The 62,842-nt window shown below is 32.1% G+C and overlaps 4 protein-coding genes across 11 annotated transcripts; 3 read left to right on the forward strand and 1 right to left on the reverse strand.

Annotated features, from left to right (window-relative positions):
- Nucleotides 1–7,447: 7,447 nt before the first annotated feature.
- Nucleotides 7,448–14,694, forward strand: LOC129882278 (tropinone reductase homolog). Of its 2 annotated transcripts, none has more exons than XM_055956494.1 (5): nt 7,448–7,628; nt 8,308–8,515; nt 9,836–10,052; nt 13,421–13,533; nt 14,410–14,694. In XM_055956494.1, exons 1-5 carry the CDS (start codon nt 7,534–7,536, stop codon nt 14,587–14,589), a joined length of 813 nt encoding a protein of 270 aa, XP_055812469.1. In that variant the 5' UTR covers nt 7,448–7,533; the 3' UTR covers nt 14,590–14,694. The 2 variants fall into 2 exon arrangements, with proteins under 2 accessions (XP_055812469.1, XP_055812470.1); XM_055956495.1 differs by lacking the exon at nt 14,410–14,694 and adding an exon at nt 14,177–14,403.
- A 4,664-nt stretch (nt 14,695–19,358) lies between these two features.
- LOC129882279 (tropinone reductase homolog) lies at nt 19,359–24,274 on the forward strand. The gene is made up of 5 exons (XM_055956496.1): nt 19,359–19,478; nt 20,093–20,300; nt 22,084–22,300; nt 23,826–23,938; nt 24,035–24,274. Exons 1-5 carry the CDS (start codon nt 19,387–19,389, stop codon nt 24,200–24,202), a joined length of 798 nt encoding a protein of 265 aa, XP_055812471.1. The 5' UTR covers nt 19,359–19,386; the 3' UTR covers nt 24,203–24,274.
- Nucleotides 24,275–27,974: 3,700 nt separating this feature from the next.
- On the forward strand, nt 27,975–34,794 carry LOC129882281 (ultraviolet-B receptor UVR8-like). Of its 6 annotated transcripts, XM_055956499.1 has the most exons (12): nt 27,975–28,307; nt 31,247–31,320; nt 31,411–31,495; nt 31,656–31,784; nt 31,892–32,125; nt 32,297–32,536; nt 32,827–32,870; nt 33,259–33,447; nt 33,819–33,909; nt 34,122–34,229; nt 34,324–34,367; nt 34,443–34,794. In XM_055956499.1, the coding sequence occupies exons 1-12, from the start codon at nt 28,079–28,081 to the stop codon at nt 34,563–34,565; spliced, it is 1,590 nt and encodes a 529-aa protein (XP_055812474.1). In that variant the 5' UTR covers nt 27,975–28,078; the 3' UTR covers nt 34,566–34,794. The 6 variants fall into 6 exon arrangements, with proteins under 6 accessions (XP_055812474.1, XP_055812476.1, XP_055812477.1 ...); XM_055956501.1 differs by lacking the exon at nt 34,122–34,229; XM_055956502.1 differs by lacking the exon at nt 33,259–33,447.
- Nucleotides 34,795–36,286: 1,492 nt separating this feature from the next.
- LOC129882280 (transcription factor bHLH157-like) lies at nt 36,287–43,929 on the reverse strand. 2 transcript variants are annotated; one of them, XM_055956497.1, is made up of 11 exons: nt 43,559–43,927; nt 41,998–42,533; nt 41,213–41,416; nt 39,823–39,916; nt 39,346–39,387; nt 39,191–39,250; nt 37,604–38,875; nt 37,420–37,521; nt 37,092–37,238; nt 36,816–36,941; nt 36,287–36,561 (listed from the first exon to the last, which is right to left on the reverse strand). In XM_055956497.1, the coding sequence occupies exons 2-11, from the start codon at nt 42,093–42,095 to the stop codon at nt 36,472–36,474; spliced, it is 2,235 nt and encodes a 744-aa protein (XP_055812472.1). In that variant the 5' UTR covers nt 42,096–42,533; nt 43,559–43,927; the 3' UTR covers nt 36,287–36,471. The 2 variants fall into 2 exon arrangements, with proteins under 2 accessions (XP_055812472.1, XP_055812473.1); XM_055956498.1 differs by lacking the exon at nt 36,287–36,561 and having other exon boundaries at nt 36,869–36,998; nt 43,559–43,929.
- Between the last annotated feature and the right edge of the window lie 18,913 nt (nt 43,930–62,842).

Here is a 62,842-nt window from a genome sequence, read left to right on the forward strand (position 1 = left end):
AAGAAATTCAAGGGTATATGTGATGGTCTTGCAGTTATTCACAAACTTGTGGATGAAGATAGCAAAGTAATCAACTTTGCTAGAGGTTTAGGTCTTAAGTACAAGATCTTCAGGACTGTTATGCTAGGTAAGGCACCATATCTCACTTTTAATTAATTTATTAACGCTCTAAAAGGTTTTGATATGAGGGAGGATGAAGAAGAAGTGTCACCACAAAATTATAATATGGCATTCTCTGCCCAAAGGGGAAGGGGAAGAGGAAACTACTCTAGGGGAAGATGAAACAACAACTTCAGCCCTAGAGGAAGAGGCTTCAAGCCTGCTGGATAAGGAACAGGTTCTCAGAACTACCAGAATTGAACAAGTTCTTCAAACAAGAAAAGGAATAACACTTAGTCTTATCAAATTTATGGTAGAATAACCATACTGCTCTTAAGTATTTTTACAGGTGGGACTACTCGTACCAATTTGTTGATGAACTACCACAAGCATTAGATGGTGTCAATTTGTAGAATACATCTGCCACTGATGATACCTTGTATGTGAACTCAAGAGTCAATAGTCATATGACAAATAACTCAGGTATTCTATCTGATCTTAAAAATTATAATCTGATTAAATTATTGTTGGCAATGGATCACAACTAGATATAACACATATTGGGAATATAACTAAATCAGGTCTAAAATTATAGGAGGTTATTGTAGTTCATAAGATTAATAAGAATCTACTCTCGGTTAGTAAGATTGCAAAGGATAATTATTGCACTCTTGAATTTGATGAAACTAATTTTTTTGTAAAGGACATGAAACTGGCCAAGGGATCTAAGAGAAGTGGACTATATGTTTTGGAAGACAACACCCTTAATTCCTTGACTGCTATACGTGATTGGAACACGTCACACAACATGTGGCATACTAGATTAGGACACCCTAGTTTGAAGTCTTTAAAAACTTTGAGTAAAAATAATTGCATAAATGTTAGTAGTTGAAATAAAATTCATGTTGTCTGTTCCAGTTGTCAGTTGGAGAAAAGTTGTAAACTTTCATTTGGTTTGAGGAATAAAATCTGAGAGTAGTACTTACAGTACTCTGGCACCAGAAATTGTATGCTAAATTTTCTAAATGTGAATTCTGATTGACTTCTGTGGCATTTCTGGGACATATTATTGGGGTTGATGGTTTTCGGGTAGATACACAGAAGATCAAGACCGTAAAGAACTGGCCTAGGTTGACGACACCTATAGAGATACGTAGTTTTCTGGGATAAGTAGGGTATTACAGGAGATTTATAGAGAAATTTGCTTCTATTTCAGCACCACTGACAAGATTAACTCAGAAGGGGGCCAAATTCTAGTGGACTGATGCCTGTGAACGAAGCTTTCAATTATTGAAACAGAAGTTGACTACAGCTCCAGTTTTAACACTTCCAGAAGGACCAGATAGGTATGTTATTTATTGTGATGCTTCAGGTGTAGGAATAGGTTGTGTCTTGATGTAGCACGGAAAAGTTATAGCTTACGCTTCCTAGCAGCTTAAAAAGCATGAAAGAAATTACCCTACTCATGATCTAGAACTGACAGCAGTGATTCATGCTCTGAAGATATGGAGGCACTATTTATATGGTGTTCATATTGATATCTATACAGATCACAAGAGTCTCCAGTATATTTTTAAGCAGAAAGACTTGAATTTGCGGCAGAGGAAATGGCTGGAGTTCTTAAAAGACTATGATGTCGATATTTTATATCATCCAGAGAAGGCCAACATCATAGCAGATGCACTCAGCCGTAAGTCCTTGGGTAGCTTGGCAGGTGTTCCACCAGGAAAGAAGGAAATAGTTCGTGAAATTGGTCAATTGGCCAGTCTTGGAGTTCTCTTGGCTGATTTTTGGAGATAATGGGATTTCGGTTCGAGAGTTTGCTGAATCTTCTATTATAGAAAAAATAAAGCGAAGTCAATATGAAGATCCTGTTTTGGCACGGTATCGAGATACAGGTATTGACAAAGAGAAGACCTCTTTTGGTATTACATCTGATGGAGTATTATTATATAGGGGTAGGTTATGTGTACCTGACGTTGCTGGGCTACGACGACAGGTTATGGGTGAGGCACATTATGCTCGATATTCTATTCATCTGGGGACAACAAAAATGTACCATGACCTCAGATATTTATTCTGGTGGGATGGTATGAAAAGAGATGTTGCTGAGTTCGTGGCCTAATGTCCAAACTGTTAGCAAGTCAAGATTGAACACCAGAAACCAGGTGGCTTATTACAGGAGATGGAAATTCCAATGTGGAAGTAGGAGATGATTAATACGGATTTTATTACAGGTTTTCCTCGTACTCTACGGAAGTATGATTCGATATGGGTTATTGTTGATAGGTTGACTAAGTCAGCCCATTTCCTTCCGGTTCGGATCACATATTCAGCTGAGAATTATGTCAGGTTATATATTAAGGAGATAGTAAAGCTCCACGGAGTTCCTGTATCCATTATCACTGATAGAGGTGCCCAGTTTACAGCAAATTTCTGGAGATCTTTTCAGGCGGGATTGGGGACCCAGGTGAGCCTTAGTATAGCGTTCCATCCTCAGTCTGACGGTCAAGTCGAGCGCATTATTCAAACGCTGGAAGATATGCTGCGGGCCTGTGTTATTGATTTCAGGGGTAGCTGGGATGACCATCTACCACTTGTGGAATTTGCTTATATTAATAGCTATCATTCTAGTATTCAGATGGCACCGTATGAGGCTCTGTATGGAAGAAAATGCAGGTCACCTATAGGTTGGTTTGATGTGGGTGAAACTAAGTTGATTGGCCCAGATTTGATTCAGTAGGCAGTTGAGAAGGTTGAAGCTTATTCAGGAATGATTATTGGCAGCTCAAATTCGACAGAAAGCATATGCTGACAACCGGCGTCGACCTTTAGAGTTTCAAGTGGATGACTGGGTATTCTTGAAAGTGTCACCTATGAAGGGCGTCATGAGATTCGGCAGAAAAGGAAAGCTTAGTCCGAGATACATCAGGTCTTATCAGATTGTCCGTAAAGTAGGCAAGGTTTCCTATGAGTTGGACCTATCAGCTGATTTAGAAGCAGTACATCCGGTGTTTCACGTGTCTATGCTTCGCAAATTCATTAGCGATCCTTCTAGAGTATTTCCCATACAGGACATTCAGGTGACCGAAGAGCTGTCCTATGAGGAAGAGCTGGTGGCTATTTTAGACCGTCAGGTCAGGAGATTACGCACCAAAGATGTGGCCTCGGTTAAAGTATTATGGCGCAATAAGCACCGAGAAGAAATAACTTGGGAGGCTGAGGAAGAAATGAAGAATAAGTATCCTCAGTTGTTTTCTACACCCATAGGTAACCTAAATGTCTTATTTATCTATGTTGGTTAGTTAATAAATTATGTGAAATCACTGTGTTCATAAAACCCCCTAGAACCAATGTAACATTCGGGGATGAATGTTCTAAAGGGGGGGAGAATGTTATAACCCGTACTTTGCGCCTAAGGACATGTTAGGGATACTTGTAATAATTCAAGGGTAAGACTATGCTTGGTCTTGTGATATACAAGCTTCTTATGATTAAGTTGGGAGGCGGAATTATTAGAAAAGGTTAGGGGTAAAAGTGGAATTTTGAAGGTGGAAATATTAGAAAAGCTTAGGGGTAAAATTAGAATTTCACATGTGAAAATACTATAAAAGGGTGAGGACAAAATTGGAATTTGGTGATGGGAATATTGGAAAAGGTTAAGGATAAAATTGGAATTTCACAACATATAGTTTTTATGAAGATGTATGGGCTAGGTGCTTGGGCTTGGAACTTAAAAACTAAAAAATGGGCAAGATAGGCCCAATCATTAAGCCATGGCCCAAAACAATCAAAAAAAAGAAGATCCAAGCCCATGTAAATTCATCCATGTGATGAATGAAATAAAGAGGGCTCTTAGTCATAAAATCCTAGAAACTTCAAGACAAATTGAGAAGGAGAAAAACAAAAGAAAGAAGAGAAAACAAAAAAGGAAAAATCGGCCAAGAAGACCAAAAATTTACCCCTTCAAATTTCATCCCAAAAATTATAATTTCCTAGTATTCCTACTAAGTCAAGGGTGCTCTACAACATGGTGTAGTTGTTTTGGAAGTTTGGAGGCTTGTTTAGTTGATTTGGAGATTTGGAGAAGTGAAGAAAAAGGTAAGAATTAATCCAATTTCTTTGTGTTATGAAGTTTGTTGATGTTGTCATATATATAGGGGAGATGCTGCCAAAATTTTTGTAGACAAGTATTGGAAAATTTGAATTCTTAAAGTTTTATGAATAGTAATTGGTAAATGTGACCAATTGTAGATTTTGGTGGAAACGGGAATTGAAGTTGGACAACCGTAAAAAAGCCAATAAGGTATGTAAAGCTTTACCTTTTATTCACTTGGCATGTCCTAGAAGTAATAGGAGTGGATACGAGCCTCGAAAATAACTCTATTCATCGGAATCGACGCCCAAAATTTTTCCGTTTCTATTCAGTAGAATTGAATTAGGCATTTATGAATATTTTTGAAAAGATTGTCTAAACTTCTAGATTTAGCATAAATGAATTTCGACTACCTTGAAACTCTTATAAATGACATTATGAAGTTTAACGCACATAATTTGTATACGCCACCTCATTTGACAGAGGTGGGCCCCACTATTCTGAATTTTTCTTTGTTATTCCGTTTGGCTTATGTTAGGTAGTATTTAAGAGAAATTCTTTGCTACTCTTCCGAATATTATATGACTAATTATTCCGTTAAGTCCCATAATATATTTTGAAATATGGAGACGATTCCAGAAAACTATTTTGACATAGACTATCGTGAGGTTGGAAAGATTTGCGCTATTATTATTATTCAAGTTTTTTTATATATATGATTTATTATCAAAATCATGCTATCGAGTCTGTATAAGTATTTTAAATTTTAAATTGCATTTAGTTTCTTACTACTCTACTTGTGTATACTGTAACCACTCTTCCACTGAGCCTGGGCCAGGATATATTTTCGTGTGTATTTCTCTGCATTGTTCGCCGTGTGTCGACGTGAGGGGGAAGGTATGACATGTACATGGGGTGGTGTATGTTATGCCACGGAGTTATGCTATGCCATGTACACCTATATTTGGGATATGATATGATCCGATATGATATGATTTGATATGATTTGATATGGCCATCTGATATGATATAATTTGTTACGGAGATATTTTCTACTCTGGTGTTATGCTGTGCCGTGGCGCCGACGATGGGAGAGCGACCACATTTTGTTCACCGAGTTCCATAATGGGGTCGGATATGGCATATGTTTTTGCATATATGATTTGAGATTATGATAAGCATATTGAAATACTGAACATTTATTTTGTATTCTGTACATACTATTCAGATTATGATTTTATCTAGTACAGTTCATGCTTTACATATTCGGTACATTTTTCGTACTGACCCCCTTTCTTCGGGGGCTGTGTTACATGCCCGCAGGTACCGAAGTTTGATTTGCTGATCCGTCAGTTTAGGACATTTGTTGTGTTATTGACAGTGCTCCTTTGTTCGGAGCTTATATTTTGGTTTTGACTTTATCTCTGTATATTTGGATATGTTGGTCAGGGGTACGACGGGGCCCTGTCCCGTCTTATGACTATGTTATCATCTGTAGAGGTCTGTAGACAGAGTTATGTTGTGGGTTTTGTACATATGTCTTGGATTTTGTTTGTTTCATGACGGTCTATCGGCCCTCGTGCCTATATCTATTTTTGTGATCTATTTAGTGATCTTTCCTAATTACTATCTATGTTTTCTCAGCTAACATGCTAATTTGGGGTAAGGGTACGTTTGGGTGCTCAAATCGAGCACCAGTCATGGCCTACGGGATTGGGTCATGACATATTTTGCAGGAGAAATTCATTTGAGTCAGAGTAAGTATGCTACTAAGTTACTGGATAAGACTGATATGACTTTGGCAAAGGCTGTCGTTACTCCTTTGACTAAAAAGCATGGCTTACATGAAGCAGTGGGAAGTCATGTAGATGTGTCTCTATATAGAATGATAGTAGAGAGTCTTCAATATTTGACACTCACAAGACCTGATATCACTCATGCAGTGAATCTAGCAAGTCAGTGTATGCAAAATCCCAATATTAAACATCTGCAAGGAGTCAAAAGGATTTTAAGGTACATCAAAGGTACTTTACACTTTGGACTCAGAATTATTTCACAATCACCTTATAGGTTGTATAAATATTCAGATACTGATTGGGGAGGCTGCACCATTACTAGGAGATCCACTACAGGTTATAGCATCTACCTAGGTGCAAATTGTATTTTTTGGACTTCCAAAAAACAGACCATGGTAGCAAGATCAAGTGCTGAAGTTGAGTATAGAGAACTAGCCTCTAGTGCAGCAGAGATGACATGGATCACATATCTACTTCATGATCTTGGGATGTACCTCAAGTCAGTTCCTACACTGTATTGTGATAACGTGAGTGCCTTGTACATGTCAGTCAATCTAGTTATGCATGCTAGAACCAAACATGTTGAGATGGACTATCATTTTGTTCGAGAAAAGGTGGCCAGAGGTCAACTTCTTACTCAGTTTGTGAGGTCCAAGGATCAACTAGCTGACATTCATACAAAATCATTGAAAAAGCAAGTCTTTGCTGGTTTTCGAAGAAAGCTAGGAGTAATTGTTCCACCACTCACTAGCTTGAGGGGAAGTGTTGAAGATACATATCAAGATTAATCTAAGGAATGGGTTGAATAACATGGTCAAACCGATAGGAGTCATGACGACTGTCAAAGACCTACTAAAAGAATTAAGTTATAGTAGGACTCACTGTTGGATAAGTTAGAGTCAGATTATGACTAGGCTACTGTTATGAACGTTTAGTTGTTAATTTGTAATTAATCTCATTGTATTTGTGTTGTAGTATAACTCTAAGTTTAGCTAGCCTAAAACTCTACAACTCACTCCTATATAAAGGAGACTTGTACTCATTTATTATCATCAATACAATCTTTGATTTCTCTCATTCTTTTCGTGAGAATTTGACAATAACCCTCCAAACTGAGTGTCATAAAAATGAGAGAAATTAATGTGGTGCAAAAAAAGGAATATTAAATAGAAAAAAAATAATAAATAAGAATAATCTAATCAAATTATCCACTAAGCTTAAAGAATGTACAAAACAAAACATGACAAACATTTAAAAACACAAGAGTATTAATTAATGTTGTGGTCGAAGGACAGATAAATAAAAACAAGAAGATAATAAAGAGATAGAGGATCCATTGTGATTTCAGGACGGCCACATATATTTTGTATTACTAATTGACATGACATATACTAGCTAGCCAATAAATTTGTGACTATAATATTACACAGCTGTAATTGGACCACTATTTCATGACCCCTTTAGTACATTTTGTTACTTATTTAACACAAAAATATATTGTTTAATTCCTATTCAACAGAAGTTAACTCGCAAAAATCATCAATGGCAGAAAAAAAGGACTCTAATAGTAATGAAGATGGAAGGTGGACTCTTCAAGGGAAAACTGCCCTTGTTACTGGTGGCACTAAAGGGATAGGGTAAACTTATTTGAGTCTCAAGTGTTTCATATATCTATCGATTTTACTAATTTGTTTTATCTTTTTTAATCAATATATATTGATTATATGGGCGAACGACTATTTAAGTTATTTTTTTTTTATTTTATTGGTTCTAAATTTAAGATAGCAATATTAGGTGTTAGTGACTGAGTATTACGTAATTAGTAGATTTATTAATACGAATGCATGATTCAGATGAAAGCTTTTGCATTCAGCCGAACCCGTACATACCGTTTTACTCCTCTTCAAAGTGTAATTTTTAATCTATAATAGCGTAAATTATTTGTTTTATTTTTCGAGAAACTAGTTTCACTAATTATAAACAGGAAAACTAGTTTCACTTATTATGAACGGTTTCGAGAAATTATGTAAAAAGAATTATTATATAGTGTTAAATTCTTTACTTAGACCATTTAATTAGAATATTTTATTTGAGAACAGTGATATTGTTTTTCTGCGTTATTATTGTATCTTGTTTGTGTACTTAATTTTGTTATACTTTATTTGAGCCAAAGTTTCTATCAAAAATCACCTCTCTACCTTTACAAGATAAAGATAAAACTGCATACACTTCATTCTTCTCAAACCCCTCTTATACTGAATTTGTTATTATCGTCAGTGTTGATATTATTTTTCATTTCTTTGAATCGGAAAATAGGCATGCCATAGTAGAAGAATTAGCTGGATTTGGTGCAACAGTTTATACATGTTGTAGAAACCAAGAACAACTTGATCAGTGTTTAGAGAAATGGAGAGGCAAAGGGTACAAAGTAGAAGGATGTGTGTGTGACTTGAGTTTAAGACCCCAAAGAGAGATGCTTATGGAGAAGGTTATCAATTTTTTCCAAGGAAAGCTCAACATTCTAGTAAGTTTTTTTCTTAAAAGAATTTTAGTGTATTTTCGTTTTAATTTATGTGATACATTTTATTTAGGCTTTAAACCTCTAAAAACTTCTGATCAAGGCCAGTGACATAGCTACATAGACTCAAGAGTGGTTACTAAAATAACATTCGTCGAAAAATTATATTATGCATATAGACAATAATATTATATATATAAATCAAAAGATCTTTTATATATATATATATATATATATATATATATATATATATATATAATTGAATACCTTGGCAAGCATCCTAACTTCACCACTAGTCAGGGGCCGAGGCGAAACCTAGTAAGGATAAGGAGGTCATCCAAACCCCCTTTTTTTTTTCCGAAGGTTCCCTCAAAATGGATTCAATAGATAAGCTAAAGGAGCATGGAGGGAGGTGCAACCTGGCCTCCGCATTACAAAACTAGGAGTGAGGCACATCTTTGCTCTCTAACTTATCAAAATAAAAGAAAGAAAAAGGAGGAGGGTTGCTCCTCATCACATAAGCTTACAAAAAATTGTAGAATCCATAAAACTAGAAGCAACCAAACAAAATTTAGCCAGGGTCGAATATGAAGTTGCCCTTCTTCACTCGAATTCTAATGTTGGGCTTGCCAACTACATCATTCTTCAAGGTGGATGTAATCTTAGAAGGAAGATTTATAGCCTCAATGAAGAAGGTAGTTGTTTTGCACTGTTCAGCCATATTCGCGAGCAAATCAGTCGTAGTACTGTTACCTTCTCTAAAGGTGTGAGCGAAAGAGAAATGACCAATTGAACTCATGGAGTGAACCTCCTTCGATTAAAAATTACATAATATATATACAAGGTTAAAATATTTTCTATGCATATATAGTAGATGTTGAATCCTCTTGGTTTCTTCGTGTATTTACCTCTTCATATTTTTGAACACTTTTAATGAAAATTTTTGTTCTAACCACTATTTGTGATAGATTAATGTTTAACGCATAAATATTTTTGCGATTAAAAGTTATCTCATTTAAAATAAATAAAATTTTAAAATTAAGTTATTTTTAAAATATAAGAAAATATTATACTTTTAAAAATTAATAGAAATAAAAGTACATATATATAGAGAGATGGAGGGAATGTGATATTGTGTGTTGTATAGCTAGAAGATATTTAGATTTTGAATCTCAAGACTAGATGTTGACTTACTGGTTTAGACATTCAAAATTCACATTAAGGTTTCAAGGTCAAACTCGATGCACTACATTTTTATTTTTCCAATTCCGTTAGTGATTCTAAATCTGACAGAAGATATTTAACCTTTTATGTTTTTTGGGATAGATAAATAATGCAGGTATACTAATAGTTAAGCCAGCTACAGAGTTCACTGAGAGGGATTACTCTATTCTCATGAAAACCAATTTTGAAGCTTCTCACCACATCTCCCAAATTGCACACCCAACTTTGAAGGCCTCAGGAAGTGGAAGCATTGTCTTCATCTCTTCTGTTGCTGGGCTTGTGGCATCTCCAATAAATTCCTTATATTCAGCAACTAAAGGTAATCCTCATTCAATTAATATGTTACTCATGTGATACATGTTGTTTGAGTTCTAAGGACCCGAACATGGGACCTCTAATTTGTGGGATCAAATTTTGATAGCTTTGATAGTCACATTTGTTAAAGTTGATAGTTAAATTTTGGTGGAAGTTGGCAGCCAAATTTTGTAGAAATTGGCTGTCACATTTGTTGAAATTGATAGTCAAATTTTGATGAAGGTTGGCAGCCAAACTTTGTAGAAGTTGACATAAATCACTAGCGAAGTCAGCAAGAGGTTAAGTTACTCTATAAATAGAGTATCAATTGACATTTGAAAACACACTAAATAGAGAGTGCAATAGAGAGCAGTGAAAGTAATCCACAGTCTAATTCTTAGTCTGTGAGAAAAATAGAGTGGGAGTAATATTGTAGTGAGTTGTATGATATAAAAGAGTGTTGTTCTTTTAAAAGTGTAGTCGTATTTTGACACTACCAATTTGTCATCAAAATTATTATATTACTTTATTCGGGTATCATATTAGCTCTGTTATAATCTTTAGTGTCGTCGTTATTCTCTTTTTTATTGATATTTAGTGTGGATATTATCCTGGGTGTGATTATCATTTTCTCAACATAGTTAAGTATGGAAGATCCCAATCATCCTACCACAATTCATAATGATAAATACATGAATTATTATTTTTGTCATCCAACTACAGCCTTAGAAACATCCTACTACTTAATTAAGTGAATTTAAAAACACCCCTCGTATGCCATATATATATATATATATATATATATATATATATATATTTAAAAACATGTAAATAATTAAATGCTAAGAATTTAGTAATTAAAGAGAAAAAGATATATATATTTAATAAAACATGTAAATAATTAAATTTTAAGAATTTAGTAATTAAAGAGGAAAAGAAGAACTTTTTTTCTTTTAAAAAATAATTTTTTTATTACCTCACCCCCATTGCCCCTATTCAGTATCCCAACCCCATACCTCATTACCCACTCGCCCTCAAAATAATTTCTTTTAATTTTTTTTGGGTGGGGTGGGATGAGGGGCAGGGATAGGGTGTGGAATGGATAAGAAAAAAAATATTTTATTTTAAAAGTAAGTGTCCGATAGGCGGTGGTGTGAAATAAAAAATTTTAAAGAAAAAAATTAAAAGATTTTTTTAAGGGGGGGGGGGGAAGGGGTTGAGAGAAGTGGTGGGGTTGATTAACTGGGTAGGCCAGTAGGGGATGCGGTGGGGTAAGAAAACAAATTATTTTTTAAAAAAAAAGTTCTTCTCTTCTTTAATTGCTAAATTTTAGCATTTAATCATTTAAATGTTTTTTCTTCTTTTCCTTACTATATATTTATATGTAACATTAGAAAATTTCACATATAGGCATGGGTGGATGACACATGACATAAGGGGGGTGTTTTTAATTCACTTAATCAAGTAGATGAGTGTTTTTAAGACTATCAATAATTGAGAGACTAAAGAATTAATTCACGCCAAGTTTAGAAGTGTTTTCAATACTTATCTCTAAATTAAATATTAGTAATCATATTGGCTGGATTGGTTATATATCCAGTCAACTGACTGTTGTATTCCGAGGTCCGGCAAAGCCCCCCTCTATAACTTTTTGCGGGTATATAACATCACTACCATCTGGTAGTTTAACAAAAAAATATATATATTAGTAATTGTAAACAATAAATTTTCGAACCGAGAAAAATAAATAATCAAGATCGGAAAATTGGAGTAACAAAGTGTAATATTTGATTTCAAAATGTAGTGCGTGTTACAATCTCTATGATAATCCTCTGATTCTTCAAATAATATGTAATATGTTGAACTTGAATTTGATTTAGAGTCAAGAGCTTGAATAGCTTGATCTTGAATCTTCGTCTTCAAATTTGGATTTGAATTATTCGTCACGAACACTTGTATGGTTATTACGAATAATAAATATGAACAGGTAACTTGATCTTGAACTTCTTGATATTTTCTTTCGTTCTTGATCTTGAACTTGAGTTTGAAATTGATTACTTGAACTTTGTAGCTTTGTAGAAAATTTATGGCATTTGATCCACGAGCTCTCTTCTTGTTCTTCAAAACCCTCCCTCTGAAAATAATGAGGACCCCTATTTATAGTTGTAGGAAGTGGTATGAGGGTGCGATTTGATTGGTTGGTTTGAACTGACCAATCACATTTTTTTGGTGAAGAGCTTTAATTTGATTGGTCAGAACATGTCATATGTACATGTGGCATTATTCTAGTGGCTTATTTAATTTGACTTGGATTGCCACATAACTTTGGCACATGGCATAATTCTAGTGGCTTATTTAATTTGACTTGGATCGCCACATAACTTTGGCACATGGCATAATTCTAGTGGCTTATTTAATTTGACTTGGATCGCCACATAACTTTGGCACATGGCATAATTCTAGTGGCTTATTTAATTTGACTTGGATTGCCACATAACTTTGGCACATGGCATAATTCTAGTGGCTTATTTAATTTGACTTGAATCGCCACATAACTTTGGCACATGGCATAATTCTAGTGGCTTATTTAATTTGACTTGGATTGCCACATAACTTTGGCACATGGCATAATTCTAGTGGCTTATTTAATTTGACTTGGATCGCCACATAACTTTGGCACATGGCATAATTCTAGTGGCTTATTTAATTTGACTTGGATCGCCACAAATTGCCACATAACTTTGGCACATGGCATAATTCTAGTGGCTTATTTAATTTGACTTGGATCGCCACATAACTTTGGAACATGGCATAATTCTAGTGGCTTATTTAATTTGACTTGGATCGCCACATAACTTTGGCACATGGCATAATTCTAGTAGCTTATTTAATTTGACTTGAATTGCCACGTAACTTTGACACGTGGCATGAAAGTGGGCATCTAGGATGAGATGATATCCGGCTTAATAAAGTGGGGTCATCTTTATAGCCAAATCAATGGATTTGAATTTTTTAATTAAATCCACATATATTGGACTTAAATAATTGACCCAATTTTATTAATCCAAAATATTTATTTGGACTAATATATCTTAAATTTAATATAAATTGAATAATTCTATAAATTTATATTTAATAAATTTTAAATGATTACCGTAATCATATTAGAAAATCGGATATTGTTTTGATGAAGCTTTTGAGTATGGAAGATTAAAAATAATATCCAAATGTTAGTTGAAACAAAGTGAAGTTCAAAAGAAAAAGGACTTCTATCTATTAGTGAAAAAAGTCATTTTTTCGATATTTGATGAAAAAATGTTTTCGTAGAAATTAAAAACATGTTCTAATAATACCAACATATAAAATTCTTTTGTATTTTTTTCATCTAAATAGGAGCAATGAATCAACTTACAAGGAATTTGGCTTATGAATGGGCTAAAGACAATATTCGAGTGAACGCAGTAGCACCTTGGATTATCGAAACACCCCTCATCGAAGCAGCGAAGGTAACCTTCGTTTTTGGTATCTTCATAATTAGGAGACTTACGAATTTCTCTTTGTGAAAATAGTTTACTGTTAACTATGATTTGAGTTATTAATGTTAAGAATCCTAACAATACAGACGAACTCCCTATGTTCACAATCTAAAAGTCCTCTAAATGCAAAACTTAGTTTTTCACTCCAAACCTTAGCCATTTTTCTTCAATGAAAAAGAGTATTTTTGTAATACGTCTGTGTTTTATAGTCAAATTAATTAGGATTTAGGTGTTTCTCACAAGAATTGTATATTAAGCTTCATTCAACTCCTTAAATTAACTCATGAATTAAGAATTGTCTAACAAAATTACAATTCATTCCCTCCACCAACGTGAGATAATATAAAATCTTTGCACGCCCTTGAACAACTCGTGTCACATATATATAACATGATATTGGGTCCAAAATTGAGTGAACTAAGAATATGAATATGTGTCGTACTGATGATAAGAAAATTAATGAATCTGACTCGATCTTAAAATTTAGTTTGAGGTGAAAATTTTCCTTCAATGTCAGACAATCTGACAATTTTTAAATGCATCGGGATAATATTTTGTTACATTCGTTATTTGTATCTATCATATTTAAAATTATTTTTTCCTTTTTTTTAAGTCAAAATTCTCAATAGGCCAAAGGAGAATAGAGGAGGGCTACCTCTGACCTCTGTATTACAAAACCAGAAATGAAGAACTCATCCTTTAACACTCTAGCTTATCAAAGAAACGAAAAGGAAAAGAAGAGGGTTACTCCTCATCGTATCGTAAGACATAATTTTGTGAGGGATTCAATCAATGTGAACGAAATGTTATGCCATTACTAACATTTTATCTGATTTTTTTTCCCAGCAAGATCCATTGACTAGAGAACATATTGAAAGAAGTGTTAATAGAACACCAATTTCTAGAGCTGGAGAACCAAAAGAAGTTTCAGCAATGGTGGCATTCCTTTGCCTCCCTGCTGCTTCATATATTACTGGTCAAGTTATATGTGTTGATGGTGGACTCACAATTAATGGTTCTTATTAACTAATTCTTTTGTGTTGAATAGTAATGTAATACTTGATTGATATGCAAGATCAACTTTTCTAAATTTGTTTGATGAAATCATGAATTTATGATGATTTTTTTTTATATTAAGCTATCACTATTAGGTTGTAAGCCTAAGATATAATTTTATTAGTATATATGTGAGTGAATATATATATGTGATGAAGTTTAGAATAATTAAACACAGATGAATATTGCAATTCGACAAAACTTCTGAGCAATTGAACAATACATACAAAATTTGTCAAGATAGATGGAATGAAGATTGTATTAAATTTATGTCCATTCTGCATAACTTGTGAACAAGACAAGTTTTGTCAATATGAAAAAACTTGTGAATAATTTTACGTAGAATGGAAACTTATCAAAGTTTTGTCCGCTCGATATAACTATGGAACAAGGCAAGATTTATTAGACATGTAAATAATTTAATTAGACAGGTTGAATGATGTTATTTTCACACAAAGACTCTTTAAATAGCGGGGCAGAAACAACCAATTTGTGCAAGTCACCCTGAGTAAAAGAGTGTGAGGCCCAGTGTTCTGTGTTCTGTTGATTTTAGGCTATAATTCTATGTGCTTCTCATTAATTTTAGTTGATTAGGTTCCTGGCATGGACTAAATTTGAAAAGAACTTAAGGAAATTTTAGGGATAGTTTCAAATATATACAATAAAGTAAGGGAAAACAACACAAATCTCACTATTTTAGGAAAAATTACCTTCTTTTACGCAAGTTTCTAGTATTACAAATTTACTAGAATTCAAACTTCGAAAACATATATTTAGTGCATCCAAATATATGTATTTCGGATATAAGGGGTCAAAATTAAGTATAATAGATTTTATATACATTGTATCCAAGTGTATTCACATGTATCTGACTCTCTCGCTCACCTTTCTCCTCTCTCCCTCTCTCACTCATGCCTCTCCCTTTGTATCTGTATTTTAGAATGTATCTGGTATCCCGGATACATGTATCTACTGTGATTCACATGTATCTGAGATACACAGACTCTCTCGCTCTCCTCTCTCCTTATGAATCTATATTTTAGAGTGTATCTGGTAGCAAAAATGTGTATATCTAGGTGTATCTGATTTGAAATCTGATATGTAATTATTAATTAGTGAAACAATATGTAACTTTTTCAAAATATAAAGAGAATTAGTAAATTTTGGTACAAATATTTGTATAATTAGGTAGTTTCGTAAAGTAATTAATTTACAACAAATATTGCCATGTTGTATTTACATAAAAAATAGTCAAAAGTCATAGAATGTATATACTAACTATACAATTATCACGCCCCGAGAGGGTACCCTAGGCGTGGCCGGCACTCAGAAACCATTTCTGGCTTCCGAGAGAACCACTTGGTCTCATTTCTTATTTATTCATCAGCGGAAGACTTAAGAATACTAATGTGGGCTAGTCATAATCAAAGGAAAAATAGATAATTTTTATAAGAAGTAGTTTCTAAGGAGAACTACTCCGATTACATCATCAGACTCTGTCTATGAAGCCTCTAATACTCTTAGATGGTGTCAATGACATGTCCATGGCTACCTCAAAAGAAACATCACACTCAACAATAGTAAAAGGATAAGGAGTTCCTTCGAATACAAGAAGGGCTCACCAAATAGCTGAAAAGAAATGATCTTCAACGATGCGCCTGTTGAGGATCTCTAACACCTGTATCTGCATCATAAAATGATGCAGGTCGAATGACGTCAGTACGTGGAATGTACGAGTATGTAAAATGGCAGGAAGGTAAGGACAGATATCAAGAAACTCCTCTCAAGAAAACTCAACTCAGAACTCAACATCATCTCAACATGAATATGTAATGCAAGTTTAAAATATAATAATAAAAATAATAGTAATAAGCAATGCTTACTCAGTTGGAAGTTTCTCTAACCGACAACCATCACTTATGAGCTAGCGATGATACAACGAAGCGATGTCGTTGCCACATCCATCCAATACCTTGCCAGGGTAAAATACATCACCATCTTGGATCCATTCATCAAAGTCCTCTTTTTGGGACTTAAGAGGCATAGCCTTCATCCTACGCTGGCTACGTAGTTCTGGGGTTTGAGTCAATTAAACTCTTACCCAACTCTGTACTCAATACTACTCCCAAAATATGTGCTCATATTAAACTCATCATCTAGTCTCATTGGACTTTAATTTAAATCATCAAACTCATCTCATTTCATGTTCATCAATCATTATACTTCCAAAAACATCATTTACATCTCATCAAAACATCTTACTCAAAATATCATTTTTCTCAAATTCATTCAAATTCAACTCTTTTGCTCTTTCAAAACTCAATAAAATACATATATAGTATTAATTCATATAACTCTCTTTTTATCAATAAAAATAATAAAAAGCCAACATCTTTACTCAAAACATGTGTAAAAATATTCATGAACATCAAATCAATTAGGATTCATGGGAAAGTAGCCATGAACAATAATTCCAATAATATGAGAGATAACAATAATAATAATATTAATGCATAAGTATATCTAACTCAATAGAAGAAGAATTAATTCATTTAGAATTCAAGATTTGGATAAAACTCAACTATAACTCAATTATAATGAATTTAAATATTGGGCGCATGGACGAACTCAATCCGATGCTATGAAAGTCTTACATACCTTAAATCCGAAGGTTTACTCCGAATTGGAACACTCTTGGACCCCTAGCCTTTTCTTCTCGCCGGAGCGTTTTGTGTACTACCCGGAGTATAAGAATCACCGGAGTAGTATTTTTATACTACTAAAACTAAAACTATATTTGAGAAGAAGTATATAGAGAGAAGAAATGCTTAAGAAAGCTTGATGAATAAAATGAGGAAATAAGGTGGGTATTTATAGGTGGGAAAGAGGGACCTAACAATAAATAAAATAATTATAAAGAAAAATCTGAAAATTTAATGGAATATATTGATGTCATGGATGATGTTAAATGGAGGACAATTTATGTCATGCATGATGTCAAATGCATCTAGATGTTTCCATAGTAGGTAAAATGAGTTCTTTTTAACAGAATACTCATTTTCGAAGCTGCGTTTGAATAAGATAAATTCCTTATTAGAATTTGGTGTCTTCATAAGAATTGTAGATATGGAAGTCTAGTTTCATATCGTTCAAAAATCAACCAATTTGGATAAACCTACAGTGAGATATGAATTTTCTTCTATCAACACTCAATTCCGTCACAGCACTATATCTTGCAAAGATTAATTTATTTGACCTACTTATACTCTGAATTTGTAGTTATGTTCTTCATGAAAGTTGTAGGTAAGGATGTTGTGATTACCCAGAAATTTGAATCACCTAATTTGGACCAACCTATGAAAAGTTATGCCCAAAATACAGAGGCTGTATTATTTTCGTCGAGAATTGAAATACCGACATACAACATTTTAGGGGTTGTTACAACAATGTAGTTTGTCAAAAGTTATGAAAAGTATACACTGACTATACAATATAGCTTACATATACATGAGTTATACACTTAACATACATTTTGATACACTTCAAGTTAAATATAATTTACCTATAAATAAAATATACAGTAACTATACATGAAGATATTGCGGAGGAAATTAGTGTATAATAACAAGGGTTGTCCTAAATGGAAGTTCATCCTCAGACTAGTCAATAGTGGAAAAACTGGCTACAAAAGATAGAATTGTGAAATGGGGAAATATCTAACTAAAATGTCAATGAAAAATAGTACAGAATATATTAGACCAACGAGAAAATATGAAAATGGAAGGGAATAACTTTCTCACTGCTTACTTTTTCTCTCGTCCATCGCATTGTTTTAAAAGTACACGCCGCACGGCTCGCCATCTAAGACTGTGAAACATTTCGTTCGTTTTAATTTTATTTTTTAAAAAAAATATATTATTTTTTTGGGTAATTTTTTAATCTGAACTTTTCATGTTTAAAATCATAAGATTTAATCATATTTTGGTATATGACATATATTTAATTTAAAATCATAAGAATATTCAAAAGTTTTTTTACCTTCTTATATTTCGTGTCAAGTCAAAACATAACAATCAAATGTTTTCTCACGAGTGGTATTGTAATGAGATAGATAAGTAAATGTGGATGTAGGATTTCTAGAATATGGGTGAATCATTGAAGAAGGAAAATAATAGTACTAAATTGGAATTTATCCCTATTACTCTAAGTAAATAACCAAACATTTAATCAAGTACATCATTCAATCTTTTTTAAGCATATATGTGTCTAACGGATAATATTAGATCAATTTAAAAATATATATACACATAAAATTCTTAATTTTGTGAACAAATCATAAATTTACGTGCACTATAATTTTCATAATAAATTCGCCCATGTAGATAAAATCCTTTCATCCGTAAATATTGATCTTAAATTTAAACCTTGAATACAGAAAAATCTTGAGCTTTATTCAGGAGAAATCTAAATTAATCAAAATCCTAATTTAGATGTCAGGTGGAAAATAGAAAAAATGTTTATCAACTAACCTCAAGTTTGATAATTGATTCATGAAAAGGAAAAAGATGTTTGTAGTACAAAGGAAGTCGTAAGTTTTTTTATTTTTTAATTGTTTGGATGATTAAATTTGACTAATAGTTTCGTGAAAGGGTAGATCATTTACTAGTCAAAAGAAAAAGTAGTATATAAATTATTTAACGAAGTATCTTTTGCTTTTTAATATATCCATTGTAGTGAATTATTAGGCAGATCCCACATAAACTAGCAATGGCTCAAATAGATTGTTTAACAAGAGATGGAATATGGTCATTTGCTAATGGCACAACTGCACTTGTTACTGGGGGTACTCGAGGCTTAGGGTAAGTAATTTTCAATAATTTGGAATATAATCTTGATTTGAGATTTCTGACAAGTCTATCTAAATTAGAAGAGTAAGAAGAGAAGAAGAAAATTTGTTTTCTCTTTATTGATAATCAGTTCATTTTCAGATATAGTTGAGAGACTTTACCCTTGAAAATTATTTTCTTTATCAGAAGTGTTTAGCCAAACACAAATTGCTACAATATATAACTATTTTGTTCGAGAATTTACTTATTTTAAAAAGTATATTTTTGAAAAAATAATAATCTTTTGAAGAGTACCAATTTGTATTTGGTTAATCAATTCAGGAATGACTTGTACTAATACTACTAGAGAAGCAATTTGTGTTTAGTCAGACTTTTGAGAAAATGCTTTTTTCAGAGAATCTACTTCTTTCAGCTTCTGCAAAGAAGCTTCTATTATTATTCAAAAACGCTTAATTTATTTTTCTCAAAAACTTCATCTAACACCTTTTAACTTTTTAAAATAAGCATTTTTTATGTTTGCAAAAACTTAGCCAAATAAACTATGACAGTGTTATGAATTGTGATTATGTAAAAATATTTGTAGAACTAGTTAAAACATTATTATATTATTATTTTTTGGTTTCAAGATTTTCCATTGTAGAAGAACTAGGGAGATTTGGAGCACATGTGTATACATGTTCACGTAGTAAGGAGGACCTGGAAGAATGCTTGAGCAAGTGGACAAGTAAAGGGTTTAAGGTTTCAGGTTCAGTTTGCGACTTGGCATCACAAGTCCAACGCCAAAAGCTTATGGAAATGACTGGCCTTGAGTTCAATGGGAAGCTCAATATTTTAGTAAGTTTAAATTTGTTACTTCCTCTGTTTAATAAAGGAAAAATTACTTAATTGAGTGTTTTTTAAAAATTAATTATTGATTTTAGCGATATTTTTTATTTATTACAATTTATAGCAATACATAGCAATATTATGATAAATATACATTTGTATTAAAAGTGAATTATGCATATAATATAAATGTATTATAAGTGTTTTAAAGTATATATTATGTTTGTGTAGTAAGAAACTGACAAAATGTATTATAAGTTTATTAAAGTATGTGAAAAATATATTATTCATCTATAAAACTTGTATTATTTATGTTTTATAAATAGTCCTCTGCAATATGTATTAAAACTGTATTATAAGTGTTCAGTGAAAAAAAAATTATTGCTATAGATGATAAATATTTTCTTAATATTGTATATTTATGTAAGTTTCTCTTTAATAAATAAGGTATTTTGGCCCACATAGTTTTTATTAAATAAGCTATAAAGATAAAAATTAAAGATCATATTAGGAGCGAAACAAGTTAAAGACAATTTCAAAATAGTGACGATTCCTGCAAAAACTTCAACAAATTGATGCTAACACAATTTAATAATATGTCATCAAAGCAAATAATGATTTTGGGCCATGAGATAGAATCTCAATGCTATCAACTATGTAAGAATATTTCCGTGCACTTACCCAATAAAATAAAGCTAGGCCCATATGATATGTGAGGAGATATGGGGTGATTTATAAAAGGAAAAATTATCAAATTACACATCTTATAAAAGGGCAGCCCGGTGCATTAAAGCTCCCGCTATGCGCGGAGTCCGGGAAAGGGTCTGACCACAAGGGTCTATAAAAGGAAAAATTATCATAAAAGGAAAAATTATCAAATTACACATCTTATAAAAGGGCAGCCCGGTGCATTAAAACTCCCGCTATGCGCGGAGTCCGGGGAAGGGTCTGACCACAAGGGTCTATTGTACGCAGCCTTGCCTTGCATTTCTGCCAGAGGCTGTTTCCAAGGCTTGAACCCGTGACCTCCTGGTCACATGGCAGCAACTTTACCAGTTACTCAAATTACACATCTTATATTTATATATTTTCAATTATTTCCTACCATTTATAAAAATTTCAAAAAATTCTATTCTGATACATAGAAATGATGCTGATACATCGCGATTTGATACATAAGTCATTTTCATGATACATCGCTAGTTGATACAAACCAAGCACAAAATGTATCAGTAAAACATAAATTTTACTGGTATTTTTGTTGTATTCATGATATATTAGGTGTTATTAGCTGATTCATAAGTCTTATTGATATTACAATATTTGGTTTGTATCAACTAGTGATGCATTATGAAAAGGACTTATGTATCAAATCGCGATGTATCAGCGTCATTCGTATCAGATTGAAAAAAAGGAATTTGGATAATTACCAAAAAAAATCGGGATAAATTGTAATTGGGTTTTTCACTATGGAATTTAAGTAAAATACCCTTTATAAAAAGGGGAAATTACGCAGATTGACAAATATTATTATTATATTATACGGTAAGGGTATAGTTTCAATTAACTACGTGCATTGACTACGATTTAATGAAATTTTCTATTATACAAATTTGAGGGCTCATATACAAATTTGGAAGCAAATATATAAATTTGTAAAATAAATTTAGAAACGAATATACAAATCTGAAAGCGAATATATACAATATCTTTAAAAGCCTAATTTGTATAATGGAACTGAAACCTGATGTTTGTTACAAATATGACATACCAATTTTTTGCTTTAAAATAGGTGAACAATGCTGGTATTGCTGTGGCAAAAGAAGCCACAGAAACTAGTGCAGAAGATTACTCTATGGTAATGAAAATAAATGTTGAAGCTTCATACCACTTGTCTCAACTTGCTCATCCTTTGTTAAAGGCTTCTGGAAATGGAAGCATTGTGTTCCTCTCATCTGCAGCTGGAATTGCTTCAATACCTTCTTCTTCTATCTATGCTACTTCCAAAGGTAGCAACTCAATCTTCTCCTTTTGATCCAATTGAATAACTATGAATAAAGGATCCATGTTATTATCTGGCTCAAATCTGTATTCAATAAAATATATATGAACAGTAAACACTATTCAAGAAATAATACTAAAACAAAAATGAAATAATGAAAAATCGAGTACACTGTATACAATGTGTCCTTAAAAATTATAATTGTTCTTCTCAAGTACGGAGGTTATGGAATATATATATCCTCTCTCACGATAGAAGGATTTAGTTCAGTAGAGAATAGTGACACCTCAAATTTTGTTGAACTTCAAATTGGTGCAATTACACTTGAGTTTTCAAGAAAGGAAGAGCAGAAAACTTAGAAAATTCGTATTTGAAAAATGAGAGAAAGTCTCTATTTATAGTCAATAAAAAATAGTATGAACATGTATTTATTATTAGCCTCTTTGGATTGACTTATTTTTAAACAGGTTATAAGTTGAAAATTGCTTATAAGTTTTAAAAAAAAGTAGGTGCAGACCAATTTTTTTTTGACTTATAAGCTGTTTTCAACTTATAAACAGCTTAAAATAAGTTCATTCAAATAAACTCAACTATTTATTAGGGCTTATTTTAAACACAAAATAATTTTAAGTTGGTCAGTCAAACATTCAAAAAAAGTTAAAATCAGCTTATAAGCAACTTATAAGCCAATCCAAACAGCCTCTATGTCTTATCAAAAAAGTACAAGCCTTTGAAAAAATCACAACCTTTATGAGAAGTCACAACTCGTCAAAAAAGTCACAACTATTTGAAAAAGTCACAATCCTTCCATGTGAAAAGGTGCTATTCAAATTGCATCTTTTTTCTTGGTGTCTGTTCAAAAGAAAAAAAAAACACTTCATTTTCCATTAATTTACACCTAAAATCCAACATTATATATGTTCAATTTTTAAAAAAAATTATATTATATATACTGCCAACAATATAAAATGTATTATATTATTAGTATATAGTTTAACCGATGATAGCAAACTAATTGTTATATTATTACTAGGTTATGATAATTATTATCATTAAAATGATTTATGTATGATCATCAAACTTTGTCCACCGCGTAATATAATTGTTGAGTGACAAAATTACTTTCTTTTTTTTTAATCTCATTATAGCGATTGAACTTTACACACTATAATAGCAAAGTTACTAAACTTTACCAATTATAACATAAAACTCATATTAAAGTAATTGAATTTTATTTAGTGTAATGATAAAATGTCATGAGTGATCTAACGTACTTTTAAAGTGAATACAAATTCAATTACTTTAATATAATCACATAGTTTTAGGACGAATTTTCTTGTTATACTATGCAAAGTTTAATTATTTTATCGTGATAAAAGGTAATTATGTCACGAAAAAAGATTCACTGACCATGTGTGAATTAATTATATAATGATTTTACATATGATCTTATTTGTAAATACTTTAATTAGTGTATAGAACTTAAACTTTTTTTTTCTTTTTTGTTATTGATCCATTAATTCATATATTAGGAGCCATTAATCAACTTACAAAAAATCTAGCATGTGAATGGGCAAAGGACAACATTCGTGTCAATGCTGTTGCACCATGGATCATCAGAACTCCTCTCATTGAGTCAATGAATGTAAAATTTTCAATTTCATAATTCCCTAATTTTAATTTAAAATCAAAATATTTCTTATTTTTCCTATTTGTAAAATAAATCATTTTTAAATTTCAGAAAGACGAGATGCTTAAATGTTTAATTAGTCGAGCTCCAATGAAGCGTACGGGAGAGCCAAGAGAAGTTTCAGCAACTGTAGCATTTCTTTGCTTACGTGCTTCTTCATATATTACTGGTCAGATTATTTGTGTCGATGGAGGAATGACAGTCAATGGATATCCTTAAAAATCTAGTTATACTAGTCATATTATTATAATTTTTATTTTTTATATTTATTATCGTCTGTGATTTACTGTATTGTTATTATCACACTTTTTTTATTGTTTTTGTTCCTTTTTTTGTAGCCTTTGCACTACAATTCTCTTGTTAGTTGTTATGCTTCTTTCTACACTATTTTTTTCTTTTTTATACTTGAATTTATTGCACTTGAGCTGAGAATCTAATAGAAATAGGCTCATTTAAATCTACGTATAATTTACCTTTTTCAAATCTTACTTGTAAAGTTAATTCACTAAATATGTTATGATTATTGCTGATGCATATATACATAATAGTACCATTAAAATACAATTAAGATGGTGATTGAAATAAAGGTTAATCAGTATATCTCCTTTCAAAATTTCTCCATTTCTTTCTTAAAACGCTTCTCTCCAAAATGACAATGAAGTGTAAATAGAATGGATAAGCTAAAGGCAAATGGAGAAGATATAAAATAAAAAGAAGGAAAAAAAATTAAAAACAAAAGAAATAATTATTTTTTTTTGAAAAACCATATTTTTTACTCATTAAGTAACGGTAAGAGTATTTTTGAACTAAACTATTAACTAACGATATTTTTATTTAATTTCACATAGTTTAAGTGCATTTTTAATCCTTTAAAGAGTGTTTAAATATTTTTCGTTTGTTTCCTTTCACATAAAGACATTTTTGGCCCATTTCACTAATGATAAGGACATAAATAGATCAAAGTGTAAATGAAGAATATTTTTGATCGTTTCACTAAGGGCATTTTTGACTATTTTCCTAATAAAAATGCTACATACAACTTATAGCATATAGAGAGAGCTAAAAATTGAGAAAAGCATTGAAAACACCCCCTAAATTCGGCATAAATTATTAGTTTCATCCTGAACTATTGATAGCCTTAAAAATACTCATTTACTTGACTAACTGAATTTAAATACACCCACAATCTTGTGAATGAAATACACCTTTAAATTCCCGTCAAATTTAGGGGTGTTTTCAACACTTCTCTCATTTTTTTATTAAGACTCTCTTGCTCCTACAATAGTTTGAAATCACTTATTATGTCATATGGCAGATCAAAAGTGTATCTAAAATTAATTAATTGTAAGACTATCAATAATTTGGTAACAAAACTAATTATTTGAGCCAAATTTATAAATGTTTTCAATACCTCTTTCCCCAAAAATAATCAAAAAAACATAAATAATGGAAATTATTATTTAATTGAAGAGACAGCTAAATGGTAGACCCACCCATCACATAGCACACAATTAGAGGAATTTCCAATGAGAAAAAAAACTTCTGTCTAGGTAAACCCCCGTCCCCCTCCCCCCCAAACTCTCCCAATCCCACCACCTAGAAATTTCCAGAGACTTCTAGTGACTTCCTGACATACATACATATATATATATATATATATAATTTTTTTTTTATATATATATATAAAATAAAAATAAAAAAGACCCACTATCCAACACGTCCTTCTGGAAATAACGAATCCAACGTGGCACTATTAATTAATCTGTTAATGATACTCCCCTCATTTTTAGAGTATTTTATTTATCCACTTTAATCAAAAAAGCCGCCTCCTGCTACCTTCCATGATTTAATTTGAAGTAGGGTCGTTTAAAATCAAATCAAAAATACAGTAGTTTTGATTTAATTTTTTATATTAAATTATTGGTTTTAAAGTGTTTTTAATGGATAAATCAATAATATAAAAGTAAATTAATAAATTATATTTATATTATTTGATATATAAAAATATTTTAGTTTGATACTTTCATTTTTGAATGTTTTAAACTCTCGATTATTATATAAGATGTCGTTTGTTTTTGCACGAAATGCATTTTGTCAACTCTTATGCATTTTATTTTTAAGTGATTTTCAATGAATTTTGTATGTAAAATTTTAACAGTCAAGTCGATAATCGAATCGATAATGAAAAATAATAGATGAACTAAAATTTTAATGATTATATAGTAATTTAACATATCTACAAATTAATAACTAATAAGTCAAAACGATAAACTTTAAAATCGAACTGAATCGATCAAAACACAACCCTAATATGGAGTTTTAGAACCCGTTTGAATTGACTAATTTTAAGTATTTATTGTAGTTAAAATAACTTTTAAACACTTTAATAGGATGTAAATAAAATAAAAAATACTTAAAAAACAATTAAGATGGTGATTGAAATAAAGATTAATTAGTATATCTCCTTTCAAAAGTTCTCCATTTCTTTCTTAAAACGCTTCTTTCCAAAATGTCAATAAGGTGTAAATAGAATGGATAAGCTAAAGGCAAATGGAGAAGATATAAAATAAAAAGAAGGAAAATTTTAAAAACAAAAGAAATAATATATTTTTTGAAAAAGTACATTTTTGATAAATTAAGTAACGGTGAGAGTATTTTTTATTAACTAAAAACATTTTTGTTTAATTTCATGATACAGTTTAAGAATATTTTTAACAGTTTAAATAGTGTTTAAGTATTTTTTATTTTTTTCTATTTCACATAAGGACATTTTTAGCCCATTTCACTAATAATAAAGACATAAACGGATCAAACTATAAATGAAGAATATTTTTGATCACTTCACATAGTATACAAGCATTTTTATCATTTTCCTAATAATAATGCTACATACAACTTATAACGTTATATATATACTAAAAACACTCTTTTACTTGGCTAACTGAATTTATACACCCCCAACCTTGTGAGTGAAATAAACTCTTAAATTCTCTTCAAGTTTAGGAATATTTTCAACACTTTTCTCGATTTTTTATTAACAATTTAAGACTACTTGCTATATAATGTGGCAGATCTAGAGTGTCTCTAAATTTAGTTAATTAAATATGAAGTTTTTTAAGTTTGTCAATAATTTGAGACAAAACTAATAATTTCCTTCAAGTTTATCGCTATTTTCTCTGCTTCTCTACCAAAAAATTGAATCAAAAATCATAAATAATGGAAATTATTATTTAATTGAAGAGACAACTAAAAGGTAGACCCACCCACCACATAGCACACAATTAGAGGAATTTCCAATGAGGAAAAAAAACTTTATGTCTGGGTAACACCCCCTACCCCCTGCCCCAACCCAAACCCCACAACCTAGAAATTTCCAGAGACTTCTAGTGACTTCCTGGCATATATCCAACGTGGCACTATTAATTAACCTGTTAATGATACTCCCCCGTCATTTTTAGTATTTTTTTTCCCACCTCAATAACATGTCTACAAGTCAATTGATAAACTTTAAAATTAAACTAAATCGATCAAAACACAACTCTAACATGGAGTTTTAAAATTGGTATGAATTAATTTATTTTAAATATTTTTTTAATTAATAACTTTTAAACACTTTAATAATAAGTGAATAAAAAAAAATTACTTAAGCACTTATATCTAAGTCAAAAAAATATAAATAAGAATTTCTAAGCCATGACGCGCTGTTCGTTGATGTGCAGTACATCTTAAATCCAACGGATAATATTGTTCCACGTCAGTTCATTCAAAAGTCTACATGACGTGGCAGGCAGTGGGGGAAGGGTCTAGGGTAGGTACTTAACCACCAAGGTTCCAGAAACTTCCATTGAATTCGCGGCTTAAGACAGAAGGGCCCCCACTATCAAACACGTGTCCTCCTGGGACCAATACTGATCCGACGTGGCACTATTTACTTACCTGTTAATGATACGCCTTTGATTTTTCACATTATTTTATTTCCCCACTACAATTTAATTCTATTTCTTTGGTAGTTTCTAGTAGTTTCTGGAACAAAAAAGTTTTTCAATAATTCTTTCTGAATTTGATTTTGTGAAATTTCGAATTTTTTCTGAAGAAATGAGAGAAAATGGTGGAAGCGAAGAGGAAGAGGAGGTGAAAATGGAGGAAGAGAATGATGAGAAGAAGAGGTATGAGGTGTTAATGTGGGGATATCTTCCCGGAGTATTGTCTCATAAGTCGCCGTTAACTTCTCCGGTGGAAGTTCAGTTGCCGGAGATTGGAGTCGAGGTTCAATCATGGAAGGATGTATGTGGAGGAGGTTGTGGTTTCGCCATGGCCATTTCAGGTTATGTACTCTTTTTTTTTTCTCGATGTTTACGGATGTATGAATTAGAAAAAGTAGATCTCTGGATTCGTTCAATTTTGTGTTCCAAGCTTTTCTATTGATATTCAGTTATTGAGATCTGTGATGATGAACTTAACGAAGTTTTTCAACTTATTGATTGTCTTTTGAGGTACTAATTGACAAGTATGGTGACTTTTGAAGCTTCTGGAGCTTGTTCTGGAGTTTATTCTGACTTTTATGAACGAATATTTTAGTTAGTTTGAATCAGATCCTAACAATTCAGACATGAATTTTCCCTCATATTAATGTAGTTGGATTAAAAGAGAGTTGATTGTGAAGATTCCGATGTCTGTGTGCCTTACTTTTATTTGATAGTCTCGCATTGGTTTAGGCTATGATGCCTCAGGCATGGGAAGATGAACAATAACTACGGAAAAGCTTGAACTAAGCGGAAGTGTAGTAATTGGCCAATTTTTTGGTAAATGGTCAACTTTTTGGTACATTCGGGCCAAAATCAAATATTTTTGCATACTATCTGAAATTTATTACATTTCTCCTTGGGGAGTCGAACCACTGCATAGGAGACTTATACATCTCTGAAGTTAGATTTCCATCCGGGTCTTGCCACAAAAAAACGATCCCCGATTAACACAACGGCTCTTAAAGATATAGTTAACATGGTCATGGGCTAATATCTCGGTGTTGTTGAAGGTGTATGAATACTGTACCTAACGTCACACATTCTCCAATTTCAAAGGGATTCAGTCAGGGGCGTATCTAGGTATATATAGGAGGGGGTGCCTGTGTCGGTTGAAAATCTGTGTATATATATATATATGTATATATATATATATTTATGTATATTTATGTATATATATATTTATGTATATTTATGTATATATTTATGTATATTTATGTATATATATATTTATGTGTATATATATATGTATATTTATAACGAAAGTATAAATATTAAACACGACACTCTTAGAAATAGTGAATATTGTAGTGCCAGTGGTTAAAACTCAAATTTACCATCGTGGAAATGCAAATTCGAGTCCTGTTGTGGAGTGTATTTTGTTAAAAAAAAAATTATCATACAAGACATCAGTAGCGAATTTATTGTAAAAACAATTGTAAAAACAATTGTGAATAAGTAGATTAGAACTTTAGACCTTTTGTAAATAAAATTTTAACTAAATCAACAAAACAAGTCTAAATTTTGTATGCATATTTGCTAATTAATATTAAGTATTATCTTACTCTACGCTGAAGTTTTTTCATAGGTTACTATTCAAAATAGCGTGACACCAGAGATTCAAAATTCTGAATTCTCCTCTGGATTCAGTGCCCAACTATCAACTCCTCCTGGAATTGTGGTAGAAAATTCATTCTTTCTTTTTGATGTTGCCCGTCCATCAATAGGTTCAAGCTAAGATTTTGCTCGTTAGCGCAATGATATAAGTCTGGCTGGAAGCACTGTTGTCAAAAGTGCGCTTAAAGTGTGCTTAAGCTCTGAAGTGAGGTTCAAAATGTGTTGAGCGCTTCGCCTCACTTAATGTGCGCTTCAGTTTTGTCATTAAGGTTCTAAGACATACTTTTGCTTGTCAATGAGCTTCTTCTGAAGAGGTGACACTAAAAAGTTAATATTCACTTTATCGTAATTCTTTTTCAATTTCTTTGTTTATATATTTGTCATTCATGCTGATAATTATTGCTCTTGCACTAAACATATATATGTGTGTGTGTTTATCTCCCTTTGCGCCTTTTTTCACTAAAGGCCATGCTTTATTTGTCCTTAAAGCCCTAACGAATCTTGGAGCTTTTTTGCGTCGTTTGCTTTTGATAACACCACCTGTGATACCGATGGGTGGTGACTAAGATAAGTGATATGCAAAAGGCAAATATGCTTTACAAGCTTCTGGGACGTCATGCATCTCCTGATTATAATGGTTGGGCTTGACTCTGCTCGCCGGTTGTGCTGTGTGAGCCTCTAGGTGCCTCCAAGAAAGTGAAGTTTTTTGGTATAATCTCCACACATCCTTCTCAGAGAAGTAGACCCATAAATCATCAATGATTACTTCAGTTTTATGTGCAATGTCCTTCACACTACATCTTCTTATTATTCTGCAAATGAAAAAGAACTAATTGCAACGTACCGAGCTAAAACCATATATGACGATCATCTCAATTGAAAGAGAGGGTGCGGTGGACATACATTTCTTCTTTTTCAGTTCCCTTTATATATTTTTATTTTCTTCGTAGCGGGAGCTTTAGTGCACCGGACTGCCCTTTTTTCCCGTTTTAAATCAAACAACCAGAGTTGGTGACCAAAGTAGCACTTTCGGCAAATTTAAAGAAAAAAATTGTTAAGGATATATTTAAGGGACTATGTTATACCTACTTCCAATTATAAGGGACCATTTTTGTCATTTTCTCGCTAGCATTGCTTCCTGCTAAGGCTAAACTACTATTATTTTTGTGACATCCATTTCTACTATCACAAGATCAAAATTGTAGTTCATATAAGCACAAACTTGACAAAGCATTGTTGCTTGTTAGAAGATATAGATGCATTTTTGTAGGATTTGATGAGAAGACACAAGCTATAAAAGCAAATTAAATGGTAGGAATTGCATCCGACGCAAAACAACTAATCCTCAGTTATGAATATCTTTCCATTTTATCAAAACTATAAATTATGTTTGAGTTACAGAGCCTTGTTTGATCTGTCAGCCTCCATTGGTCTTCATGCTGATACATTTAACATAGTACAGAGGACATTTTCTTGAGAACAAGAAATGAAAGATCCCATACTGGATCTTTCAGTCCATTCCAATCTCATCCTATTTCATACCTTCTCAATAATTTTTTCATGAAAATGACATGACCATTGATTTTTGGGTTTTAACTATGTATTTATGATAATTTGGCAACAGGGTCTGGAAAACTTATCACGTGGGGTTCTGCAGATGATCAAGGCCAAAGCTACTTGACTTCAGGAAAACATGGGGTATGTGGTATATCTCCCTTGCATGGACTTGTTTATATAGTTCTCTTTGAATTGATTTTGCTATCTTTTTTCATTACTACATTTATCAAGGAGACTCCAGAACAATTTCTGCTTCCAACTGAAGATCCAATCGTGAAAGCTGCAGCTGGTTGGGCACATTGTGTATCTGTTACTGGTAATATACTCTCACCCAGTCTTTCTGGGTTGTCAGTCACCTCTTCAGTTAATTCAAAATGTTATTTGGAAGAACCTTCTATTTTCTTTTCTTATCTCTACTCAAAATATTATGAAAGATAGCAAAGATGTGGTTATGCACTAGTTATATTTCTGTACAGAAAAGAATGATGTGTACACATGGGGATGGAAAGAATGCGTGCCTTCTTCCAAAGTTGTTGCAAATTTCGCTTCTGGAGGAAGTTTTGAAGGGGATGCTTTTCGGAAAGAATCAGCGTTAACTGACCAAGGTAATGGAAGTTCAGTTTCCAGATTGAACCAATAAAGAATTTGGCTACTTCAGCTGCATGGTTATCCCTGGGGGGTTAACTAATACTATAAGGACTAACTGCTGCAGAAAGCCCTCAGTCTCAAGGCTCCAAGTCAATTGGTGATGCAGTTGTTCCCCAAGATAATAAAAAACCTGAAGAAACTGCAAAGAGGAGAAGAACAACGATGGCTAAACAAGAACTTGAAAGCTCACCCCCCGCTGACGAATCTCTTTCTGCACCACCTTGTATTGTAGAACTGGATCCAGGGGTGAAGATAACCTCCGTTGCTGCTGGAGGGCGCCACACTTTAGCATTGTCAGGTAATTTCACTCCTCCATGCATGCTGTAGCCTGTTACTGTCATTTTAGAAGTGGAGTCGGTTGCTTTGTGGTTACGCCATATAGTTTTGTAGGTCATATGAAGTACGAAGATATGGAAGAACTATAATGTAAAGCAAGACACCTGATGCATCATATTTTTGCTGGATTTAGATGTGGGACAGGTCTGGGGTTGGGGCTATGGAGGTGAAGGACAGCTTGGTTTAGGCTCCAGGATTAAAACAGTGGCTTCTCCTCATCTTATACCATGTCTGGATACTTCTTCACATGGACCGGACCGGAGTCTTGGAAGTCCTCAAAGAAGCATTACCACAGGGAGTCAGAAACGTAATGCTTTGGGGAGCTACATAAAGAGAATTGCTTGTGGTGGACGGCATAGTGCAGTAATCACAGGTTAGCATGGCGTTAAGTTTTAGTACTTCTCTTGACCGCATAGGATCTAATCTTTCTTAAAAGGGGTATCTTTCTTTTTAACAAATTTAAGCTGCACAATGTGAGAAGGAAAGACGAATATTTTTGGAGATTTGTTCAAAGTTTTTAAGTTTGAATGACTGAGAGTTGCTCCTTTTACAAGTGAAGTTAGACTCCATCTTAAAACATTGTCTTTACTTTTTGCATTTGAAAGTTGAGAATGATATTATATTTATCTTTCTGCTCAATTGGGTCTTTGTTTCAATTGTCAGATGCTGGGGTGCTGCTTACATTTGGCTGGGGATTGTATGGGCAGGTAAAATCATCACACCTCAAATGTAATGTGTCTTGTCCTGTTACCCTCAAAATATTCTTCACATGCTATTCTCTAAAATTTCAGATTCATCACAATTAGAAATAGAGTAATGTTCCATTTCAAAGAAAAGAAATATAGAGTAATGTTGGGCCAGCTGCATCTTGCTTATAGTGTTGTAGATATATGTTTTGTTGCTGGAATAGAATATCTAGCACTAAATAGTCGTATCTTTTCAAACTAGTAGACAACTGTAATTTTGTTATATCTTGCATAAAAATTGATCTAAAGCACCAGAAATTTACACCTGCAGTTTCAACTTTGTGGTACCTGGTTCACGGTACACTGTTTTTCTTTATGTCGCTCCCTTAGTCTCATTCTGTGTATTCAGTGTGGACTAGGTAATACAAATGACGTGCTGAGGCCAACTTGTGTGTCTTCTCTATTGAACACTAGAATAGAAGCCGTGGCAGGTGGACTATGGCATTCTGTGTGCTTATGTGATCATGGGCGTGTGTATACTTTTGGGGGAAATCAGTTTGGCCAATTGGGTCTAGGCACAGGCACTGACCACACAGAGGTGCGTCCAAGATTTGCTACTTGTTTCATGTCTTTCCAGTTAACTTTTGTGTGTGGACTTGACAGTTCCAATGTCCAATTATAATATGTAGTTGAAGCTGAATTATCATTTCATCTAAGAGTTAGGTTAGTTGTACCATGAGATGTGCCATAAAGTGGGATTTGTTGAAATCCCAGTCCAGAAGTTTTCCACCACAGTTGTAGCTTTTAAATGTACCTAGATACTTGAGGGATAAGAGATCATTGTCAATTTCTGACAGACAATTAGTTAAACCATATAATTCCCTACATATTTGCAGTTTTGTGGCTGCATTTTTGTAAACCTTCTTTGTTTGAGGGACCTAGAAACTCAACAGGAGATTTCTGTTACAGACATCACCTAGGCTTGTGGATGCCTCAATACTGGAAAACGAGCATGCCAAGGTAGTGTCCTGTGGAGCTCGCCATAGCGCCATAATGACAGGTAAGTCCAGACTCCAGACTGTCAAGAAGATGAAGTGCATTTCAGTCTCTGATCCACTGTCAAGAAGATGAACTTAGTATTCACTTAGTTCATTCTCAGACCTAACTATTTCATTTGTGGTGATCTGAGGTGGAGATGTTACATGCTATTGCTTATATAACTGTGACTAACTAGTGTTTGTAACTGAAATTTCTTTGAAATTTTATGAGTAGCAAATATGCTTTCGACAATGAGTTTGAATATACCGTTTCCTACCCATGTGGGTACGTCGTATTGCCTGTTGGGCATTGTCAAATGTGTGTTAAATCGATCAGATGCCGGTAAGAGTTGGACAATAGGAAGCCACTAGCATTTCAATTTTTATACATATTCTATATGTTAGTAATCTAAAGATACTTTTTGCTTTGACTTTAGAGGACAGCAAAATTTATAGCTGGGGATGGAACAAGTATGGGCAGGTATGTAAGAATTATTACTCTTCCACATATATTACATTTGTGTTTCCATCAAACCCTTTTGCCTTTCTGTTCCAGCTTGGCCTAGGTGATACAATAGACCGTAATGATCCTTTTGAAGTACCCATCGATGATTGTACACCGAAGAATGTAGCATGTGGGTGGTGGCACACACTTTTACTTGCTGAAAGCCGTCCATGATCTCCCCAATTATTTGGAGAACTTCTCTAGTTAAGTAACCTACTGACAGCAACTCTCAGGTTTACTTTCAGGATTTTAAAGATCTTGTTAAAGCTGTGGTATTTGTTGAATATGTACAGTATGCTGATTGTAACATATATTTAACTCACCTATTCTCTTCGAGTTTGAATCTGATGTATGCCATAGTTTTATAGACTTATTTGATGTATGATAAGCTCTTTTTCCTCTTTTAGTATGGACTGGTATGTCACTTCCTGTGTTTTGCAAGTGCATGTTTAGACAGTTGTTTTATGGATAATCTTACTGGCATGTTAAAGAAAAATATGGCAGGCTGAGAAACCATGTAAAGCTTCAGCTTGGCCGGGTACCCATTTTAGATGCATATCTTGTAAGATGAAAGACTCTCTAAGTTCTGCAAAAATTGTGGCAAACTAGTTGCGTCCATTCCACATTAAGACCTCTGAGTCTCTTATAAGTTGGTAAGATTTTGAAACTTACCTCTATCAACTAGTATAGTAGGATAACATAAGGTGGTCAATATTTCCTCATGTTTCAGAAATTTTTCTAACCATTCATGACGCCTGTGCAGGGATTTTATAGTATCAATACCTTGTTTCTTTATGTAGTAAGTATGAATCCAGGTTATCCACAATAGTTTGCAAATAGCAGCTTGATTTTTGATTTTCAAATTCAAGACATCTAATTCATCAATCCTTCTAGGCAGACAAATGGTATCCCAATCTACTAAAGTCTTCTTAATGATTGTAGCCTCAACGGTCCATAAATAGCTTCTACATATGACCTCAATCATTTTAATAACTTTATTAGGCAGTAGAAATAGCTGATCCCAATAGGCTTGCACACTAAATAGGAGAGTCTTAACAAGTTGAAGTCTACCTACATAAGATAGACACTTAGCCATACAAGTAGTTATCCTGGCTGCTATCTTATCTATCAGAGGCTTACATTGCAACACAGTAAGCCTTTTTGCTTAGTTATGATCCCTTCATAGTACACTTCAACTGGTTAAGGGTTCTTCTCTACAGTCGAGGACATACTACCTCTGGTTGTGGTGGAGCTACAGGTACGAGCTCTCTATGACATTTTGGACATGTGCAGCAGGTTGAGTTTGTAACACAATTTCCTCCTTACCTATTGCGGGAGAGATTTTGTTTATCCACTGCATAGCGACTTTTTTCCCTTCTGGTTCGTGCTTCTGCTTTGCCTGATCACTCTTGGGGTGTAGCACATTCCCTTGCATAACATCCACTTCCAATCATAAACCACTCTTGAGAGAACTGTCTACAAGATGATTAGGTAATCTCTTTCTCAGTAAGAATTTACTTAGTCACATCCATGTCAACTAGAAGACGTGGGGTTCTAGTTTACGTCTTTGTACATTCATCAGCAAGTATAGGTTCACTCAGGTAACTAGTAATCTAACTCAAAGTAACAGGATCCAAGTAATTCAATGGTACCCGTAGGTTAGTAAGTACAATTCATAATGTCATGGGCAGCCCGGTGCACTAAAGCTCCCGCTATGCGCAAGGTCCGGGAAAGGGCCCGACCATAATGTCATAGTTCTCGGGAATTCCTAGTGAAAGTCAAAAGGATGGAGTCCGAAACTTTTAAGATCAATGACAACACTATTCATCGTTTTCTGGATGAACAAAAATTTTTAGGGAGTGTTACAGAAATCAGGAACAGAGAGAGCAGGATAATAGGATGTCAAACTCGGTGGATTTCAGGCTTTCATACATTCACATGGTTACATACTAATATCACACGTTCAAGGTGTTCAAACTACTATAGATGCTATTTAGTAGATACAAATTATAGAAAATAAATCCAGGTTCATTACAAAGCTCCCAATCGTCAAATCTCCGCATATAATTCAATAAACCAACTAGATGTTGCGTGAAACAGAACTTGGAACCTGCTGTAGGAGCTGCATCAGTGGCCAGAAGATATCCAGTCTATGGAAGCTTCCTGAAGCCTATAAGCAAGTCGAAAAATAATTCAGTAAGACTTATACTGGCATTTCCCTGAACTTGTTAATTAAGTTCGAACATTTACAGTACTTGAAATAATTTTGCCTTCTGCATATTATTATATCCCTAGAGTCGATAATTTTATATAAGGAATCACTGAACTCAATCACTTGCTACATTGAAGTAAATAAGTGTTTCTTATCTATTCCGAGAAAAAGAATTAACTTGTGAAATGTAAAATCTTTGAACAGACTACTACCTCAACAATGAAGTGAGCCCAGCTGCTCTCTGAACGCTTTTCCATCACACCCTTCAAAATCGTCAGCTCCAAACGGTGAATAGCATCAGAAATTTCTAAGAAACGTCCATGGTTGTCACACATCATCTGTTTGAAATTTATGTCAGCTCAAACTTTCATAATGTAGACGTCAGAAGTACTGATCTGTCAGATTCAAGTTGTGGTGCTAAAGCAGGGAATTCTTTTAAAACCCGAAAACTAGAAAGAAACTGGGACTAGTGAAGCTATATGATATACCTCTATAAGCATGTGTCCAGGGTATTCCAAATCTTTGACAATTATTGGGCATATCTGGTCCGCACTTCCCAATTCGAGAGCCCAACAGGTGCCTTGTCGATTACTAGATTTTACTTCAGGTGACTGAAGGGTATTGTCAGGGGCTACCTGCAGTACTTACGGATCAAAGCAATTAGGACCTGACGAAATGTTGGACCCACTGAAAAAGATAACAGAGGGTGTGGTTCCGCCATAACTTTTTTTAGTAAAATTAAACTCGAAAGAAAAACACTTTGCAGCCAAAAAATAAGTACTTAATAGATAAATATATGAACCAAGGAATGATTACCTCTGTCTGAGCCTGGAACCTTAGTTTATCAGCCTGATCAGTAACACTTCGCAGAAACAGCATGTGCTTTATGGTTTTATCTAGTAAACCATCAATGCTACACTGCAGGGAGAAAACGAAAAGTTATTTCAATCCTAGGTACAAGGAAAGCACCCTAATAGAACTAAGGCGAAGTTAGACTTACTTTGGCACCACTAGGGACAAGTTGCCTCAATTCCTTAAGCCGGTCCTGAATTAACTGTCTATCTCGTGGTCTGGGCTTATGACTATCACCAGACCGCCTCCTTTTCTTGTTAGTATTAGATATTTTTGACTCATTGTGACAACTCAAAGAGCTAAACACTTTTGTCTGATGCTGCCCCTCATTAAATGCACTGACAACACAATCAAATGAAGAAGCGGAACGCGTACAGTTAGTCGAAGCATATTTGTCTACCCCACCAGAAGCCGATGCAAGAGTGCTTCGTGTAACTACATCTCCAACTGAATCATTTTCTGCAGATTGATTTTGCCTTTTGCGAGAAGGGACAGGTTTTCCTGATGACATGTTTAAGGACTCCAGACCAGCCATTTTGTGGACCGAGTAATCATCAGAAAAACAGCAAGCACTGGCAACAATCGCTTCCAGAAGATTCTCTTCATTATCTTCTTTCAGATGCCATCCATTTGATTGCCCAAATGATGGCTCAATATCAAACATACAATCTGCAGTATAGATGGATTTGCTAGTAGTATTTGTGCTAAAGCCAGACAAGTTGTGAATTGTACTTCCAAAGGCTCCGTATAGTTCACATTCTGTTGGGCAGCTAAAAGAATTACTTACATTTTCGAGAATAGTATTGCTGCAATCCATTCCAAAAGATCCTGGACCTAGCATGTCTCCATCAAAGTAAAAATCTACCTCATTGGAAACACCGACTCCGCCGACATTGCAGCTAGAGTAAGAAAAGGCATCTATATCTATTGTTTGGCAAGAAGATCTACCGAAGCTGCTTTCGGTTATCCCTGATCTATTATCATCAGAATATTCATGAGCGAGTTGCTTCACTAGATTAATCATGTCCGCATGTTGCATTGTAATTTCCCTTTCATTTGCATTTTTGAGAACATTTGGCACGTGTTCAACAAATTTACCAATTTTGCTTTCATTTTCATTCTTGGGTATATTTTGCGTGTGTTGTCCAGATAACTGAAACGGATGTTGAATCTCAATGAATGAAGTCATTGGAAATGCAGCTGATAATTTGTGATCTTTCAGAATTGGTATATCAGCAGCTACATCATCTTCATTCACCTTATTTATGGTAGTTGCAGATGGTATATTCAAAGTCTCTGACAGGGTGGACTGTAGAAGAAATTCACAGCTTTCTCCACCAGGTAAAAGGTTCTCCACAATTTTGAAATAGGCATCAAATTCTTCAGCTAAATTGGTAACCATCTCCATGTTTTCAGGTACCTGATTTTGTGAAAGAAATACAGTATCGTGTGAATGACCATATAAAGATTCTGCTGCATATAAGCACATACGATGCAAGGGATAAAAAAGTAAATGAGGCATCCTGTGGTTCTATTACCCCCCCCCCCCCCCCCCCCACACACACACACAGAGTTTAGAAATCACAACTGAAATATTATTTTGAAGTTTCATATGCTGCTTAAGTTTCCATTAGATGAGGCATCAGACACAACTTTGCGAATCACATTCACAGAAACCAGATCCACTGAAGTTCAGCAATATTGGAAATATGGTGATATCAAAAATATGACATACCGCTTCCATTGATCCTAGTTGCAGAACCCCACAAGGAAGACAAGGTACCAACAATATAGTCTGAAAAAGAAAAGATATTTTATATGGTTAATTGAGGAATACTGTAAACGCAAAAGATGAATAAAACGGCCTAACTTTATGATACACAAATTCACCTTAATGCCAGTGACAAACTGAAGCATCCACTCATCTGGACACTGCAACAAATGTCAATCAATCAATCCATCAATGATGCTTCAACTCAAAAAATAAATATTTGAGAAATTAGTTATCCGTAACTTCAAAAAAACACTTTGTTCTACATTAACAGGGGGAGGTCCAAATTGGTTATCCGTGATTCTGAAAATCACTTTGTTCAACATTAAAAGGAGAGGTCCAAATTAATTATCCAACTAACATTAAATAATAAAAGTTAGATCTGCAAAGAGATCCCAAATATCTATAAAAAGAAATGGGCAACTTTGTCCGGCTAATGGGGGCAGAACAACAGCATTTCATATAGCTACATCGATTTTGGCCACATTAACAAAGTGTTCAAGTGTAACATGCGTTCATCTCAATTGGGAAAAGGACCAAATCGTTGAGCAATAAACTACACTTCCCAGAATTGAAGATGTCAAACTTAAATATACCTCAGCGATAGAACCAAAGCTGATCTCTGCGGGTGCTAGACTGTCGGAAGAAATCCAGCGTGGGATGCCCAAAGATGCCACTTCACCGACTACCCTGTTATATTTTCAACGAAAGACACATAAGGAAAACATTAAAATTGACTCTTGGCATCATACAAGAAAAGGAGCTGACTACAAAAATAGCTCTCAGCTTATCAGGATCATGGTTAAGTAAAAAGAATGACAACCATGAAATGGAGATCCAAACTTGACCATACATCTAGGAGTAAGGCAAGCAGAGTATCGAAGTGGTTGCTTAAACAACCATCAAGAATAAAGAGAAAATATTGGTTTATGATTGCAGAAATTCACAAGTATGGATTTCACTCATCCACTGTGGTGGCATATCGGATCTGAAATGTATACTAAGATTTTTTTTGTAGTTATTACCACTCTGACCTTTCCGTAAGTTGGGCTTCAAGCACCAGAAAAATATTGTACCGTCTATAAGAGAAATGGTAAACACATTTGCTTTTGAAAGAGATTATGGCTAGACCCCTCTTTCTTTTCTTCCTCCAACAAGCATGGAGCTACTTCTCTTATTTTAGATGGTGCAAACTCGATAAATCATGGAGGAATCACAAACTTAGCACCTTCTAAGGAGAAGCTAAGTTAGTCACTTTTTCTTTCCTTTTTTTGTCCTTTTATACAAGGAACTACTTTGCCTGCGTTTATCCACTTGATAATTTATTCAACACTTTCTTAATCAGTAAGATACATTCAACAATAAAATTACCTTTGGAATATACTCACTCGTCTATACCAAGAAAAGCAAGTTCCGTTACACTTTTTAATCAAGAGAATTTGTACAGAACTTTTCAATCTAAGAACAATTAGTTTTTTAACTTTGCCAATCTAAGAAGAATTAGCTGATCTAAATCAACGAATTATTAATATTATGGAGAATTTGTTGGTAGAGTGGGAAGTGGGGGGGAAACAAGGCACATGGGAATGAACAGAAAGATTGAAAAGTTGGAATAAGTCTTTTAAGTTAAGAAAGTGGAATTGGCTAAGCATTTCATTCGAACAAAACAAAAGATGAAGCTAAAGAAACCACATCTGCATGATGATGGAAACAGAAGATGCAACTTTATGGGATTATCAATTTTGCTCTTCCAGAGCAGTGGATCTTCGGATAAACTTCAGTCTTAGAGTGATACTAAGAAGAGCTAGAGGACAATATATAAGGCCTGAATCTTTTACCTCCAGCCCACAACATCTAATGACACAGCTAGCCAGCTGAAGTCAATCTTTATGAAGCTAATTAAAAAGGAAAGCCTAATTATGCTACTATCTCAATAACAAATTAGAGAAATAACAGAAGCCAGAAAGAGAGAAATCAATGATCTACCCTTTTCCTGCTATGTGATAAGTACTTGACATCTCAGCCATGGCTAAGCCAATTGGATGTGCACCCAAATATCCATTATGTGATCTTGAGCCACAGTTTGGGGATAACTCATTCAAGTTTTTGCTACAATAATTGCCAATTAGACTTCTGTAAGGTTCTTTAGCACACTGAATGTCCAGATATCCATCTTCCCATGTCAAAACCCTGCCAATGCAAGTGAGCAATAAGTCTCAACCATTTAGCGCATGTACAGATTATAAACCATCTAAGACTAAGTCCTCTAAAAAATAAGCTGATCTAGTACTACTAATGCTGCAAATGCAATACATTTTTTATTCAGTTTCATGGAAATAGAAAGGGAAAAAAGGAAAAAGGCAACACAATTGTACAACTATTAAACAAATACATAGAGTAGCCCATTTTCTTCATGGGCTGCAAAAGTAAGAGAATGAGAGGAAGCCTTTGCAAAATACAGAAAGATGGATGTAATCAAAAAGGCACGTAGCATTGTATTTTCTCCATAGGAACTACAGAAGGGTCCAAATCAAGTATGATGGCTTGCGGAAACATACACTTCACTGACCGCGTAGCATTGTATTTTCTCCATAGGAACTACAGAAGGGTCCAAATCAAGTATGATGGCTTGCGGAAACATACACTTCACTGACCATAAAAATAATTCAGATTCCTTGAAAGAATACGGCTTTTTTTATCTTTTCCTATACTTGTTTTTACTAGATAGGGAGCTGAACTGATGCACTGAAATTGGCTAAGAAACAACTTACGTAGGACACTGGTGCTGAAGCTTCCAGAACACTGCATAATTCCATGGAGATTTGAAGCAGAGACTTTCCAGGAAATGCCTTAAGGAAGCAGCACTCATTCTTCTTTATTCTAAGTAAATCAAAAGCTCCAAAATTCAGAAAATAGCAACCCAATGTACGACCAACTAACTGACTAACTTCCTCGATATGATCCTCGCCCAGCCTGAACTATAAATAAACCAGCTCTGCGTTTCATTGGGGGTTCAGTTGAAGTCAAAAGCAACATGTCCATTCTTTTGATGATCTCTCCAACTAACAGAAAGCAAATTGATGCAAAGGGCATAAAAATAGATTTAGTGCAGGAAATTAAGGAGAAAGCAAGGCTGAGAACATGTCCATCACTTTAACACCAACAGAAAAGCAAATAATGCAGTAAATGCTGATCAAAGGACAAGAAAAGCAGAGAAGAAGCCTCAATCCTATTCACAGCGACTTGGGTGCGTCCACTAAATAACCGAGAGAGTATCCAAAACTCAAAGCCAGATCCACGAGATAAACTGTAAGGAGAAAATTCACACAGTGATGAAATACTCCAGATAATTGCAAGGAAAGTTAAAATACATGAAGTCAAAAATTAACTATACAACAATAAAAAAGCATCCAGAAGAAATACAAAACTTAATAAGCTAATAAAATCCAAAATTCACGTACATCATTTACATCCCAATCTTTACACCAACACAAAAGATTCAGAAAGGCTTTTAGCTTCTTGAAGGTACTTTACTTTGAACTAACTAAAACCCAAGAATTGACTACAATAACAGATATTAAGGAAGTAATCACAATTTACCACTAAAAAAAGGCTAAGATTTTACTCAATTTAGTCAAAGAAATTATTTTTTTCTTTAAAAAATTCAACTACCAAAATTTTGACATAGCAGTTTGAATTGTGGTTTAGCTCTGCTAATCTATTACTTTGGAGACAAAAGAAAACAAATTAATTTCTTGAAATTTTCGTCCTACTGAGACCAAGTAAAAATCATGAAACCTTTTCTAAAGTTCTATCTTTCTCTCATTTTGCACCAAAATCATTGCAACTAAATGTAAATATATAATTTTTTCTAAAATTTAATTAGACTAACTTGTGAACTTAAGCTGTTAAAGAGATCGACAGCTGACTCTTTATTATTTGGCACAATTTTAAGGTAAAAAATTAATAATTGAACAAAATTCAGTATCTGTAAATACTTCATTTGAATTTCATGTGAAATATTCAGCCAATGCCTTAAAGGTGTATTTCTAGTGAAATACTGATTTCTACTCATTTCAACATTTACAAACTTTTCTTTCAAGTGAACTTTTCAGGTCCAATCACAAATTCATCCACAATGTTTTTCCAATCTAAACTTCAAATGCTAATTTTTTCAACTTCAACAAAATTATTGTGCAAATGTCTACTTCGATTCACCCAAAACAATATTATACAACTGTTGCAAGCAAATCAAAGCTTCTACCCTACCAAATCGTTAAAAAAAACAGTAATTACATAAGGGAGAGGAATGAAAGGTAATTGAAAACTTACTTGGTAAATGTTTGATGAACAGAAAGCTGCAGCTTCAAAGAAAAGAACTTTTGTAAACTTCGAATTGTTTAGCGTCCATACTTAGTAACTCGAATTGAACTCCTTATTCTTCTTCCACAACGCAATTTAAGAAAGTAAAATCAATGAAATAGTACTGTGAAGAGTTTTCAAGAGACGAAGAACGACGACGACGAACTCATTTTCCGGCAGGAATCTCACTGTTGTTTTGCAACGGCGGCTACGAGATGAGAGAGAGAGAGAGAGAGAGAGAGAGAGAGAGAGAGAGAGAGAGAGAGAGAGAGAGAGAGAGAGAGAGAGACGAAGATGATGGCTTTGCGGAAAGCGTGAAGTGACTTTTTTGGAGAATTCAGAGCATTTGTGTGTATAAATAAAGCGCCAAAAGACGGAGATCGGGATTTTATAACTTTGTAAATCTTACTTTTTATTATAAATTTTTCTTATTAAAATCGTACAATAATAATATATTTAACATAAATTTTATAAATAGAGATTTAAAAAAATATTTATTACATAATTTTATCCTAATCTTATAAAAATATAGATACTATTTCAATAGACTCTCAACTCAAATAAAGCATATTCAAATTAATTATCAAGAGAAATTACAGTATTGAAGAATAAATGATAAAAAACAAAAGAAAAAATAAACATTGGCGATAAAATAAATGATAAAAAAGGGCAGTCTGATGCACTAAAGTTTCCGCTATATGCAGGGTTCAGAGAAGGGCCCGACCACAAGGGTCTATTGTATCAGTCTTACCTTGCATTTCTGTCAGAAGCTGATTCCAAGGCTAAAACCTGTGACCTCATGGTCACATGACAACAACTTTAAAATAAATGATAATAAGTAAAAAATATAATAATAATAATAATAATAATAATAATAATAATAATAATAATAATAATAATATTGACAAATAAGATAATACAATAACAATGATGTAATAACAGCATATGCCACAAGTATTAAAAAACAATATTTAAATAAAACAATAAACAAATATTGTTTAAAGAAAAATAATTTCTTGTCTATTTAAATTGTGAGTTGGAATGGTAATTGAAATAGTAAAATGCTTATTCTGTCTTAATCTATGTAATATATTTCATTTTTTGAAATTTAAATTATTTGAATTTTTATTAATTCTTTTTATTCTTTTATATAAGAAAAATCTGCAATTTCTTATATTGTAATTTTGAAAATTAATGTTTTAATTGTAAAATATTAATTGATTTAATTTTAATTTTAACTCTAGATTGTAAACAAATAACGTCATATAATTTAAAATGAAGCAGAATATATTAATTAATACGTACTACATTTATTTGTGTGATAGACATGTGAGCAAGAAATTTAAAAAGAAGAAATACATTAGAAATTTATGATTTTAACATACAATTATAGTTTTTCTGTTGATATATATAAAATAAAAGCATGTGGTGAGTGGGTAATGGATTAAAGATGGTATGCTGTTTTGGCTTTTTCAGATTTCAAGAGCCCCACACTTGGGTTCAATCATTCCTCAACAAGCAGTGGGATGCCGGTCCCACATTTTTATATCGGTATTTAGAGGTGTTCAACGATCGGTTTGGATCGATTATTGATCAAAATTAAAATTAAATTAATTTAATAATTTTAAAATTCTTAAAATCAAATTAAATAAAATAAAATATACATCAATCGGTTTGATTATTATTGGTGTTGATTTGATTTAATTCGATTATTCGATTTTTAACCATATACAAAAATATAAAAAAAAAATCATTCAAAAGAGAAAAAAAGAAAATAAGTCATTCAAAATAAATAAATTGTATTCGTTCTATTTTTGATCTTATAATTATTATACCAAAACTTTAATTATGTTTAATTCCCAGCTTATATTGTTAGTTAATTTAATGTACTAAATAAAACAAACTTACTGAATAATGTATAAACTAATGATATGATTGTACAAAGGGGTGTTCAAATGAGACCGAAAAACCGATCCGAACCTATAAACCAAGTCAAACCGATTTAATAAACCGAAAACCGGCTCGATTTGATTTGGTTTGATTTTAGATTTTTAAAAACCGATAACATTTGATTTGATTTAGTGTTACCCATAAAGAAAACCGAACTAAATCGAATCGAACCGATAAATATGTACATATTTAAAATATTATATATATTTATATATATTTATAAAACTTTATCTATTTTTTAACTTCTTCATAATTTAGGACCATTCCAAGAAAAAAGTCTAGCCCATATTCCCCAAACTCATTTACGTTTAAAGTAAAATAAAAAATCATTACTGAATAGTTAGCATAAATAATTTTTTTCCTCGTTAGATTTTCAGTTCCCTCTTATTTCTTCTCAAACCCTGTAGACCTCTATTCTGCTCTCAGTCTCTCACGATAACAATTGAGTGCAAAAAGCTTTAATCCATGTAAGTCTGTAACTTTTTCTTCCTTTTACTTTTTGTATGTTCCCTACTCTTTGTTTGTGTAATTATTTTTTTGTTTTTGAAGTTTTACTTGAATGAATTGCTTTTCTAGTCTTTCATTTTATATGCGTTTTTTATTTTATTTCTCTGTTATTTTAGATTTTCTCCACTGATTTAGATTTTTTCTGTTGATTTAGTTTTTATCTAATAATTTTGGATTTCTCTATTTATTTAGATTTTCGAATACTTTTTTTCAGATGGAAACTACAACTACTCAAAAAGAGGTGGAGCCAGTGGAGGTAACCAACAAAAAGTATCTCCAACTACTTTGCTGGAACCTGAGCTTGACGGTGATAAAACTCGTGATATTATTCTCAATCATGCTAAAAAACGGAAACAAACAACTCTTTGCGACCCTAATCGTAGCCTTGTGAATAGTGACAGGAAAACATCCAATGTTTGGAAATACTGTACTGAATATCTTGATAAATGGGGTAAGAAAATGACGAAATGTAACTACTGTACTAGTAACTTTGCTTTTGAAAGTACGAATGAGACCTCAACGCTATAGAGAAATTTAAATGAGGTTTGTCCTAATTCCCCTCTTAGAATTATTGACAGAAATCAATCAAGAATCAAGGTAGTTAAATAAAGGGAACAAGCATATAGTACATGTACTATAGAAAAGGTTGTGATTAACATCAATAAGATTATGAGAGCCATTGTTGAGTTGTCATTATTGACGAGCAACCTTTTAAAGTTGTTGAAGGGAAGGTTTTAGGAGATTAATGGCAGTTGCTTTGCTTAATTTTCAATTACCTTCTCGCTTGACTGTTGCTAGACAATATTTGAAAATATATCAATAAGAGAAAAAAAAAAGCTTAAAAGTTTATTCATAATCAACATGTATGTGTTACCAGCGATACGTGGACATCACTTCAAAATCTAACTTATATGGTTGTCACTGCCCATTGGATCGATGATGAGTGGAATCTGAAAAAGAAAATTTTCAATTTTTTCCAAACATCAGATCATAAGGATGAAACAATTGCTAAGGGGATTGAGGCGTGCTTATTTGATTGAGAAATTGATAACATATTCACGGTAACCTTAGATAATGCAACTGCTAATGATTCTGCAATTAAACACTTGAAGAGAAGAATTGAGGATTGAAAAGGAGGCATCTTAGGAAATGAGTTCTTACATGTTAGATGTAATGCTCATATTCTAATTTTGATCGTGAAAGAAGGACGCGGTGAACAAAATAAATCTATTTCTCGAATAAGAAATGCTATCAAATATGTTAAGTCCTCAACTGGAAGGTTTGATTCATTTAAGTCATTTGTCGAGAAGGTTAAGATTGACACTTATGGTCTTTTGACTTTAGATATTGAGACTAGGTGGAACTCCACATATATGATGTTAGATACAGCTGTAAAATTTGAAAGGGCATTTTTAAGAATGTATGATGATGATCACAAGTACCTCAAGTATTGTTTAGAAATAAATAATGTGGGAGGGCATCCATCGATAGATGATTGGAAGAATGTTAAAGTTTTCATTAAGTTCCTTGAGATTTTCTACCATGTAACTTTGAAATTCTCAGGAACTTCATATGTTACTTCCAATTCTTTCTTCCATGAGATCTTTAATCTTCAAAAGATAATTTGCAAATATGTTCGTAGTGAAGATTCTATTTTGAGTGGCATGGCTAAAAAGATGGAGCTTAAATTTAATAAATTTTCGATACTTTTGAAAGTATGAACAAGTTATTATTCATTGTTGTTATTTTGGATCCTCGATACAAATTGAAATATGTGGAATATCTGTTTAAAAACTCTTATGGTTATTTGGTGGGAGCCGAAAAATTGAAAAAGATGATGGATACTTTGAGTCACTTGTATGATTACTACATGAGTTCTTTTTGTGGGACTCATACCAATAAAATTGATGGTCAAACAAGCTTGAATGATGAAATTGATACCATGCATAGTAACGAGATGTGGCAATCACAATGGGAGAAATATTTGGCAGATGAAGACAATACTGAAAATAAATCAGAACTTGAGAAGTACTTGGTAGATGATTTGGAAAAGACCAAAGAGTTAGATATTTTGGCTTGGTGGAAAGTTTCTTCGGCTAGATATCCAATTATTTCTAGGATGGCAAGAGATGTTCTTTCTATTTCTATTTCTACTATTGCTTCTGAATAAGCTTTTAGCACCGGTGGTCGGATTCTTAACTCTTATCGAAGTTCTTTATCTCCAAAAATAGTAGAAACTCTTATTTGCACTCAACAATGGTTGAGATCAACTTCCAAAGAATGCAAGCTTGAAGATCTTTTAGAACAAATTCAGAAATTTGAGATAGTTGAAAAAGGTAAATTTACACATTTAACTCTTTATGAATATGTCTTTTATGTTTAAAAAGTTTTAACGCCTACTTTGTTAAACTTTATTCTTTCTTTTTTCAGAATATGCTGTCACAACCTTGAGCATTGATTAGTTTGGATGTTGCAATTGAAATTCATAGTGCAACTGTTTTGCTCTTTGGTAGTTAATTTTCAGTTTTTTGCTGCTGCTTTACCTGAAGTACTTTTGGATTATTCTATTGACTTATTTTTTGTATTTAATCACACTTTTATGCAAGCAATTAAGTGATCTTTCTCTGGTGACAGTTGGGTATATGATTCTTTTGTGTTGAATGTTGATCATTCGGAGGACTGTTTAAAGATCTTGTTATTTTTCTCAACTTGATTAATAAAAAAGTAATGTATATAATTAACTTTTTATGGGCTAGCCTTCTTAATTTTGTTGTTGTGGAGGTTGTACTATTATGCAGTAGTTGTTATCTTCCTCGTGGTGGAAATTTTATAATTTCTTTCGAGGCTATTTTTGCATATGCTATTGTGCTGATCTGTGCTTTCAGTTTTCTTTCAAATAGTTTTATCTTAGAGAAATGTAAAGTAGCAAGTTTTCCATTTGTCACGGTAGGAATGCTTCAATTACTTCATGCAATAGTGGGGAAAAAAATGCTTCTTGAAGGACTTCTTTTTGTTCTGGTGGTTCCTCTTCTCAGATTCGGTATCGAACTTGGACAGTCAAAACAGGCTGTCAATTCTTTATTTTTGAAGTCATTTCCTTCGTGGATCGTAGGAGCTGAACAATCCACCAACTTATGGATTTATGTTACTGATATTTTGCTCTTTTTAGAGCTTATCATTTTAGCTTATATACTTTACAAGAACATCAGACATAGTTCCAGTCTGGACATATTCAAGTTTGTTATTATTGAAATCATAGTTGCTTCTCTCTTATAGCTCGAGCTTGGACTTTAGATGATAACTTATTTAGCTTATATACTTTTCTTCTGTCCTCACTATCTCTGAACGAATTCAGGTATCTTTGAAGATTAATGATAGTTGTTTTGAAATTCTATTGATTTGCAGTATGAAGGTAGTAAATAGGTTTGTCAATTTTTTTGCATTATAAAATATATTATTTCAACCCGTAAAAAATGAATCAAACCGATAAAACCGATAAAACCGAAACCGATAGAATTTATACTATAATGGTTTGATTTGGTTTGAATATTAAAAAAAACGCCTTTATTGGTTTGATTTAGTTTTAGCCAAAAACTGAGTCAAATCGGACCATGAACACCCCTAATTGTATAAATAAAATACATATCATACTTTACTATTTTAAATTAATGTGCTGTATTTTTTGAATAAAAAATAATATATCATGTATATATAATTATTTTAAAAATATGTATATAATTTATCGATTTGGACAGGCTATTTCTTCGATTTTTTCGAACAAAACTAAATCAAATCAAATATTATCGTTTAAAAAAAATATAAAACCAAACTAAATAAAAAAATGGCTGAATTGATCAATTTTATTTGATTTTTTGATTTGGAATGATTCTTACGCAAATCGTGAACACTCCTATCGATATTGAAGCATGACTATATTTGGATCACATATTGTAGAATTTATTCGAGGGCGTAGGATCTCACCACAATTTATGTTGAAGTGTACGTGGTGGAGCCCTGTTTTTTCTTCCTCTTTTTCTTTTATTCTTTTTGTAGTTTTACTGTATGTAACCTGTGCAATGTAGGTTGTACATTGTTTTGTCATCTTGTGTGATATTTTTAAATTTCATTAATTCGAACTTTAATATGAATTTGTATGAAATAAATTCCCTCTAAAAAGTAAATTGTACTTTAGCCAAAAGTTTTCTAATTGAGATCATTAAGAATGAAAAGTTTTCAACCATTTCACATGGTCGGCTCAAGGGAGGTCACTAAAATAATTGCTTTACATTCAACGCCCCAATTTTGCATTTTTATTATTTTTATATATTACTATTGTTAAGAAAACATTAGATTTATGAAAATATTATTTTAACAGTAGATATGAAATAAAAACAGTAAGGAAACTTTGGTGAATTGAGTTAGTAGATACTTTCAACGGTGGAAATTAGCTTAACTAATAAATAAACAAGATATGTGAAAAAATGATCGACACAACCATCTTTACAAAATAAAAAAAAATTAACAAAAATAAATAAATACATATAAATATTAAATTTAGAACTTAGTTATTATCACTTAAAATAATCATTATAACATTCAGAACTCATAAAATTGAAATACTAATTTCGCTTCTAGCCGACACTCCTTATTAGAAAGCACTAATAAATAATAAAATTGAAATTAAATTTCTGAATAATGCACCATTTATTAGTCTATCTAAGTACATTAAAATTTGATAATTAAATATAAATTAAACATATAACAATGCCTACATCAAACTCAAAATAAAACTTGTACTATGATAGTTACAACCTAGCCAGTATTTGATTAAGTCAACTTAATTACCAACTAGATATTAATAAACATTTCCGTCAAAACCATTCTTCAATGCACATTTGTTAGTCCTTCAAAGATAAATATAATTTGTTGATTAAGAAGGACAAATTAATTAATATGTACGTCCATTTAACGTTGAATAATGTAACACGTGTAAATGATATTTATTATTTCAACTTAATATTTAATTTGGAATAAGGAGTTGATGTCAACTTAATAGCTTCATTATTATTTCGTTGACTAATTAGAAAATTAACAACTAGATTCTCACTTAACCTATTAGTTAATTGTGTTTGCTACTGAAGCGGTTTCCTACGTAGTTCTAGTCGAGCGTCGAGCCTCTCGGTCTGTCATTATAATTTAAGAAATAAAATGAATTACAATCTCCGCAACTTGCATGTTTGATTTTCAAATAATATTATTTTTCAAAAAATTATGTGTATAATTAAATAACAGCTTTGTTTTTTGAGTTATTGAACAAATTGTTCAATTGATCTGACCTTTACATTAACATTATTTAAATACTAAAATAGATGATGACTTGAATGATTCTTAGTGTTGGAATTTCCAGGGAAAACATTTCTTGAAAGCTAGAACAAAACAACAACCAAGGACTATTGAAAGCTAAAGATTAACCAAAAATAAAAAATAAAAAAAATTACCAACATGGGTCTAGAATGGTTGGAATCGCTTCACCCTTAATCAGTTGTCTCGAATTCGAAATTCTGAAAATAAAAAAAATTCTATTGAAAGTGTCACCCTTAAAAATTAATTCTGCAATGCATAACTTCAAATTTAATCCCGTCTCAATAGAAAAAAAAGTATTGTATATAGTACAACTGATTTTTAAAGGTAGACAACTCCATTTTTCATTAAGAATTTGTGCGAAAGTGACCTTATCACTACTGGTTCAATGTATTTCACTAAGTCCAAATTATTATTCAATTTCTTTTTTCTTCTTTCTCTTTCATATATAGTCTTCTCCTTGGATCCCCTTTTCTTCAAAAGGTAGATAGTTTAAAGCACAACCAAAGGTCAATAGTTTAAGTTGTGGCGTCATTAGATTTTAATCTAATTTAATAGTCATGTCTTTTGCTAACTTTTCTTAATTAATATTTTGCTTAGCTAACTCTTAAAACAATTAAGTTTAAGTTAGTAAGCAAATTTTATGCTATTATTAAAAAAGGTAAAATCTAAAGGTTAAAAGAATAGGTACGAAGGGAGGTATATATATATATATATATATATATATATCGAAGAAAGGGACATACAAAAAGTTATTGATAAATTCACATGATATTTTGTATTGATAAAATTGAATAAGACCGACAAAATGGATTGACGATGAGAGGAAGCTAATTTATCCAAATTAAGAGTGTGTTCGGTATGATTGAAAATATTTTTTAAAATAATAAGTGGAATTTTTTATTTTTTTTTATTTTGATAAATAGTTGAAAGTTGTTATTATTATTATTATTATTATTATTATTATTTTATGTAATTCAAATAAATATTATGAAAGGTGGGGTAGGAGATAGGGGTAGGAGATAGTGGGGATAAGGGCAATGAAGATTGGGGGTGAAAATGAGATACATCGGAGAGTAGAAAGGATGTATAATGTTATTAGTGTAACTGATTTTTCCTAGTTTAAAAATTATTTTGATTTAAAAATATTTAAAATAAGTCAATTCAAATAAAGTCTTTATACTTTAAAGAAATAAGGCTCAAATATGTTATTAAATTATTAGAAATGACTTATGTATGTCACCTGTTAAAAAATTAGTTAATTCATTATAAAACAAGCTCATTTATGTCATTATTTTTAATGATGATTTTGTAATGCCAGCTTTGCCATGTGGCTTCTTGTTAGAAGTCCACTTCATCAAATCCAACTCACTAAAAAATTTGACTCGTTAAAAAGATAACCCGCCCGCAAAAGGATAGAGCGTGGGTGGTTTATTTTTTAAGGGATCATATTTTTAGTGAGTCCAATTTGTTGGCATAGACCTTTAAACCTCTAAACAAAATCATCATTAAAAAATATTGGCATAAATAAACTTATTTATAATGGTAATAATACAAATGAGTCAGTTTTTTAATAAATAATATATATATAAATTATACTAAATAATTCGATGACATATTATTTTTTTTAAAATTTAAATTCTAATTTGGGCTTAATTGCGTGAAGGACTATTGCATGTTTCTAGTTCCTACTGCCGACAAAATATCAAACATTTCTCAGTGTGCACCGTTGAACCAATCAATTAGTGCCACGTATTGTTACTTGTAACTTTTAAGTGCGTCTCATATCCTTTCTTTTTCCTTTATCAAACAAGAGTATCCTCTATCAAACAAGAGTACCACAAAATTACGTATAGTTCATTTTTTTTTTCCGATTTCAATCTGATGTTTGGTATTTGTATTAGACTTCGATTAATTTAAATTTAGATCAAATAAGGCTCCATATGGAGGGTGACGTTTCTACAAAAAAAAATTCATATAAGAAACTTAAATTCTAAATATCTAATTAAAAAAAATAATTTTATCTGGTGCATCATATTTTATAGTGGTACGTATAATTCATTGTCAATTTTGGCCAAAATACTCTATAAATGACGAGATTTATTAGACTCCATGAGCAATACTATTGTGTTCTGATTACTCACCATTAAAGGTGATTCAAGATTTAATGAGAGTGATTCATTTGCTTTGTAATGTATCACGCATATTATATTTAAATAGTAAATAAAAAGATATTAACATAATTAATCTTTACACTATTAATTTCAACATTATTAATATATCTTATTGAATATTATTTCTATACACCCTATCAAATAACTCAAATATATGTATATATATAGTTACATCAATTTCTTAGGTGAATTATTGTCCCCCAAGCCTTTTTCCTTTTCCTTTTTTATTTACCTCCTCCTTTTATTTTTTGGTGATGGAATCGTTCATAGTTGTTTGACTTTTAAAAGGCAATTATCATTACACATTTCATGCTTTTTCCTTTTTCTTTTCTAGATATCCATATATTAACTGATAAGTTTTACTACAATGGTTGCAATGATATTCAATGCTCAAACATCAAATTATGGGAGATTTTTACATTGTATAATTATCCATTTTGAATAATAATAAAAAAATATATCTTTTCTCTCTCTATATATATATATTATAAAATAATATGTAATTTTATATATTTAATTAACGAATGTAATTTTTTTTCAATTATATCCTTACTTAATTTTAAATAATTCTAGTTTACCCTTTATTAAGGACATTTTTATAAATTTATCAATTACGATATAGTACCATATAATCAAACCAAACAAAAAAATTATTATTAAACAATAGTAAATCATACAATCTATCCATATATAGTATTGTATTATCCAATACCCTACAGTATCCAAACAGAGTGTAAGGGTCAATGGGCAAACAGGGAAGAAAAAAAAAAGAGAAACAAACAGCAACCACAACAAAAAGTACAATCATATTAAAAAAATAATAATCTTGTAAGTAATAGTATCAGTGAGAATACTTTCTTCCAAAGATAAATCAACCAATAGAAAAAAAATCTTATTATTATCACCAAAAATTATCTTGAAGTAATAAGTATCTTTTTATTTTTAACTAAATATTTTAGGTACTATAATTATTTTTATTTCTTTTAACTTATATATCCATCATTCTCATGTCTTCAACCCGTTGAAAATGACCCGATTCAAAGAACTCATAGAGAAATGGGAGAGTTGAGAAAGCATAGTACTTCGATCGTGAGATGGACGTACAAAAAAAATTCAGATTTATTCTATACTTTCTCGTTATTTTATATGACGTTATTTAACTAGAAAAAAATTTAATTATAATATTAAAGTGATGAACTAGAAACATATAATGTAAGTGAGAAGAGTATTGTTCCTTTTGATAAATTGGAAGAAAAACAAGAGTTATGTATCACCCAAACAAAGGGTACAATAAGCCATAATAATGTCTGACGATAAAAAATATTTTAACACAAAATTCGTAAGAAAAATTATTTTACTCCTTAAACATTATGAACAAGAAGACATTAAATGAGTTAGATTATTATATTATTGAATCGACTAAGATGACCCAATTAAAAAGGAATCGAGTAAATTTAAACTTTTTTTTAATTGACATTTTTTATAAGATTTATTATAATAAATATAAGACATGAGTTAAAAAGATACGATGAATATGAGTAAAATGAGTCTGCATTTAAAAATAAAAGGGGGAGGGCAAGAGGGGAGGGTTAATATGACATGACATGTTAAAGTAGGAGAAAATGAGACTTTTGTATTATTTTTTTATTTTTTTTTAAAAGAATAAGTTAAATAATTTTATGATCCTAAAACAAATAAAAGTAATTTTTAATAGGCAGTTTTCATAACTGAAATGATTATTCAATCCTCTATAGAATTAAAAATTAAAAAATTATCTTTTCAATTTAATAAAAGCAACTTTTATGCTTTCTTCAATTTATAGGTATGTAGGCCAATGCATGATTCGAAATTATGACTTTAGATATCAATTTTATTTTTCTTTTCTTCCTTGGTTTTCCCATAAAGCTTTTTGATGATTTGATTAGTTGAAAGCCACTTAGAAACTTTATTTACAATAAATAAATAAAACAATTTAGCAATCCAACTTTAAATTTCTTGTCACCACGAACTAAAGTCAAATCAAAATCAAAACATACCCCTAAAGTCATGTCAAACATAGCAAATGATCAATATTATCTAGAAGACAATGATTTATCAGAATTGATGAATCTTTTATAATGAATTACAGCACTATGAACTTGTTAGAATACTCAAAACATCGAGTTGCAGCCTTCAATCCAAATCGAGGACGGATTTTTGAGGTTAGCTCATCCTCGCAAGATTATTTCTGACATACATTTGATTATGACAGATTCTTAATTCTTTATTTTAACAAGTATGTAACTCAAAAATCTGAATAGTCCCGAGGCCCTTGGGATCTATCCAAACCATCCACTTAAGTCCTATATCATCATCCAAACTTATCTAAGAACTTACAAACCTCAATTCCGAGCTTGTTTACCCCTTTATGTCAATCCTTAAGGTTTCAATTTCCTAGTTTTTGATTTTTCTTTATGATATGCATCTGATCATTTCAAAAATGGCATAATTTTCTTAAGTAATTTATCAATAATAACATAATTATAACTATATTAACTAGGATTATACAAAACTTTTAATGTTGGATTTCAGAACTTTATAAATCTTATGATCAATAATATATTTTAATTTTCTCATTTAGGTTTTGTGAAAGTGAATCCATTATAGCTGACCTCATCATGAACCGATTGATATATATTAAATTTGGACTCGTGATTTGTGTTGTTGAAGTGCACTTAGAAAGAAGATAAATTTAATTTTATTTAATTTCAGTAAATGCAAAATTGAAAAAAAAAATAATCAAGAAAAGAGAGAATTCAATATTTAGAATTCAATAATAAATGTAATTTTATTATATGTTTACATTTATTGAATTCATATCCATAGGTCGGGCCATGAACTTTAATATAGGTTCAGTTGAATCCACTAAATCTGCTCTATATTCATCTATGTGGCAGGGTGAGTTTTATGGAGTAATGGGAAAGTCATCTTTGTTCAAAGGGGTAGTGATCAATGCATGATCCTTTATTAAAAAAATTATATCGGGTAGATTAGTATGGATTTATGATTTTATCAAGGAGGTTTAAAATATAAAAAAATAAGCATACGAAACAAGAGGATTCAACATCTACTATATCTGTATAAAAAATAATTTTAATTTATATATACAATGTAATTTTTTTTTACGTTGAGGGGGTTCAATAAACCCTCACGGTACCCTAGTTCCGCCAATGATTTAATTTTCTGCTTATTTTAGTGAAAATTATGGCTTCACCTATTATAGTGGTTGAGAGGTTTTTTCTATTTTATTCTAATTTGTTTAGTTTGAGAACTGAATGAAGCTAGAGAACAACTATGTGTGATCAGACCTAATTTAGGAAATTTAAGAGTTGGTGATAAGAAGAGTTATGTTGCACAGAAGAAGTAGCTATTGGAGATCAACAATGGTCGTGGTAGGATGGATAAAAGAAGCAATTATTGAAGATCAATAACGATGGTGATAAGATTAATAGATTTACGTGACTGTTAATTAAAAATATTAAATTCAACTCGCAAGTAAAAAAAATTCGTTAAAAAGCAATTTTTTTCCCCTATCTCTCTCTTTTTAAAAATATAAGTTGTACGTGATAAGATGAATAAAAGAGAGTAGCTATTGGAGTGTAATAGAAGGCAAGTTGAACAAAAAGAGCAAAGGCACCATCATTTTCACATACATCATGTCATTTCGAAAAGGGCGGTTTTACATTTCAATTATTGAACTTTGACATGTCCAACACCCATGAGAAACATGGCACGTATTGATATGTACAACTAAAAATCCCTAAATTGTCTCCCTTTTTTAATTTATTTTTATAGCTTATATATATATATATATTTTTATTTTTATTATTATTATTATTATTATTATTATTTTACATATTGTACGTAATTTCAAATATAAGAAGTTGAGAAGAACATTTGATAAGAATTAAAATTTAGGTCTAATTTAGTACTAAAAGTTAGTTTATGAAGTGATAATTGTTCGAGACTATACAAGGAGATCACGTGTTCTATTATCATTTATCAGAACTGAATGTGTGTGTGTGGTTGGGGGGGGGGGGGGGAGGGGGGGACCTCGCACAATTAGGTCTGACAACTAAAGCTTGAACAATATAATATAGGAGCTTAGCATCGAATAAATCGAGATTTGAAATGGATCTGAATCTGATATCATTGAAAAATGGACCTTGAGCTTTAAAAGGTTTTGGAAACAAAAGAAACTTGTTTTTATATTAATATAATTGAGAGTATATATGTTTAACCCTAATAAACACAAGGCTACAAAGAGGTGCACGCTAGACTGGGATTAGGCCAAGGAAAGTTTGCCTAGCTAGATTAGGTAGTTCTCCCAATAAGATTTTTTTCATATCCACAATTCGAATTTGAGACCTTTGGTTAAAAGTGAAACAGCCGAGCAGTCTTATCATTGCACCACAACTATGTTGGTTCAAAAGTTTGATGTCAATGACTTTGTCTAGCTACATACCAACCTACTTATATGAAATGGGGCGACTAAATTTTGGCTTTTAAGTGCTTGGACTCAAGTGAAATCTACACATGCCAAAGACAAAAAGCTTTGAAAATGATAATCCTTCTCTCTTTTAAGAAAGCTTTGACATAGTGTAACTTTTGGGACCATGAAAATGAAAGAAAAGAATATATAGAAATCGACAAATTTCTCTTCACGATTGAGTTCTTCGATTTTTGAAATAGTTTAAAATAAAGTGTTCCGAATCATTATTATTTATTCGGACCTGTTCTAAAAAAGTCAAGATATTTCGAATTGTTTGTTGACATGAAAAAAATTAGAAAAAACCTCTAAAATTATTTTGAACCTCGGACGCATTAGAGTTTGGAATCAGATCTCCTTAGGTATGGTGCACTTGCTATTTATTTAAGCAATTGGTTTGTACTAATTCTCCTGTGAGGATATTAGCTCAAATTATACTCCCTTCATTTCGAATCATGTTTTTCATTAAAAAAAAATCAGTATTTTGAACTATTAATTATTTTGATCTATTTTTAAAAAAAATATAAATTTCTAAATATGCAAATTTTATTTTTATATGGTTGAAGTAAATTTTAAAGTGAAATGGAGGGACTAAATTTTAATGTCGATTCATATTACAACTCTATATCTTTTAGAATATACACTTTTATAAGTTAGAAATTGGAGATCCTTATACAAATAAACGGTTAGACTCAGTGTTTTCTTTTTCTAGTATGTATAAAGAGATTATATACAGATTAAATATGTATACAGTATATGTTATATAAAGATTATATATATGACGGCTATTTTTAGTTTAAACGATTAGGTAGGCGGTTATTGGAAAATTTACATAGATATACTATATTAAGAAAATATTTACCATTTGTAATAATAATATATTTTTTTCACTAGACACTTATAATACATTTATAATACAATTTTAATATATATTAGCAAAATAATTTATAAAGCACATATAATACAAATTTTGTACACTTTAATACACTTATAGTACATTGTGTTAATTTCTTACCAAATAGATATAATATATTTTAAAACACTTATAATATATTTATATTGCATGCATAATTCACTTTTAATACATATCAGATTTATCATAGTATTGCTATAAATGGTAATAAATAAAAAGTATCGCTAAAATCAGTAATTATTCATTAAAAAATGTTCACCCAAGTAATTTTTCCGCGGTTATTCAGGTTAATTCATTTTGCTCATACCAAAATTCGTGCACTAAGTTGGGCTGGATACCGAATTGGGCCTTGGTTTGTGCACGGGATTAGACTCTCAGTAATTTACTTGATTTTCAACAAGAATGGGCCATATAACAAGACTTATAGAACTTTAAATTGGGCCTTCAATCAATTATAGTATCAAGCTCAACTCAAGCTGATGTAACAAGAACAAAAAGGTTGCCCAACACCTTTGTCATATAAGGCTAAACTTCTTATGTGACTAAACTTAGAGATATCAAATAGACAGATTGGCTGAATTCGAGAGGGCTAGATTTCATTAATGTGCCTAAACTTCACTTGTGACTACTTTCAATTGGTTGTTTTGTCATTCTGATATGTGTTATACTATTGATACAACAATAAAATTATGGATCACTAAGAAGTTGGGTAAAATAATTGGGATTTTTTCACCTTTAATATAAGGTCTCGCTTTTGAGCCCGAAAGTGTAAACTTGGTCTACACATTATTGAATCTACCCAACGTGAACCCAAATATCGGATCGGTTATCAATAGGGGTGTGTAAAAATCGAACCGATCAATAAATCGAACCGAAAAAAATGTTATTAGGTTATTTTTTTTGGTAACTAACTTTTCTATTAATCACCAATGTGCAATAGTTACATATCCATAGCAATTCTACCACTGATTGCTATCTCAAATAACAAAACTCAGTTTTAAACATCTAAGATCACTAAGACAAACTAAAATATTAGTTGCTGCATTCTTGGTTTGATCCTTAGAGTGGCTTTCACATTGTAGGTATAAGCAATCTCCTTTGCAAGTTCTTCACATTGTCTTCTCTTGTTTTCAAATATTCTCCTATTTCTTTTGATCCAGATCATGTATACCAGCTCTGTATAGAACATTTTGAATATTTGAGCATTCAGTGATCTCCCCTTCGAACATAATATAATCCAGGCTAGGTGATCATCCCATGTTGTTGTAGTTTTCCATTGTCCTTTAAGCCATGTCATGATTCTGCTCCATACATTTTGAGTAAAGTTACACTGTGCAAAAAGATGGTCTCTGGACTCCAAATGTTGTTGACATAGTTTGCAAGTTTAGTAAACCACTATCCCCCAAGCATGAAGTCTATATGTGGTTTGTAGTCTATCCTATAATTGGAGCCACATAGTAAACCTGGCATTTGGTCTAGCATTGTTGTCAAATATCAAGCACTTTTAGGGAACTCTCAGATTATCTCCCAACAACTTGTGGTAGATGATTTTGATATTGATTGTGTCCTGCTATGCTATTTGAGTGTGCTCCAATATGCTTTTGACTGCAATAATCTTTCTTATCATCCATGAGGCCTGTGCAGGAATTGGTGTTGTTGCAACTGTGCTGGATTTAATGTAATATGTATGGACCCATCTGATCCATAGTTTGTCTTGTTTATGAGCAAAGTCCCAATTAGTTTTTGCAACAGCATCTTTGTTTCATTTCTGAATGTTGAGCAAATTCAGTCCTCCTATAGACTTTGGTGTACGGATCCTTTCCCAAGCAACTAAGGGCTTTTTGGTAATGGTATTGGTACCTGAACCTGACCACAGAAAGCTCCTGCAGTAGGAGTCAATAAGTTTCAGTACCTTAGTTGGAATGAGGCGTTATTGGGTTAATGAATTTTTAATGGTTTTGTAAAAAAAATTATCGGGTTATTGGTTCAATATTGGTTTTTAATATTGAGTTATTGGGTAAACCGATAAACCATTAAAATAATAGTAATTTACTATACCCCTAAATAAATATTAAATATTAGTATCAATACCTTATTAGTTACTACCTTTGCCCTTTAGCCTTCAATTCACATTATTGTCCTAGTTGTTTTATTTGTGTGACACTTGTAGAGTTCTTTTCATGTTAGTCACTATTGTTTCTATTTTATGAGCATTCCGTAAAGTTATATTATTGTCTAGTCGTGCCATATTATTGGAGAAGTCATAATTATTTATGAGCATTTTCTTATTGTTTAAATCGAAAATCGAACTGTTAAGTACCAAAATTGATAAACCGAAAACCGATAAAAAATATCTTATTGATTTAGCATATTTCAAAACCAATAAACCGAACCGATAATACATAAAATCAAACCGAACGAACCGATCGATGCACACCCCTAGTTATCAAATAGTTAAAAAGGAAATAACAAATTATGGTAGATTAGCACCCCTACTCTTAAAAAGGTACAAGATTAAAAAAAAAGTAATATTTTCTTTTTGTTTTTTCATCTGTGTTGGAGTGTGATTAAATTTGAATTTGCGTATTGTAATATTCATTTCTAAGGATGGCGATCTTAATATAATTTTTTCCACTCCCTGGACTTCAAACCCGGGACCTTTGATTAAGGTAGGAGAATACAACCATCCCACCACAACACAGGTTGATAAACAATTAAAAATAATTTGTTGCACTATATACAATAAAATCTTTCAAAATTAATATTGTTGGGATCATAAAATATTATTATTTTATCGAGGTATTTATTTAATCGATAAATTAATATTTATTAATTTAAAGAGTGTTTTTGAGATTCAATGAAAGATATTTTTGATCACATCATTCGTGAGATGAAGCCTCAAGAAATTTAAATGAATCCTATTGTGAATATGACTTTCATCAATTTGAGGTCATGATTAAAATTCTCAGTTACAGCAAAATAATGGATGTTAATAGCATATTAGATTGCTCGAGTGAAAATGATACATGTTCAGAGGTACAGAGCTTAGAAGAAATTGTGGATATCATCGGAGAAAACAATATTAATGATGAAGTTAAAGATGATACAATACCTTTTGAAAGCAGTTACACATAATGAAACACTTATCACGCCGAGAACTCTTCACAATTTTTTGGTGCAGTTCAACAAGTGACACAGAAACTTTGGATGCAATAAGAAAAGTTAGAGATGGATTTCAACTAGATTTAAATTTAACAAAACACACAAAAAATAATAATCTAGAATCATATTTCACTAAATTGACTTAGATATTTTTGTAATTTTAAGAAATTATTAATTTATAATATTAATGGGACTATAGATTTATATTGGGGCCTCTGAAAATATATTATCTTATCAAAATCCATGATAGTTTTCATTGTCTCAAGTCGGAACTGAAGAAAAATATGATCTTAGAGAATTTTATTAATTTATTGAGTATTAATTTAGAGAGATTCTATTGTGCTTGGTAAAAAAACCGACAGAAAGTTAGGTAAAATCATCAATTTTTTTTAATAAGAGAAGAGTAAAACAGAAAACCCTCAAATTTAAAAAAGGTGTTTGACTATGTTTTATTATGAAAATGTTATTTGAAAATTGGAGTTGTTTTTGAATTTTATGAGTAATTTGGAGTGAAAATAGATTTTTGCTATTATTTTCTGAAAATTCCTAAAATTTTATAGCTGAATGTATTTTGTGGAATTCACCTCGAAAAACAAGTGAAATACTTTCATGGCGAAACATCCCGGGGAATTTCCTTCTAAGGAATTAAAAGCTTTCTC

Source organism: Solanum dulcamara, chromosome 3 (assembly GCF_947179165.1).
Source record: "Solanum dulcamara chromosome 3, daSolDulc1.2, whole genome shotgun sequence".
In the NCBI taxonomy this organism is placed as follows: domain Eukaryota; kingdom Viridiplantae; phylum Streptophyta; class Magnoliopsida; order Solanales; family Solanaceae; genus Solanum; species Solanum dulcamara.

What these genes read in the sequence shown, in the direction of transcription:
- LOC129882278 (XM_055956494.1), top strand. Translation starts at nt 7,534, where the DNA reads ATGGCAGAAAAAAAGGACTCTAATAGTAATGAAGATGGAAGGTGGACT. An exon ending in GGTGGCACTAAAGGGATAGG is followed by an intron (nt 7,629 to 8,307) that starts GTAAACTTATTT and finishes ATCGGAAAATAG; the next exon opens with GCATGCCATAGTAGAAGAAT. An exon ending in CTTATATTCAGCAACTAAAG is followed by an intron (nt 10,053 to 13,420) that starts GTAATCCTCATT and finishes TCATCTAAATAG; the next exon opens with GAGCAATGAATCAACTTACA.
- LOC129882279 (XM_055956496.1), top strand. Translation starts at nt 19,387, where the DNA reads ATGGCTCAAATAGATTGTTTAACAAGAGATGGAATATGGTCATTTGCT. An exon ending in ATGGGAAGCTCAATATTTTA is followed by an intron (nt 20,301 to 22,083) that starts GTAAGTTTAAAT and finishes GCTTTAAAATAG; the next exon opens with GTGAACAATGCTGGTATTGC. An exon ending in CTCTCATTGAGTCAATGAAT is followed by an intron (nt 23,939 to 24,034) that starts GTAAAATTTTCA and finishes TTTAAATTTCAG; the next exon opens with AAAGACGAGATGCTTAAATG.
- LOC129882280 (XM_055956497.1), bottom strand. Translation starts at nt 42,095, where the DNA reads ATGAGTGCTGCTTCCTTAAGGCATTTCCTGGAAAGTCTCTGCTTCAAA. An exon ending in CTTCAGCACCAGTGTCCTAC is followed by an intron (nt 41,417 to 41,997) that starts GTAAGTTGTTTC and finishes TTGCATTGGCAG; the next exon opens with GGTTTTGACATGGGAAGATG. An exon ending in CTGGACACATGCTTATAGAG is followed by an intron (nt 36,942 to 37,091) that starts GTATATCATATA and finishes AATTTCAAACAG; the next exon opens with ATGATGTGTGACAACCATGG.
- LOC129882281 (XM_055956499.1), top strand. Translation starts at nt 28,079, where the DNA reads ATGAGAGAAAATGGTGGAAGCGAAGAGGAAGAGGAGGTGAAAATGGAG. An exon ending in ACATTGTGTATCTGTTACTG is followed by an intron (nt 31,496 to 31,655) that starts GTAATATACTCT and finishes ATTTCTGTACAG; the next exon opens with AAAAGAATGATGTGTACACA. An exon ending in CCACACTTTAGCATTGTCAG is followed by an intron (nt 32,126 to 32,296) that starts GTAATTTCACTC and finishes TGCTGGATTTAG; the next exon opens with ATGTGGGACAGGTCTGGGGT.